The sequence below is a fragment of the Muntiacus reevesi genome, chromosome 1 (assembly GCF_963930625.1).
Source record: "Muntiacus reevesi chromosome 1, mMunRee1.1, whole genome shotgun sequence".
In the NCBI taxonomy this organism is placed as follows: domain Eukaryota; kingdom Metazoa; phylum Chordata; class Mammalia; order Artiodactyla; family Cervidae; genus Muntiacus; species Muntiacus reevesi.
In genome coordinates this window covers 223,895,503-223,952,288 of record NC_089249.1, presented here as the reverse complement: position 1 = coordinate 223,952,288, position 56,786 = coordinate 223,895,503, and the positions used below count along the sequence as shown (strand labels likewise).

The window sequence follows — 56,786 nt, the reverse complement described above, 5'->3', positions numbered from 1 at the left end:
AACAACTGTCTTGGACTCTGGGCAACAGGCAGCCCAGGACTCTGATCTCTGAGAGAAGAAAAATCATTGAAACAATCACTGTGATCACATAGGCTTTCTACAATTTCTGGATCACTGAACAGGGAGGTGGTGATTCAGCGAGACTGGCACATTTGGTGAGTTTATGAGGTGGGAGGTCAAGGGAGGTCAAGGGAGGTCAAGATGGCTAGAGTTGGTAAGGCAGAATACTAGAGAAGGGAAAACTATGTAGAGAAGAAACTTAGAAATCCGCATGGATTTCTCTCCAATATCTGGCTGAGCAGTAATCAGAGAATGTGTGGCAACCATGAAAATGCACCTCCTAGAGCGCCAACTGCAGGGAGTGTAAATTAACTTACACCAAAAGAATTACAAGAACTAGCTAGCTTACTGGGAAGATTCAGGGAAATATCCCTGGTGTTAGATTTGGGGTATTTGATCAAGGGGACTGGAATATATCCCTAGATAAGCAGGAGTTCACTGACTTGGTGGAAACCTTCAGGACATGAGATTTTACACTCTAGCAAGGACCTTATGGGAGGTAGGAAGCACCCTGCTGTGTTTGCCCTTAAGAGCCTGGGGATAACTATGGTCAACACCCAGGGAAGCAGAAGTGCCTGAATTGCCCTTACAGTGAGAAAGGAAGAGAGAAATAAGATAGAGAATAGAATAAATGTATTATATAAGACCAGGAGACAACCAGAGAATAATGTTCCGTGGGAGGGCCCAAGGGACACAAGTTCATTAGGAATACCCTGGTGAAAGAAGTGCAAGTCTTATATACTGAAAACTACAGTGAAGAGACTGATGCTGAGCCCCTGATATGGCATCATTCCTTGAGGATGATGAGAAACTAACTGGCTAATTGGTGGCAAGTCAAATATATCAGGCTCTTTCGTCCTTCCCAAACTTCCTTAGAGATACAGTGCAGTGTAAATGTTTTCCACTCAATCTTACTTTCATCCCTCTCTCCTTCATAAGTGTCAGCACTGCCTTGCAGTCTTATGACTCCCTTAGCTACCCCTAGCTGTCTTCCCATTTTTTCCTTATGGGTATTTACTTCCATAAATCTCTTTCATGTCACATCCTCTTCTTGGCATCTGCTTCTTGGAGTAACCAGACTGACAAGGTATGCATAGAGGAAATTTACAAAGCCAGTCAAAGAGTATCTGCCAGGGAGAGCTATAAGCTGAATAGTTCTTAGAGATCACACGGAGTTAGGAGAGACTCAAGTTTCTGACAGCCAAGTGCAGGGGGTGATGGGGGAGTAGATGATGAACCTGAGACATATTATTGTAACAGTAAGTTCCTTTAAAAGAGATGCTGAAAGGACACAGACACCAACTAGAAGGAGCTCCTAATGGTCAAATCTGAGACAACAATAACAACAAAATAGCTGAATGCAGAGTTCCAGAGAAAGCCTTCTTAAATGAACAATGCAAAGAAATAGAGGAAAACAATGGAATGGGGAAGACTAGAGATCTTTCCAAGAAAATTGGAGATACCCAGGGAACATTTCATGCAAAGATTGGCACAGTAAAGGACAGAAACAGCAAGGACCTAACAGAAGCAGAAGAGATTAAGAGGTGGCAACTCAGCAGTGGATCTGAAGAGGATGCTGCCAGCAAGAGCAGCGACTCCAAGAAAAAGAAAAATCTCCGAAAGCTAGCCCAGGAAAGTTAGAATGGACATATTCCTAGTGGGGCATAACTTACAGAGGTATTCCCCATCCCATCCCCTAGAGCCCAATTTAAAAAAAAAAAAAAAAAAAAGAAGAGGTGGCAAGAATACACAGAACTATACCAAAAAGGTCTCAATGACCCTGATAACCATGATGGTGTGGTCACTTACCTAGGCCAGACATCCTGGAGTATGAAGTCAAGTGGGTCAAGGAAGCATCACTACGAACAAAGCTAGTGGAGGTGATGGAATTCCAGCTGAGCTATTTCAAATCCTAAAAGATGATGCTATTTAAATGCTTCACTCAGTATACCAGCAAATTTGGAAAATTCAGCAATGGCCACAGGACTGGAAAAGATCAGTTTTCATTCTAATCCCAAAGAAAGGCAATGCCAAAGAATGTTAAACTACTGACAACTGCACTCATCTCACACGCTAGCAAGGTAATCCTCAAAATCCTTCAAGCTATCGGCTTCAACAGTACGTGAACCGAGAACTTCCAGATGTTCAATCTGGATTTAGAAAAGGCAGAGGAACCAGAGATCGAATTGTCAACATATGTTGGATCACAGAAAAAGCAAGGGAATTCCAAAAATATATCTATTTCTGCTTCATTGACTATGCTAAAGACTTTGTGTGAATCACAACAAACTGTGGAAAATTATGCAAGAGATGGGAATACCAGATCTCCTTACTTGCCTCCTCAGAAACCTGTATGCAGGTCAAGAAGCAACAGTTTGAACTGGGAATGGAACAACAGGCTGGTTCAAAATTGGGAAAGGAGTACATCAAGGCTCTATATTGTCACCCTGCTTATTTAACTTACATGCAGAGTACATCATGCAAAATACCAGGCTGGATGAATCACAATCTGGAATAAAGATTTCGGGGAGAAATATCAACAACCTCAGATATGCAGATGATACCACTCTAATGGCAGAAAGTGAAGAGGAACTAAAGACCTCCTGATAAGGGTGAAAGAGGAGAGTGAAAAAGCTAGCTTAAAACTCAACATTCAAAAAAACTAAGATCATGGCATCCCATCACTTTGTGGCAAATAGAACAAGAAAAGGTAAGAACAGTGGCAGATTTTATCTTCTTGAGCTCCAAAATCACTGCAGATAGTGACTGCAGCCATGAAATGAAAAGATGCTTGCTCCTTGGAAGAAAAACTATGACAAATCTAGACAGTGTATTAAAAAGCAGAGATATCACTTTGCCAACAAAGGTCTGTATAGTCAAAGCTCTGGTTTTTCTGGTAGTCATGTATGAATGTGAGAGCTGGACCATAAAGAAGGCTAAGCACTGAAGAAATGATGCTTTTGAACTGTGGTGCTGGAGAAGACTCTTAAGAGTCCCTTGGACAGCAGGGAAATCAAACCAGTCAATCCTAAAGGAAGTCAACCTTGAATATTCATTGGAAGGATTGATGCTTGACCTCCAATACTCTGACCACCTGATGTGAAGAGCTGACTCATTAGAAAAGCCCCTGATGCTAGCAAAGATTGAGGGAAGAGGAGAAGGGGGCAACAGAGGATGAGATGGTTGGATGGCATCACAAACTCAGTGGATGTGAATTTGAGCAAACTCCGGGAGATGGTGAACAGAGAAGTCTGGCCTGCTGCAGTCCATGGGGTCGCAAAGAATAGGACACGACTTAGGGACTGAACAATAACAATGGACGTATAAATAAAAATGAGTATGACTCTATGAATATAAATGAATAATTCGAAAAATAAGTAAATGGGGGAGAAGACACAGCTCTTTCTTGCAATAGAGCTGCATTTAATAAATTTAAAAGGAATGATGGAAAAAGAAAATCATCATTTACCATCACACTAATAATTGATGCTGGCAAAAATCACTAAAGGGTGCTAAAACTAAACAGGATATTGCATAATGTCTCCCCATAGATAAATTATTTATTATAAAGGAGAAAGTAATTTTACAGAGGAGTAATCTTAGTAAATTGGTTAAAGTGAACATTTTCAGTAATGGCACAAATTGATATAATTTACCACTTGACAGGATGCAATGAGAAGAACAACATTATTTCTCTGATAGTCCTGCCAAAAATGCATGACCTGAATCTAAACATGAGGAAATATCAGGAAAACAAAATCTGAAGCCCTGTAGAAAAACAACTGGCCTGCAGTACTCAAAAGGATCAAGGCGATGGAAGTCAAGGAGAGACAGAAGAACTTTTCCAACTGAGAGAGAAGAGAGATGAAAGCTAAATAAAACATGTGATCCTGGACTAGCATGTTTTGCTATTAAAAACATACTGGAAAAACTTGAATGAGGACTCTGGATTAACATTGTACTATTATATTAATGTTAATTTCCTACTTTTGATTATTGTATTGAGGTTGAGTAAGAAAATGGCAAAAATTGTCAATTCCAAGTGTTGGTGAGGATGTGGAGCAGGAGGGTGTATTATACAATGCTGGTGGGAATGTACATTGGCGCAATCACTTTGGAAAATCTGGCATTATCTACTAAAGTTGTAGATGAGCATGCACTAACTCAACTGTTCCTCTCCTTGATGTTTACCCTAGAGAAAGTCTTGCACATGGACTTCAGGAGTTAAGTAGTATAAGGATGTTTCTAGCAGTGTGGTTTGTTGTAGCAAAAGTTGGAAACAAACCAGAAGTCCTTCAACAATAGACTGGATAAACAATGATATATTTAATAGACACACACACACACACACACACACACACATGAGTCTTTAAGTGAATGAACTACAACTCCAGTACATCAGCATCAATAAATCTCACCAATATCTTTCATCAAAAAAGCAAGTCACAGTATGATTCCATGTCTAAGTTAAAAACATGCAAAACTGCATCTTAAAATATACAGTATATCATTAGATTATTTTAAAAGGTGGTACTAACAAACACAAAATTCAGGATAGCAACTCTGTCTGCTGGGAATGTGATCAGAGAGTGTACCTGGAACTTCTATGGGACTAGTAATGTTGAGCTTCTTGAGTTACTGTACTTCAACAGTGTCTGTTTTATTACTATTCTTTAAATATGCTAGTTACATTTTTGTATTTTTATAATAAAAATATTTGACCAAAGAAAACAACCCAATTCTTACAAACAGATAGAAATGGATATTATTCTTGAAAGTCAGTACAGGAAGTGCAGGACCCTTCCAGACATCCCTACAGATGATTGTCCACTTTCTATTTCATTTTTTATTTTTAATTTATATATTTTTATTGTGAAACATTTTAGAAATATAAAGATGCTTAGAGAATAATACAATAATCACGTATGTGTCCATGACCACATGTAAAACTTAACAAAAATAGTTGAAGCCCCTTGTGTAACCATCAATTACATTTCCTTTCCTGCATTCCAGTAACTACAGTTCTGAAATTTGTATCTGTAATTACCATTCTTATCTTCCTGACTTTATGCAGGTACCCTTAAAATCTGTATTGTACTGTTTGGCATGTTTGACATTTTATATAAATGGTATCACCCTGTACATATCCTCCTGCAACTTATTTTTCCGCAGTTAAAAAAAACAACTTTGTCCATGGCAGGATTCTTTGCATCTAGTTTTAATTTATGTTTCCAATGCTCCAAAATTAAAAAAAAAAATTATTATGGGAAGTTTCAAATATATACAAGAGTATATATCCATCTACAAGAGTAGATGGAGTATCATTTTGATACGTGCATAATGAACCCTTATGTACTCATCACCCAGATTTAACAATTATCGACATGTGGTCAATTATATTTCATCCATTCCCCTACTTATTTCCTCCCCTTTTGTATTATTTTGAAGCAAATACTGACATCAGTATAATTCTTCCCTAAATACTTCAATGTATATATCTGAAAGCTAAGTCCTCTTTTTATAAAGACATAATTAGGCCTTTACAACAGTTTTGAAGTTTAATATTATCAATACCCAATCAGTGTTCAAATTCCATATTTCTCCTGTTTTACATTTTGTTTGAATCAAGTCTCTCTTACTTTTTTTTAAACTGCTGGTGGGCTACCCTGTGTAAGGCATTAAGTATAAAGTTCTACTGAAAACATGTGGGGCTGAAGAGCTCAGTCTGAGTGAAGAGCAGCTCACTCCCTCCATCGCTGGGCTCAGAATCTAGACTTCTCCAGGTGGCTTGTGGAAACCATCAGCCATTTCCACAGAAGCCTGGTTTGTTCATCACTGATAATCAAATAACTCTGTGATAATGTTGTTTTTTGTTCTTCTTACAGATTGTGTAAAAAGTTCCTGTATCTTTACCTTGTTTCTTAACACCCCATTAGATGGTTATGCTATTACTCAATATTTACCATGTCAAGTAAACACATAAATAATACTTTTCTGTTTACTAATAATCCATGCTAAACAAATACTTATTTCCATCATCCTACTATCCTTGTTCTTCCTTGAAACTGAAGAAGGGTGTGGAATAAGATCAAAGAGTAAGGTGACAGCCCTGTGAAAGTATTGGTGTTAACAGATTGAAACCCATCACGTGCTGTCCATACACAGGTTGCTTTAATAGAACAAGCAGCCTCCTCTCTCAGACATTTTACATTTGTATTCACTATAATTCCAGTTTCTCCTTAGTTGACCTGTCTTACTTTCAGGCTCTTAGCCATCATTTGGGCTATTGAAGTCTAATATGCCCTGCCAGGTCCATGGTGCAGTCTTGAAAGTGTTGCTCTCGTTGTTAGCGTAATGATGCTTATGGGACAATTTTAAATATCTTACTCTTTCTGGGGTAAAAATAAAAATTATTTGCAGTGGAAAAATGAGATTGCTGATGCTAGTGATTAGAAGCCCACTCTGCACACACATGTGCACATGCGCACACACAAACACAAAAGAAGCCCCACTTTCTTGAATGTGATTGCATTAAGACCAAGATGAGCTCCTTAGGGGTGCTAAGAGGGTGCTAACGAATCTTAAGCCTCAGCTGAACTCTTATATGCCAGGTGTCACATGACAGATGACATACTCAGTTGTGAAGGAAAGAAAAAAAAAAATATATATATATATATGTGTGTGTGTGTGTGTGCTGGAAATATGTTGTTTGACACTGATTAAACTGTGAGACATGTTTTTAATTATTTTGGAATGAACTGTCCTTAAAAACATTTAAACAAGATGCATATTTGAAATACACTTGTATTGAGGTCCTTTAATGGACTGGAACCTGGTGGTCTGGAGTCAATGATAAGAAAGTAAAAGAGAGAGAAAGAGGTTGATATTCCTTGGTTTACACAGAAAACCAATAAAGCCCTTCACACGGGGCTTGCACTGCTTCACGTAGGCACAGGGCACCCTCTCGTGAGGGTCTTGCAAGCCCGGGCAAGAAATTGAGCTCAGTAGGCTTCTGAGCTCCAAAGAATTAGCCTGAGAGAGAGGGAGAGAGAGAAAGAAAGACACAGGGACCCAAGCTCTGATGGAACAAGGGTGTTTTATTCAACATAGTGTGGGAATATATACTGTCTTACAAGGTAGCTTTTTTCAGCAAAAGATCAAAAGTTCAGACTTACAAATTATCAAGGAAATATAAAGCAATCCATATCAAAGAGAGAGAGTTGTAAATAATCACTTTTACCATATGGGTCATAAAAAGCAAGAGGGTCGTAAATAGTTACTTATCACCGTATGGAGAAACTAACGAAGGAAATGCATGCATTCCTCAGCCCCTGGAGTAGCCTGCCACTCCTCTAAATTCCTGAATATTTAGGAATTAATAAGGAACAGAGGATTCATGACAGATCCAAAACAGCACACAGAAAGCCTCCTGTTAAATGCTTCCTGACACACTTGACTTCTGAAGATGTTTTCAAAAAACACAAAACTGCCTATAGTTGAATAAGGCTTTCTTTCCCACAGTTACCCACAGAGCTAGAACTCAGGAGGCAGAGGGAAGGAACCAGCTTAGCTCTGCTCCTGGTCACAGTGCTCAGGCAGCCTGGAGGGGAGGACAGTAGCAGAAAGGGATGGTGAGCTCCACCCAGGACGAGAAGCCACTCCTCTTTCTTTGGCAGCCCAGAGCAATTATTTCATGAGAACCATCTTGATGACATGTGCCCAGTTCACATGCCCCAAATATGCTGTCCAGCTGCATTGTTTCCTGTTGTGGAAGCATTGTATGAGTCATCTACTGGTATCTGGGTGAAGCAGGAACCTAAGCAGGTCTCACTTGAAGTCTTGTTGACCCTGAGAACCTGGCACTGATTTAGAGCATCACTTAGTACAAGGTGGACGACTCTTTGAGCAGTTAGGACTGCCAATGTTCCACAGTCAAAACTCAGTGGTAGTCACTGACCTCATGGTCTTGACAGTCTATAGACAGGGTTAGAGGATGCAGCATGGACATGCAGCCTTCACCATCTGCTCTGCCCTCGAATTACAGATACACCAAGAATACACATCATAACTGCATCATCAGGAAAAGGAGGGTAGAAGTGCTTCTAGCCCTGTGCCATATTTTAGATCCAACACTTTGTGCACTCATCTTGGAAAAAGCTTTGGGAACAGAGGAAGCCATAGTTTTATGGCATTGTTTGAATTTGACAACACCACTGGTACAACTTTTCCTTTGACAGTTTCCTAAACTCAGCTATGTTCACTACATATGTTCTTAAGAGGTAAATTCTGTTTAGTAGTAGGGGAAATGGTCATGATCCTTGGGTTAAAATCTAGGTTATACTTTGAGATTATTCCATAGAAGAGAACCTCGGGAAAAACAGAGTTTCATAATGATAATGAGCCACAGCTTTATTCAACAAACATTGTATTTGAGTGAATTGTATTATCAATGTTTGGTAACTAGATTGTGAATGCTTATATGGCAAAGAACCAAGTTTTCTTCATCTTTTATTCGCTATGGCAGTTAGTACATGGGAGAAATTCAGTAAAGTAGAGCAGAGTAACTACGTATCTAAATAATAATAATACTGAGTTGTTCCTTCAGGTTTTTCCATAACATCATACAGAAAAACCTTCCTTTCAGGTTTTTCCTTCAGGTTTTTCCATAACATCATACAGAAAAACCCAAAAGAACATCTTGGCCAACCCTGTAGTTAGTGTTGAGAATGAGATTATTAAATGATCTGTGAGATCCTAGAGGGAGAGATGAGACTGGGGGAACTAAAAATGCTTCAAGGGGTAGTGTTTTTTGACGGACAGATGGACCTTAATAGATTGAAATAAGGGCTATCATATATTGGGTGTTTAATGTGTGCCAGTCACTGTGCTAAGCATTTTGCATGCATAATCCAACAGAATCCTCCAAGCAACCCTGTGAAAAAAGCACAATCAATATCCCCAATTTAGTGCTGAAGAGACTTGTGGCTCAGGCAGATTAAGTCATCTTATCAAAGTCACACAGCTGGAAGGTGACAGAGTCAGAACTGAATCTAGTCTGACATAAAGGGTATGCTCTTTAACACTGGGCTATATTGTTCTCTATTTTAGGAAGTGAGACAGTGGTTTAGTGTTTGGAAAAACATGGACCACATTCTAAAAGCATTTATTAGTTGATGTGACTGGAGAGCAGAATATGTGGATTGGAGAACAGTGGGAAATAAGGTTGTTCCAATAAGTCAGGGCACATCTCAGAGAACTTGAAATGATGCTATCCTAAGGAATTGGGGTTTTTTGGAAGGTGATGGAAACGTTCAATGCCTATTATTGAAATGGCAGGATTAGATATGTGCTTCAGGAAGACAACTCAGTGTGAAGGGGCAGAATGAGAAGCAGAAAAACCAGTAAGGTGGCTATGGCAGTAGAGGCACAGGAGTGGCAAGGCATGCTGAACACCAAGAATATGTGATTTCCTCCTGCAAGTCTAACTGGGATTGTTTCATTTTAAGAAAAACAAAAATGTGTTTAAAAATCTAGACTCAAAAGTAACATAATTGATAAAATAATTATTAGCTTTATAAAATGTGTTCCACTTGAGAGCTTTCAAATAGGATTTAAGAACTGATGCCTTCAAACTGTGGTGTTGGAGAAGGCCCTTGAGAGTCCCCTGGACTTCGAGGAGATCAAACCAGTCAATCCTAAAGGAAATCAACCCTGAATATTCATTGGAAGGATTGATTGATGCTGAAGTTCCAATACTTTGGCCTCCTGATGCAAAGGGCTGACTCATTGGAAAAGACCCTGATGCTGGGAAAGCCTGAGGGCAGGAGGAGAAGGCGATGATAGAGGATGAGATGGCTGGATGGCATCACTGACTCAATGAACATGAGTTTGAACAAACTCCAGGAGACAGTGAAGGACGGGGAAGCTTGGGGTTCTGCAGTCCATGTGTTCACAAAGAGTCTGGCAATGACCTAGTGACTGAGCAACAACAAAACAGAATTTAGGGAATTTTTGCACATCTTTGGGAACTATGTAAACCAGCCTGTATTTATGTAACATTCTGTGTGTGTATATATATATTTTCTTTATTGATTTTTTGTTTACTGGTTCTTCATTGCTTCTCAGACTTTTCTGCAGTTGTGGAGAGCAGGGGTTACTCTCTAGTTGTGGTGCACAGGCTTCTCATGGTGGTGGCTTCTCTTGTTTAGAGCACAGGCTCCAGGGCACATGGACTCAGCAGTTGCGGTCCCCGGGCTCTGGCACAGGCTCAGTAGTTGTGGCTCATGGGCTTAGTTGTACTGTGGCATGTGGGATCTTTCCAGACCAAGGATTGAACCTGTGTCCCCTGCATTGGCAGTGGATTGTTTACCACTGAGCCACCAGGGAAGCCCTTGTGTAACATTCCTAAAGGAACATTTGTTGATCAATCATCACAAAGGAATAGAGGGAATATGTATAAACCTCTTAAAACAAAACCCCCTTTTTTACATGACTCTACTTTCTCTTCTAACCCTTATGAATGCCACTAAATGTCATTAAATCTCCGATAAATTCCTGAAATATTTCCAAATAGAAATCAGCAGAATTAAGCATTGGAAAACTGTCAGACAATTGCTTCTGGACTTTGCTCTGGATCTACAAGTAATTCCCTGGCTTACAATGCTCACTCATATTCCTGAGCTGTGTGTGTAGTACTGAGGCAAGTGTGACACCGTGACATGGACTGATTACACAGACTCTCCCCTTGTCCAAAGGGAATCACTCATGGGAAGGCAGGCTCTCTCATCTTCCTTTCAGAGGGATTTTTTCATCCCGTGATTCCCCACCCAGAAGTGCAGAATAAACAAATAACAACAATTAGGTTGACTGTGAGATCTCATCACCCACTTTCTGAGGTCTTAACAGCCAACCTAGAAGCATGTCCTATTGAACCACAGTGTGGGAATGACAGTGTGGGAATGACAGTTTGGGAATGACAGTGTCACATCTCTATGGCCATGGCGATATTTTGCCTGCCTCCACAGGTCAGTATTTTTCATTTGTTCCCTAAAACGCGATCACATGGATGCTATGGAATTATTACTTTCAAATGTGGGAGTGATTTTGTTAAGATGAGTTTTTGTCTTTTAGAGATACATAATGAATATGTATAGGTGAAATTATATGATGCTGGGACTTCCCAGGTGGCTCAAAGGCTAAGACTCCATGCTCCAGTGCAGGGGGCCCGGGTTTGATCTTTGGTCAGGGAACTAGATCCCACTTACTGCAACTAAGACTTGTCATGCACAACTAAGGATCCTGAATGCTGCAACTAAGATCCAGTGCTGGCAAATAAATAAATATTTTATAATAAAAAAATTTTTTTAAAGAAGTTCTCCAGTGCCTAGAATTTGCTCCAGAATGGCATAGGAGGGCTTCCCTTATGGCTTGGTAGGAATGAATCTGCCTGCCAATGCAGGAGACATGGGTTTGATCCCTGATCGGAGATCTCACCTGCCACGGAACACCTAAGTCCTCATGCTCCAACTACTGAGCCTGTGCTCTACAACCCAGGAACCACAACTATCGAAACCCAAGTGCCCGAGAGCCTGTGCTCCTCAGCAAGAGAAGCCACCCCAGGGAGAAGCCGCACACCGGAACTAGAGGGGAACCCCCACTCGCCACAACTAGACAAAAAGCTTATGCAGTAATGAAGACCCAGCACAGCCAAAAGTAAAACAACAAAAAAAACTTTTAACATCCTGGCACAGGATGGAGGAGAATCAGTGTGACGGGGTGTGCAGACAAAATAATAATGGCCAGGAGTTGATGATTGTTGATGCTGGAGAATGGGTGCATGGGGAATCATTATATTATTCACTATATAAGTTAGTGAATAATTACTATCTTTATAAAAAGTCTAGTATTTATGCACTTTAAATTATACATAATTTTAAAATGAGCACTCTTTATGTAGAGGGCAGAATTAGCAATGTTTAGATTTGGGGTTGAGCATTGTAGTGAAAAAGGAGAAATGGTGATGAATTGTTTCTAGAAAAATGTGCACGTCCAGTAATTTCTCCTTGCTGTGCATCATGCACTGTTCTGTCCACCACCTGCCTCTGAGGCTGCGCTTAGTTTCCTATGCATTTACCTGAGTCTCTTATCTTTATTTCTAGAGTTTTTTCACCTCTGGCTTGTGTCTTTCATTACATTAGTAATCTCATCATGGCAGGACAATCCATGTAACCAGCCCCTTACTCCGTAGCCCTGAGTACTATGATTTTCCAAGAATGATAAAATTTTAAAAACATAGGAGATCAGAGTGTAAGCCAATATTTTTCAAAAGATTTGCAACGGGATGGTAATTATCTAAATGTTGGTTTATGCATCAGAAACTGCTGAGTTTGCTTCAGTCACCAACACTGATTCTGAATTTAAGGGGAAAATATAACTTTTTCTTCCCGTAAAACAGAAATAGGGCTTTCCTGGTGGCTCAGACAGTAATGACTCTGCCTGCAATGCAGGAGACCCAGGTTCGACTCCTGGGTCAAGAAGATCCTCTGGAGAAGAGAATGGCAACCCACTCCAGTATTCCTGCCTGGAGAATCCCATGAACAGAGGAACCTGGTGGGCTACAGTCCATGAGGTTGCCAAGAGTCAGACATGACTGAGTGACTAAGCACACACACAGGAAACAGAAATAAATCTAGTCTCAGAGTGATTCTGAGAAGAGAGAAGAGGCAGGAAAGGAGGGACACAGGGGTGGGAATGGCAGCAATGTTCTGTTAACCAATGGTTGTCCCGAAATTCATTCCTGAGTGGTGTGCCCACAGCCCTGAGTCTTGTTTCTTATTTGTGTGGCTATAACACGGTTCTGACTCTTCTGAGTAGGTGAAGTTGCTTCCAGAAGTCTTCTGTAGCTACTGTAGCCCCTTTTCCTCTTTTAGCATAGAGTTCTAGAAAATGTCATTGCTGAAAATGGTCCGAGCATCATCGTAAAGGTTATCAAAAGGCCCTGAACGTGCAGGGCTCACACCAGATGCCAGGTCTCAGCTCCACTAGCCAGCTCCCCACCTCCACCGAGGTCCTAGACATGTACTGTGGAGGTTTGTTTTGAAAGTTTTAGTCTGATAGGAATCAAGGGATAGATTGAGTACCCCGTTTGAGAACTATAATCTCTAGTTTTGGCTTTCAAAAGGAAGTTCAAAGAAAGTGACTTACCTCTTAAGCAACTGCTAAGATGACAGAGCGAACTGCTGTGAGAAAGTCATGACGTCGTCAGTCTTTTCTGGCCTCCACACAGAAACTGCAACTCTTGGTTAGAAAATAAAGGAGGAAGTGAAGCAGATTCATCATTGCTTAAGGAGCTTGGTATGCAGAGCTAGGATTTCCTAGCTGTTGGCTGAGGCAACAGGGGGAAACTTTCTCGTGTGTGCTGGGCCCTCGCTGAGAAGAACTGCGGAGTTGCTGGTTATTAGGCTGGACCTGCTCATCTATGTTCTCCTAGAAGCTCACTGGGAACGACTGTGATCTCCTTTCTTCTGTGTCCAACATTGTTCAATACCTCCAGGAAGTTTTCTTTAGAAGAAACCTTTCATAGTAGTTCTGCATGGATAATTAGCAAGTATGGTTGTGATACAACAGGTAAGATTGAATGATTCAAAAGTTTCTTCTGCTAAACGGACATTAATATTTTAAGATTCCCCTTCCCTTGGCCCCTGTGAGTGGTTAAGAAAGTGAGTACTGAACAGGCCCATGCTCCAGGGGTTCCAGACAGCAGACAGAACAGATAGTCTGAGCTCCTGGAATCCTAGCCAGGCTCTCAGCCCTCCTTTTTCTTCTAGGAAGAGGTTCTTGTTCAGTTGTTAAAAATGAAAAATCCTGCTCTCTAGAGCATCCAGCCACTCTGCAAGAGTGGTACCTGATCTGAAAGGCACCTTGGCCTTCCCCTGATTGCAGACAGCATGCCTCCAGTCTAGACGATGCAAGGTCTCCTGCTCTGTCTGTTGCGTGAAGGGCTCTGGAATGAGTTGACATCCCCATTCTCCTGCCCATGGCTAGTCCAGTCTGTTTCCTCTTCTGTAAAATACTTCATCAGGACCCAAATTAAATCTCCCTTGCCTTAATTTGGCTCCATTTCTTCTTGATTAGTCATCGCAGATGACATAATAATTTCTTGTTTTTAATGTATTTTATTGAAGTATAGCTGATTTATTTATTTAGGCAAACAATGCAGTGTGTGGGAATCTTAGTTCCCCAACCAGAGATGGAACCCACACCCCCTGCATTGGAAACATAGAGTCTCCTGGAAAGCCAGGGAAGTCCCACTGCATCTTTGTTTTGGGTGGTGGGAAGTTGGAAGCACTGGAAGTCCCCATTAATGGGGAGAGCAGAGAGGCCACATGCGGTGCGTGCACATGATAGAGTATCCGCAGCAATCGGGGATGGTGGACTGGAGTGACATGGTCGTGTGGATGGGTCCTAAAAATGAAGTGCAAAGTGGAAAAAGTAAGATACAATGAGATTTCTACCACAAAGTTATTGATGTGAATTAAAATGCATGCAAACCAGATAACACACACTCCCTTGAACACATACAAGCTAAAAAATAGAATTAAAGATACTAAAATGGTTGCATGGGACATTCCTCGGGGTCCAGTGGTTAAGACTCTGTGCTTCTACTGCAGGGGGCATGGCTTGATCCTTGATCAGAATCCCGCATGCCACACAGCAGGGTCAATAAATAAATATAGCAGTTGCTTGTGGGAAGAAGAACAGGAGTGAGAAATGGGCATAAGAGGAAATAAATGTGTGTATACTTAAAAGTGCAGCCTTGTATGGACCAGTTAGGGTATAATGTCCTGTGAACTGAAAAGTGTGATTAACACTCAGCACCAAAGACCTAATATCTTAAAAAATATATGAAATTGAGTGCCCTGAGCATTGCCAAATCCTCAGTTGTGTTTGTCTGGTTTCTCATAGATCCTGCATCCACTTTTTGCATCCAGCCAAGGGTGGCAGTGGATGGGTCAGACGGGGCCCTCAGTCATTGGAATACAGTGTCTTGATTTCTTCAGATATAGGTCTAGATCATCCTAGACCAATGCAGTCATAAAGTACCTCGCACTAAAAACTTTCACCATTAAAAAAAAAATAACCTGGGGACTTCCCTGGTGGTACAGTGGATAAGAAATCTGCCTGCCAATGCAGGGGACACAGGTTCAATCCTTGATTCCAAGAAGATCCCATATGCCGAGGAGCAATTAAGTTCGTGTGCCACAACTACTGAGCCCACTGGCCATAGAGCCCAGCTTGGCAACTAGAGGAGCCACCTCAATGAGAAGCCTGTGCATGGCAATGAAGACCCAGCACAGCCAATATATAAATAAATATATAATTTTCATTTTTGAGATATTTCTCAGTCAACTGTATGTACAACTTAAACCAAAAAAAAACCCCCAAAACCTAACATTCTCCAAATTAGCATGTGTTCAATAGGTACCCTGGTGGCTTAGAAGGTAAAGAATCTGCCTGCAGTACAGGAGACTGAGATTTGATCCTTGGGTCAGAAAGATCCCCTAGAGAAGGGAATGGCTACCCACTCCAGTATTCTTGCCTGGAGAATCCCACGGACAGAGGAATCTAGCAGGTCGCAAAGAGTCAAACATGACTAAGTGACTAACACATTCACTTTTTTTTCAAGCTTAAGTTAAACTGATCTTTTTTTTGGGGGGTGGGGAGTGGGGCCAAGCCTCAAGGCTTGTGGGATCTTAGTTCCCTGACCAAGGATCAAATCAGCGCCCTCTGCAGTGAAAGTGCAGAGTTCTAACCACTGAACTGCCGGGAATTCCCAGGTTGAGTGATCTTTTACCATCCATTCAAAGACACCTCTTCCCCATATGATGTCTTATGTGTATTAGAAATGTGGCTCTTCCTGAAGGCACAACCCCACAGTCAGGCACAGGTGTGGCAAGTGGAGCTGGCTTACAGTCCCACTGGCCCCCTCTGTTGTTCCGGGCACAATCCGCACAAGTGTAGGACGTAGCCCTGTGAGCAGACTTCTCTCTGCCTCTCTCTGGCTTCTCCACTGTTTGCTGGTTGGTCTAGGAAAGGCAGGCTGGACTGACCATCCTAATTACCAAGTAGAGCAGCATATCTCCCATCCCACATGCTCTTCTGGAACTTTGCCCCTGCCACTCTAAAGATGGAGACTGATTTCACTCTCTTCAAGTCTGGGTGAGCTAGTGACTCACTCCAGAAAGCTACAGGACACAGCAAAAGTGACACTGATTTCTGGGTTTAGGTCATAAAAAGTGATACAGCATCCACCCTGCTGGCCGGAACACTTCCTTGCACTCAGAGCCTTCAACTGCTGTGTAAGAAGTCTGACAATGCTGAGGAAAGACAGGCTGGGAGGAAAGCCATGCCTTGTGGAGAGGCTGAGTGTGGGTGCTCTGGCCAGCGGTCCTAGTTTTTGAGTGCTCCAGGCTCTGACATCAGACATGTGAGAGAACAAGCCTTTGATGCTTCTAGCTCCCACTTGTGAAGCCATCACCAGGCTTCGAATCTCCCCAGCTGAGGTTCAGACAGCTAAAAGCAAAGAGAAGCCACCATGATGGTCCCTTTTATGAATTCCTGACACATAGAATCCATGAACACAAACAAATTGGCGGGGGTTTGATGCCACTAAGTTTGGGGTGAGTTGTTACACAGCAGTAGTAACTAAAAGACCCAGTATCTTCAACAATCCCAAAAAGTAGAGCAACAAGAAAGGGAAATTAAAAATTATAAATTAAATTTTTTAGAAAGTACCAAATGACATGGTTTGGTTCCTGACTAGAATAAAGCATTACAGAAAGAGTCTAGGAAAATCAGAGCAATTTGACTTTTGACTGGATACCAGATAATAGTAAGGAATGACTGATTTTAAAAAAAGGGGGGGGGGGAGAATTGATAAAAAAATGTGACACAGTAGTTATTGGAAAAAGTCTTATTTCTCACAGATAAATACAGAAGTATTTAACTATGAAAGTATCTCTGATTTGCTTTAAATTGATTTTAAAATAGAGGTTCGGGTGGTATTGATGAAACAAGAGTGCCATATGTTGATAATCATTGAAGCCAAGTGATAGGTGTGTGCATGCAGGCTAAGTTGCTTCAGTTGTGTCTGACTCTGTGTGACCCTATGGACTGTAGCCCCCCTGGACTGTCCAGGGGGTTCTCCAGGCAAGAATACTAGAGTGGACTGCCATGCCCTTCTCCAGGGTAGCTTTCTGACCCAGGGATTGAAACTGTGTCTCTTATGCCTCCTGCATTGACAGGCAGGTTCTTTACCACTCGTGTCACCTGGGAAGCCCCAGGTGATAGGTACACGAGGATTTATTATATTATTATTTCTACTTTTGTACATATTTGAAAATTCCCATAAGAAACAGTTTGACAAAAGAGAGGATGTTAGGTCCTCTGTCCTCGTCTTCCAGGTTGTGGTTTTGTGCTAACAGATGCCAATGGTTTAAATAGATTGCTTCTCTTACAAACATGATCTCTGTGTACTTCTGGAGACCCAGGACCCTACACTCATGTGGAGATCTCAGGCAGAGAAGTGGACTCGCAGAGGAAAGCATATTTTTAGGTAAATGTTTACACTCAAATTAGTATGCTTTTTGGTGGCTAGAATTCCCCTTAAAGACAAAATTCTCCTCCCTGACAATACCCAGTGCAGCATTAGGTACACAGATGGGATCCTGGCAAATATATGTGAATTAGGAAACCTGATTGTTCAGGATTCATTCATCACCTTGCTCTGAAGGTTAGATAATGTTTGATTTCAAACCTTGAAATATATCTGTCAGCAGAAAACACGGCTGCATGTTGCTATGCAGGTGACATTTTTTTGGAAGGTCCTTCTGTTTGCATGTGAGTTCTCTCCTTGAAGGAAGACTATTAACTCATGCTGCAGCCTGCTGCTCTCTGCTTGGTTTTGGCTATGTCACTAAGCCCAAAATAGAAAGTTCTTTTTACTGCAGAACAAGGAAAGAGGTTTAAATTTCTCAATTCAAATAACAAAGGGTAGCACTATCCTGGCATTTCTTGGGAGGGGGTGGGGAGAGATACTGCCTGCTTCATCAAGGAGGAGTCATGTGACACTGGCAGAGGCTGGGACCAAGAGACAGACACACACTGTGGTAAACTGGGCTTGTTTCCCATCCTGGCCCCCCTCACCCCCTCTGTGCAACTGTGTCACTTCTTTTAGGACATGGGAAAGCAGCTGAGCCACTGGGGATTCGGTCCCAGAAATGTCACTGAAGTTATCAGACTGGAAACAGTTCTCTGAGCCAAACCCCTTCTCTCTCAGCGTTTAGTGGAATCACTACCTTGCCACAGAGTTAAACAGCAGGGAGATTTTTTTTTTTTTCTTCCCTGTCAAATGGTCAAAAACTTGATCTCTAGGGTCAGAAAGAGTTTGGGGAAATGGCATTCTTATATATTACTAGAAGGAGGTAGATTGACCCAGCCATCTGGAAAGCAACCTGACATTCGGATCCATGATATAGCAAAGGATGTAGATCCAGAGGCTCTCTCATCTACAGCGGGAGGAAGTATAAACTGGTTCCATAGACAAACTCTTAAACAAGTACAGCAGGGGACATTTACCGTTATATTCCCAGCAGCAATGTGAACAAGAGCTAAATCTTAGAAACAATGCACTTGCCCATGAGTAGGAGAGTGAGTGGTGAACTGTGGTGTATTTATGCACTGGGGTATTTTACACCAGTCAAAATGAACTACAGTGGAATGTACTGATACGGATGAATTTTTTAGCAAAGTAATATTAAGTGGGAAAAAAAGTCCTGAAAGATTACATACAACATGATATCCTTTTTATAAAGCTAGGAACAGGACTTCCCCAGTTGTTAAAAGTCTGCCTGCTAGTGCAGGAGACACGGGTTCAATCCCTGGCACAGGAAGATTCTATATGCCATAGGCAACTAAGCCCGCGTGCCACAACTACTGAAGCCTGCTTGCGCTCTAGAGCCTGTGCTCCGCAATCAGAGAAGCCCCCACACCACAATTAGAGGGTAGCCCCTGCTCGCTGCAACTAGAAAAAGCCCATGCACGGCACCCAAGACCTAGCATAGCCAAAAGTAAATAAATAAAAATTTAAAAAAAAATAAAGCTAAGAACAGTTTTTTAAAATTTCTTTAAGAATAACACAAGATACAGTAAACCCAGGTAACATGAACATCTGAAGCAGGATGGTCCTCTTGGTTGGGGAGCACAGGGAAATGTGGGGGAATGCCTTATGAATTAAATATTGGTTATTGTTGAAGTCCTAGTTTTTGTTCTGGGTTGTCGATTGATAGGTACTGATTACATTATTAAGATGAATTTACCACCTAAATTAACAAAATCAGGCCATCCAGTAGCAATTATGATAACGTCACAAACCAAGGGTTGTAGTTAATCCAATTCTTTGTACCTGACATTAGCATAAAACAAAAACAGTTCCAGAAAGTCACTGGAGTTATTAATAATTGGTACAGTTATTCTGTTTCTAAATATTTATCTTAAGGAGTAGACAGAGATGCACATATAAAAATTTATGAATAAGAACATTTATCATTGTATTTATAAATATAAAAATAGGAAATAATCTAACTACCAAACTAAGGGATTAGTTGGATAAATTTGGTTACATCTCTATGCTTGAAAAAAGGTAGTCTTTTCAAAATATTCTAAGAGTATTTAAATATGTGAGAAAATACTATGTATCAGATGAATAAAACAGGTTACAGAACAGACACACAATATGAACCCAATTTTTAAAAAATTTTCTGTTAGAGAACAGACTTTTGGACTCTGTGGAAGAAGGCGAGGGTGGGATGTTTAGAGAGAACAGCATCGAAACATGTATATTATCTAGGGTGAAACAGATCACCAGTCCAGGTTGGATGCATGAGACAAGTGCTCGGGCCTGGTGCACTGGGAAGACCCAGAGGGAGCGGGTGGAGAGGAAGTTGGTGGGAGGGGGATGGGGATGGGGAATACATGTAAATCCATGGCTGATTCATGTCAATATATGACAAAAACCACTACAATATTGTAAAGTAATTAGCCTCCAACTAATAAAAATAAATGGAAAAAAAATAAAATAAAATTTGAAAAAAAAAATTTTCCTGTTAGTATATATATGTACACTCACACACAGAAAACTGGGAAGATTACACATCAAAATGATTTACTGTTCCCTAGATGTCACAATTATTTTTTTCCCTAAACACTTAAGTAGTTCACAAATTTTCTACAGTGATCATTAATTCCTTTACAATCATAAATAATTTTACTATAAAAATGGATTTTAATAATAGTAGCTAATGTAGATGGAATATTTGTCATGTGCTAAGAGCTTTACATAGGTTAATTTATTTGAAGCTTAAAATAACCCTGTGAGAATGGCACTATTTTTTTTTTTTTTTTTTTTTTTTTGAGAATGGCACTATTATGATCCCTGTCTTACAGATGAAGATACTGACGTTTAGGGGGTTAAATACCCTGCCTGAGGATACAGAGGTTCTGAGAAATAGTGCCTTGAATCAGGCTTCTAGGGGGCTCTTCAAAGAGTGGGCTTGATAGAAGGCTCATGATCTTCCTAGCAGAGGGATGGCTCCACCAGAGAGAATGATCTTCCTCAGAATAGCACTGGGAACTAAACAGTCTGATGTGGACCTGAAATCCATATAGAGAAGAGACCCCAAGGGGTGCCTGAGTCAGAGCCAACACAAGGGAGCCAAATGTTGAACCTGGGGAGGGCAGACATGGGGGAGCCAGGGCACCCACCCCTGAGGATTTCTGATGAGCCCTTGTGGAAAAGGAGATCCCACTGATCGGAGAAATGGCTGGAGAGCAGAGATGTTTTGCTCATGGCTCTGGCCGGCTCTGACTCCCACCAGCCACTAGGATTGGCATCTGCACTAGGACTGGCATCCAGAGCCTTTAGTAGGGAGGAAGAGGGTGCTCTAGGCATGGGACAGGGCCAGGGACTTGGTTGCGGTCTCTTATCATCACTCATGCTTTAAATATAAGCTCTGATGTGATCGTGGCGTCAGAGATAAAATGCCTTTCTCAAACTAAGTCAGCAGGATCTGGTATCCAATTTGGACAAGACAGTGGAAAATAGGCTCAGGGGGAAAAAATCCCTTGGCTTCAACACCAACACATGGGAGTTGAAGAATCTGACACCTTAATATTGTAGAATAAACAAATGTAGGCATGTTTTCTTATGTTTTCTCCAAAATATCTGGAATAGATATGATTTAAGAAGGAATGAATTTTTAAAAAGAGAGAGAATGGATTTTAACAGTTCTCTGCTGAAGAATTCTGAACTGTTTTTTAACATGCAGCTCACGCATCAGCTTCATGGAAATACTTACCAAGCTGCCCCAAGCAACAAGGCCATCCCTCTTCTATAAATGTCTAATGAATGACTTCTTTACCTGTCGGACTGTCTTCCCTTGCTGGAGCATAGCTCAGTGGACTGACTGTGTTATACACCTCTCGGTTTTCCTGCTCTCCCTGCATCTCTTTCTGTCAACTCTCCCCCACATACATTCCTATTCGTGCCATGTGGTAAGTCCTAATTAAGTGTTGTTGGAACAGAGAGCTATAGACGTTTGGGGTGTGGTCTTCCAGAATTCCCAGAGCTGGGAACCAATCCCCATTTTGCATCTCTGATACTGGAGAGCCCTTCCCCGGAAAACACATGAAAAAGAAAATTCCCCATTGTATAGCAGTAAATACACAAACACTCAGCAACAACCACACAAATGAATGCATGTAAAACTGGGGAAATCTGAATAAGATAGATTTTATGAATATCAATATCCCCATTGTGTACTACTATAGTACAAGATGTTACCACTGGGAAAGTGGGATCTCTAGTATTTCTTACAACTGCATATGAATCTAAAATTATCAATAAAAGTGTTAATTTAAAAAATTCCTATACATTTTCCTTTAGGAATTGATGGGGCCCCCTGAATTCACCCACAAATCCTAATTTGAGAACTCGTCAGCATAGTCTAATCTCTACATTGTTGGATGGGGAAACCAGTAGGAAGTGATGTACTCAAAGTCATATAGGCTGTTGATGGCAGAAGTGGAGATGAGCCCAGCTTTCTTTTCCTTACCCTTCAGTTGGCTACTGGGAGGAGGACAGTGCAGTCCACATTGTGTTTTTTACTTGACTTAAAGGCAGGACAAACCAATCAGGGCAACTGATACTCCCTGACATGGGGAATGAGGTGGGCAGTTTGTTTGCAGAATAATTTGGTCTTTTTTTCTTCTCATTGCTTTTTAGGCTGCCTGTGCTCAGCGTAAGACTGGAAAGGACTTTATTCCCAAAGAAGAGGGCTTGAAAAGGTGTAGCTCGGGGACCAGCAGCCTATTTGACTCTGATTGCTGTTTGTTGTTATCGTTGAGTTACTAAGTCACGTCTGACTCTATGCGACCCCAGGGACTGTAGCCCTCCAGGCTCCTTTTTCCATGGGATTTCCCAGGCAAGAATACTGGAGTGGGTTGCCATTTCCTTCTTCAGGGGATCTTCCTGACCCAGGGAATGAACCCACATCTCCTGCATTGGCAGGTGAATTCTTTACTACTGAGCCTCCAGGGAAGCCCCTGACTGCCATAAGAGCAGCCAGACGGTGCCTATTGGTTATCCCTGACAGGCTGGAAATGAAGTAGTAGAAAAAGAAAGAGAACAAGAGGGTACATCGGAAGGAAAGAGAGCAGAAGTGCATGGTACAAGGAGAAGACAGTGGAGGAGGAGATGGGATGGACCTGTTTAGGGAGTAGGATTGGTGCGGTGGGCTGAACGACAGACCATTCCCTTAAGCTGCAGTCTTTAAGAACTCTATTCTTGGAGATGGCTAGGCATTGAAAGTGTCAGATGGTATAGTGGTCAGGTTCTTCCTTTTGTGAAAATCACTTGTGATCTGATGCAAAGGCTCTCCAGGAGTTAAGAGTTTGGGTACTTAATACCAGTTATTTTACATTATACAAGTTACTTAATCCCTTTGTGCCTGAGTTTCATCATCTGGAAAAAGAGGATAATAATAGTACCTGCCTCATGAGTGGTGAGGAATAAATTATATAATAGATATAAAACACTTAGAAGAGTACCTGACACATAGTAAGTGCTTAATTAATGCTGGCCTTATAATTGTTGGGCTTCCCTGATAGTTCAGTTGGTAAAGAATCTGCCTGTAATGCAGGAGACCCCGGTATGATTCCTGGGTTGGGAAGATCCGCTACCCACTCCAGTATTCTTGGACTTCCCTTGTGGCATAGCTGGTAAAGAATCCGACTGCAATGCGGGAGACCTGGGTTTGATCCCTGGGTTGGGAAGATTCCCTGGAGAAGGGAAAGGTTACCCACTCCAGTTTTCTGGCCTGGAGAATTCCACGGACTGTATAGTACATGGGGGCACAAAGAATCGGACACGACTGAGCAGCTTTCACTTTATAATTGTTACTACAGGACAGCAGTTCATTTCCTCTTGCTTGTTCCTCCAAAGACAGAGACAGCTGATAAGCACCCTTCCTCTAAGAAACAACCATCAACATGTAGGCACTAAATTATCCATCAGTTTTCTCTTTTCTGCACACACTGGTCATTCTCCTATTTGTGGACCCAATTCCACTACCATACACCACAATGAGAACTTAAAAGAGGCACACATAAGTATCTGGTAATCAAGGGGTCTCCTTACCTGGTGTTTAGAGCATAAACACTCTGTAAGGGGAAAGTTTGTTTCTTTCCATCAGACAGGAGAGCAGGATGGTCCTATTTTTGCAAATGAAATTCAAAGCCCTGTTTAGGACGCTTCTATGCTTGGAAATCCACCTTCCTCAGGGAATCTGATTTCTAAATTTTGCCTAGCATGAAGTTAAAGCCCTGATGAACTGGTTAATCTGGAAAATAAAGAACAAGATTTGAACAGATTTTTTACTCTGGCCTCCGTCCTCGGCAGTGTTTCCGGGAGTCTCTAGGGAACACCTCCCATGGGCTCACCAATAAGCACTCTGTTCACATACATCTCTACCCTGACAAGCGCCAGGTCTCTCTGAGGTTCCACTAGATTCTGGGGCTAGGCACTCCCAATCAAGAGAAACCCAGAGTCATCAGAGAGGACTCCTCAGAGGACGTGGGGCTTGAGTAGGGTTCATGGAGCTATAAGGGGCTATCGGGGAGCAGGGACAGGCTGAACAAAGAGGTCAAAGTAGGAATGGAATGGATGAGCACAGCATTGGTCTGGGGGAGGAAGGGGGTCCACAGAGCTGAGAAGAGCTTTGAGTGAGAGGGAAGGCAGGAAAAAGGCCATATTGAAATACTTTGTGAGAACTTTTGAGAAGGTCACAGGAGAGACAAGACTTCTTTTCACAAGAAAGTGGGGGCCCTTGAGTAATACTGCAGGGCACAGTGGAGTATTTACTACATCTGTTGGTTACATGTGCTCCGGGCGTGCGATTCCCCTAGAAGGTGCTTTGACATGTTTACTCAGATAATGTGATTTTCTTTCCACAACTACAAAGGCGATGTTTTCATTACAGGAGAATCAAGTAAAAAAAAAATTAAAAGGGAGCTCCCTCATGGTTGAATGGTTAGGACTCTGTGCCTCCACTGCAAGGGGGCCTGGAGCTGTCTGGCATGGCCAAAATAAATAAATAAAAAGCAATTCCGCTCACTGGAAGCAACTGCTGTTATTAATACTTCACTGTTTATCTTTCTAAAGTCTCTCATAATCAGATACTTATAGTATATATTTAATAAAATTAGGGCTATATCATACATGCTATTTTATAAAGGCACTTTTTTCACTTAAAATATCTTGCAAATAATGTTCTATGTCAATAAACATAATTCTATGATAAGATTTTTAATAACTGCAAAGTCGATGACAGTATTCTTCAGGTTTACCCAGCCTTTCAGAGTGATGACATTTGCTTTACATTTCAGATTTTCTTTTCCCTTTAACAGAAAAAAATATTTTCTCTGTAACTGAGAATGGTATCTGGATGTCATGGACATTCCTGGGGAACATGGTCATTTCTCTTTTTTCTTTAGCCAAATTGCAGTAGCTAAGGAAAAGGGCTGATTTATTTCTATAGCAAAGTTCCTGATCACAAAGTTTTGGCCACATCTATCAAATTCTAATTTCAGGTGAAAAGGCAATATAAATTTAATTTTGGGGGGAAACCAGGAAGGAAAGGAATAGGGATAGATGTGAAAGCGTCATTGCATATCCTAAGTGCGGAAATCTTCTGGTAGTTGGGCAGGCCCAGTTGCTCAGAGCATGGCAGGCTTCTCACAGGCAGAGCCACTAAGATGTTAACTTCTTGGGTCTGTTTTGAGGTTTCTGGGGCATAGACGGCCTTGCTGCAAACAGTGTGTTGTCAGATATGGCACCTTTTTCAGGTAGATGTTTCTAGCTGAGAGGAGCATAGGACTGACAAACTGAATTAATTCTTGGATTTATTCCTAAGTGACTTACTCTCTGTACAACAAATTTGCTGATCATTTGCTTGCTGGCAGGGGAAGAGAGAGGATGTTGTTTTTGTCCCATTTCTACTCTCTTTGCTTGGACTTCCTCCCACTTCCTCATTTTCCACAATGGTATTGTGTGGAAAAACCTATAAGACTTGCAGCTTGCAGGATCTTAGTTTCCAACTAGGGACTGAAGCTGGGCCCCTGCAGTGGAAGCGTGGAATCCTAACCACTGGACCACCAGGGAAGTCCCTACATGGTGTTTTTGATAGTTATGTTTTGTTTCCAAAGACCACTATGTATTTCAAGGCAGGCACTAAAGGGCTCCAACTGACTCTAAAGGATATTTAGAATCAGAGACCACTTAGAAATAATAATACTTACTGGATATTTATTATGTACTTTTTGGTGTATTACATTTATAATTCCGGTTAATTCTCAGGAAAATCCTCTTATTTGGCTATTAAAATGATCCCCACTTTATGGATTAGAAAACTCAGAAAAGTTAGATAGCTTACCTAATCTTACACATTTAGGCAGCAGCAGAACCAGAATTCAAAGTTGATCCATCTGACTCCAGATGTTATTTCTTACCTTTACAGCCCAACTTTCTGTCTTAGTAAATTCAGAAGTCAGAGAACTGGAGGAAACAACAAAATAAACCTAACCCAAGGCCAGGAGAAGTATCGACAAATAAAATGCTTCTCCTTTCTTCTCCATAGAAAGAAAGAAAGAAATGTAGTTGCTCAGTCATGTCCAACTCTTTGCAACCCCATGGACTGTAGCCTGCCAGGCTCCTCCATCCATGGGACTTTCCAGGCAAGAATAGTGTAGTGGGTTGCCATTTCCTCCTCCAGGGGATCTTCCCAATCCAGGGATCAAACCCAGGTCTCCCTTATTGCAGGTGGACTCCTTACCATCTGAGTCACCAGGGAAGTTTAATGTCAATTTTTATACCTTTAATAAAGCTATTTGCTCAAGGTTATCTTCCTCATACCCTGCCTCCACCATCAGATGATTTTTATTTGTAGCTATATTGAGGCAACCCTCAGACTCATTGTATACTGAATTTGCCATCTGAGCAAAAGATTCTTTTTTAAAGCATATTTGCTTTATTCATCCTCTGTTTTTTGCCAAGAAATAAAAAGAACAGTTCTTTTCAGCTTGCTTTTAATTTTTTGTTTCAGGTATTCCTCAGCTCTATAATTCAGACAGTCAGGTCTAATTAGCCAAGATCAGATAAATCAAGCTGAATTTTCAGATCCACTGGCTATTTTCAATTCTACAGAGCAAAAAAAAAAAAAAAATTTCTTCTAAGGAAATGATATTCTGATTTAGTTCTGTACTGCTTATAATCATATATGCTTTACTTCACTGCTTGAATGCTAATAAGAGCTTCCTAGAATTCATTCCTTAAGAAGTTAAGTCATGGCATCTAATTATTTGGCAGGATGTTTTAAGTATATATAATTATATCTTCCCTTTTTGTGGTGGTGGTGAGCCAGGTCATATGCATCAGGAGAAAATAATACCTACATTAATGCTACCAACAAGGAGCTCACAGCATTTTGGAATAACCCACTCATTATAATTTTAGCACATATTGGGCACTCAATCTGCCAAACTAACATCACCCCCACCTTTTTAGAAAGAAAACTCAGGCAAAGGGTAATTATACTGACCTTGCTCCACATTTCAGTCTTTAGAGGTCAGTTGTGTGAGTGTGGCTGACACCTCGCACTTGGAACTATGAAGTTTTAAATCCTGAGCAGTACCTTGGGCAAGTCCCTTCTTTTTTCTGAGTGCCAGTCTGCTGCTTGCCCTATGAGACAGGACCACTTTTCACACAAATACAGGGCAGTGGTGAGTAAGATAGCACACTGGGCATGGCTTTATAATTATGGACACCAAGTGATGCTCTTTTTTCCTCCGTTCATTCCACATGGTCTTAACTCTTACTTCTCTGTGTTTGAGGATGTTAATTGCAAAACATAGTCAGAAATTGGGAAAGCGAAATTGCAATTTCCAGCCCTGGGGTAGACCAAGTCAGGCAGCCTTGCCAAGCAGGTTGTCTTTGGATGAAGAATTTTTAGTCCCATATTAACTGATCTCCACGGTCTTCTACAGCCTTGTCGATCGGAGGTCGGCCTGATGTCCTCAGGGCTGCTGAGTGAGAGCTCTCCTCCAGCACTTGGCTGAGTGCTTGGGTCAGCTGCTATGGGGGTAAGGAGTCTAGGAGACAGGGACTAGGTTCAGCTCTTGCCTTGCCCTTTGAGGTTTAATGTCCTTTGGAAAGCTGCCTCTCAGGTGCTGTGGACACCATAATCACTCTTCTGCCTATCTGTCCCCAGACCATTCTATGAAATACTGTTGGGGAATACATGTTCCACCAGGGTAAGATATTTTGTCTGTATGATCCTTCTGTCTCCCAGGCATGGATCTAGCACATAGTTGGCACTCTACGGAGCCAAATATATCTGTGAACGCAGGGACAACGAAATGTGAAAACATTTAATAAATCTCAGAAAGATTCATAACCAGACAGAGGTCCGATCCTAAGGTATCTGAGCTTTCTTTAAAGCGCGGATCTTAGCTACTTCTAACCCGGTCGCGGGCAGGACGGGTGCGTCATGTCCTCCCGGCTTTCCTTTTAAAATAAAGGCCAGAGAGAGCAGAGCGTTTGCCCACCCTGGGGGAGAGTTTGGGGGGAGCGTTTCTCCTTCCCTGGAATAATTGGAGTCGGAGGGAGACGCACACCTGGGGAGAGACGGTACAAGGGGCGAGGCTTCGCGGCGCGTGCAGGAGCCAGGAGCGCTACGAGGCCCCAGCTATCGGGCCAGAAGAAACGTCTAGGCCTGGGGACAGGTGTGCCGGGGGAATCAGGTGCACCGCGCGGCCTTCCCCCGACAGGTACACCCTCCTACGCCTACGAGTGACCTAATTACAAGGTGCCGACCGCGCCCGGAGGAGGAAGTGGCTACTCCAACCACGCTACCACTCGGCGCCCATTCTTGCTCCCAAGATGCAAGAATTCCACGCAATTTCAGTACTGTTGTATCATGCAGGAGCCATGCGGTCGCATTTCTAATTTCCTTAATTTGACTTTAGTCGCCAGGTGAAAAACCGAAGGGTATCACCTTAGGGAAAAAGTCTCCAGCTGCAAGGAGCCATCCTCCCACGCCGACCGCGCCTGCGCCACGTCCACGCCCGCGCAGCACAGGACTCAGTGCTCTGGGATTAGCCTACTTCCCAGCAGCAAGCCGGGCCCCTGCTCGGTCTAGGTCTTCCCTTCCCTCGGCCCCTCCCTTCTAGAAGACCACGCCCTAAAGGCCAAGGTGCCTCAGTAACCAGCAGGCTGCTTTGCGCCTGCGCGTCGAGCCCTACCTCGCGAGTCTGGCGGCGGATCGTGGCTGGCGCTGCAGTTGCGCAGCTCGGGTCCCGGCCCTTCTACCCCTCCGCACCCTGCCGCCTCCTGACGCCGGGCGTGACGTCACCACGCCGGCGGCCGCCATTACAGAGAGCAGAGCTTCAGGGCTAGAGAGAGAGTGGAGGAGGACAGCGGCCGGTGGCCGAGCACAGAGGGGCGAGTCACAGGGCCAGCGCTAGCGCCGAGCAACCGCCAGTACCCGCACAAATACTCCGGGAACCGGCGGCGGCGTGTGCGTGTGGCCCGTGTGCGGGCGGCGGCGCGGGAGGAGCGCGGAGCGGCAGCCGGTTCGGGCGGGTGGCATTATGGACGAGAAGGTGTTCACCAAGGAGCTGGACCAGTGGATCGAGCAGCTGAACGAGTGCAAGCAGCTGTCCGAGTCCCAGGTTAAGAGCCTCTGCGAGAAGGTGAGCTACATCTCGGATGGGGGAGCCGCGGCGGGCAGAGCCCTCCTGAGAAGGAGGCCGCCGTGGGGAGGGTGCAACATGGCGGAGGCCCCGGCCCCCCGAGCCTCCCGGACCCGCGCCCGGCGCGGCCCGGAGGCGGCTCCCGGGCGACCCGGCGCCCCCTGCCTCTCGCTCAGGGATTGGTTGTCGCTGCCACGGCCGCCTAAAATGGCGCCGTTCACTCAACTCCGGGGCTTTAGAGCTTCCCGGCTTTGGCGCGGGGCGAGATGGCTGGGGGGAGTGAGACCCTGTGGGTCGGAGTTGGGGAAGGTTTAGGTAAGAGAACTTGGGTTCTGTGGCTTGGGAATGGGGCCCAGAGCTCTTCTCTGAGGTGAGTAAGAGGCTTTTTACTGGTTCTCTGGCCTAATTCTGAGGTCCAGAGCTGTCCAGAGGCTCCCCGAAAGGCAAGCTTGTAGACCAGATCCCAGGTCCTACCTAAAGGCCCCACAGCTTTAAGTACTGTCTTGGGTGGTTTCTGTTAAACGCACCGAGCAGTCTCTTCTAGAGACTTAAGGTGTGTTTTTGAAGAATTTTAAGATGGATCTCTAACCTACCAATGTTAGAGGTGGTATAGGGAGCAGTGTAACTTCTTTTTCATAGTTGGAAGAAATGGAGAATTTGGTGAGTCATACTCCATAAGGAACTTTGGATTGGAAATCAAGTGTCAGTTTATGATTTATATGCTGACTCAAATTGGGTAGTGTGAAACCCTTCTCTAAGCCATTTTTTTTTGCCATTTATTTTTTAAATGAGCACCGTGAACTGTAAGAGCAGCAAATATTGTGTCCTAGCTCCTTGCTGGAAAAGTTGTGTATTTGTGACTTTAAATAGTGATAGTAATTATATATGTCGATTCAGCTTTTTCTGTATTCCAGACGTTGTGCTTAGTGTTAAAATAATTTCTCTCACGGATGTTGAAATTGGAATGTTGTAGTCTGTTTCAGCAAGTGCATTTTAAGTTACCTAATTCCGATTTATTTTTCCCACGGAGTTGGGGAAACAGGTAGTCTGTTGGATTTAAGTCTTATAATTCAGTTTTCTAAAGTAGAGAAAATGATGAGCTCCACCATGAATGCTTCAGCGTAACCTTTTCAAAATTACCTGCAGCATCTCATTTTACTTACACAGAATTGTGGAATGTCAGCCTTTCTGTAATAGTGAAGGTAATTATTAGACAGCAATTATGCTGACTTGTGGTTTAATGGGAGCTTGATGTATATGCTCCTAAAACAGGCTGTTTCAGATACTATTCTGTGGGTAATTGCAATTTAAGTGAGTCTAATTCAGATTTGTTTATCCCCAAGCTTCGACAGAAACTGCTAGTTGATGAGGTGGCGCATCATCTCACCGAGCTGAATTTTAATAGTAACAGTGTAGTCTTGTGTTGCTTCTTGATCCTTAATTCATGAGGATGACGTTTGTTTTAAAGGTTTAGAAATAGACTTTTAAGGATCACTTAATGTATAATGTTAGGTCTTAGTGTTTAGGTACTACTCTAAGTGATGATTTTAATGACTTCTAGGGTTGAGTTCTTACTCTGTATACTGACTTTCAGTCAGCAGTTGGCTAGGTGACTAGTCATTTGCTTAGAAAACATTGCAAGAGAGCAATGGTGTAGTTAGAAGCCCACCAAACTGTGCGATAGACCTGGACACTAGTCCTCTTTCTGCCACCAAGTAATTGTCTCTGACCTTGAGGCAGCCACTTCACTTGGTCCTCCTGTCTAGAAGCTAGAATTAAAACAGATGTCCCAAGGTTCTTTCTAATCTGAGAGAGTACAGTTCTATTTTAAATTAGTACTGTGTTTAAATATTGAAAACTTACTAGATACCCATGATTGCTTACTTTTATGAGAAGAATGAAAAATAATCATGCTTATCCTCAAGGAGACTGAATCTAGTTGGAAATCAGTTGCAGATGGACCACAGAGGTAGAGTGTTCTTGTTGGAGACAACAGAAGATAATACTGGAGTTAGTGGGGTGCTGAGGCTTGATCTATTTGGTGAATGGTCATTGTTTCCCACCTCTTTTTAAATTTAGATGTGGTGAGATTAATCAATTTATGCTTAATTCTCCATTGCTCATTTACTGCATCAAGATTTTTTTTTCCCCCTGCATCAAGATTTTAATTCTTAGAGCCAAAAAAAAGGAAAAAATATTTGAAGCTAGATATCTAAGTCTTGGATCCTTTTGGGGAGATACCACACAGCTTTCAAAATGTTTTTAACTTGTTAAGTACTCCAAGTCTTAGAACTCTATTAGTCTTTCAAGCTAAATTAATTTGAAGGCAGCTTTTTAGATAGACGGGACAAGTTAAAGTACATGACTTACAATCTTTTGTACAATTCTTTTTAGTGAAAAAAAAAAGTTCTCTTTTCACCATTAATATTTGTATGACCAGTAGTACATCTAGTGAAGGCTACATATTTTGAAAACCTTGAGGGAGAAACTTTGATTACTATTATAGTTTTTTTCTTTTTTCCCTTTTTGTTTTTAAAGAAGAGATACTTGGTGGAGATAACTAATTCTTCATTTCTTTGGTTATAAGAAGAAAAGTGTGTCTTTATAAGCAAGAGTGAATATGGCTTTTATGTTGTTAACTAGTTAAGATTTTCTCCCGCCAGGATGCGATCTATATCAAAGCCAAGGATGTTGTTGTGTGCCTAGCTCTAGTAATAAGCAGTCTTGTTTTGTTCAGCAGTGGTTTCATTTAGGTATGATTTTTGGCTTTGTGCTTTCATGTCTTACCAAACTTGTGGAGAATGTTGTTTGTATCCAGAGGAGTTCTTTACCTAGGCATGCTGTTTCCTATTGCTGTGCAAGCACTATAAATAAAGTGCAGTATGAGTCTTCCTTCTGGTTGGATGACCTGCAAAATACCTGACCAAGGTTAAATTTCTATATGAAATGGGTAACATATTTTTGTGAGTCTGTATGTGTGTGTTTAATTTAAAAGATTGTTTGACTCATTTCCATAAAGGTAATTTGAATATCAAGAACAAGCAGTTGTGGGGGCAGCATGATACAAATACTATTTTCATCATACTATCACATAGGCAATTCTCTTAACAAGCTTATAAAACAGTTATCCTCATAGATAGAAACCACACCTTGGAAAGGTTAAGAGACTTGGCTACAGCGACTAAATTGAGATTGCCTAGTTTTATAGACTTTAAGCCCAATGTTCTAGTCTTACTTCACAGCCTCCCTCTCTTCTAAGGTAGTGTTAATAATGAAGGTTGCAGATGAATTGAGGCCAAACTGAATTGCAGACTCCTCAGTTGTGTAAAAGAAAGTATAATTTTTGTTCTGATTGCTTAAAAGCTTCCTATTCATGTCACATACTGTTGTCTCACTCTGTCCTGGAGGAGGAAACAGTAATTATTCTTTAATATTGGATGTGGCTAACTGCATTTGCCTCTCAAATAAGATTAGTGAGGTGAAAACCCCAGTTCGTTTTCTGTGTATTCTAAGATAGTGTAAATCATGATCCAGAGAATGAGCTCTAAAATATTCTAATAAAGCGTAGCTGACATTTATATTGTTCATTACAGCTTGTTAAAATGCCTTTCTTTTTATCCTCATAGCTACCTTGATCAAGGCTGTTTGCCTGGGTGTATTTTGTGGTCTTCCAGGCGTGAATCAGTAGTGCAGTTGTCTTTGAGTTGACTTAATGAGGAAACACTAAAAAGGTGAACAGTTCTTTTTGGACACACAAATTTCCCCCCTCCCCCAACTCTACCTTTGTTTCTCTGTCAGAATCAATTGTGTCTGCAAATATGGGCAGTAGAACTGAGGTGAAACTCATACTATAAAAAGAATGATGGACACTGGAAGAGCATTTGAGATAACTCTTGTTTGGTGTTCTTTTTCCTGGTTTCATTGTAAGTCAGGTTTGTCAGTTACCTGTAGAGTATATTTATTTAGTTTTGAGGAGATGAGCTTTAAGGAAAACCAGGAGACATTGGGTTTGGATTAATGTAATGGTGGAGAGGAGTCTCTCTTGAGGGTGCTGAGAAGAAGTTGGAAAAGTTATGTGTGGCATAGAATCAACTCCCTTCCTTTTACTATTTTCTTTATATTTAGAGCTGTTTCTCTCTTTTTTTTTTTTTTTTTTTAGAGCTGTTTCTCTTATTTGCACCTTTTTTCCTTACCCATTTCTCATTATCATCCTTTTATGAAAAAACCTCAATCTGCACTCCACTGCACAAGGGAGATCTGAAATAGAGTATAACTATGGAGGGGATTTCAACTTCTGGAGCAGACGTTGTAGAAGAGACTGAAGTGGAGAGAGGTCTGGTGGCCAGTAAATGGCTGGGGTGAGTGAGGTCTGAAAGGACTGTAAAGAGCACTCTAGGACTGACTGCTTAATTTTTTCACAGTACAAAGTTACTGTTGCCTGTTGATTGATTGGTATTGTGATTTGGAATGGATGAACAAAGCAGTGACAGATATATCTGCATCTGGGTATTTTCTAAACTATACGTGACCAGCTGACCAGTCACTCTGGCACACCCTGTCCCCACCTCTGCCTTAGTCATTTAGTCATTCAGTGGGAATTTTTACCTTTCTGTTGTTGAGAGGCCTGAAAGAAGATTGAGAACCTTTTTTCTAGAGTGCCCCTGAAAGATAAACATTAGATAACGTAATCATGCAAAGTGTAGTTCACATAAGTTATGGAGTGTCAGTGATACTGCTAACTGTGACAGTGTACATTTGTTTTTGGAATACATGCAACCAAAAATTTGTATGCTCTCCTTTTATGTTCTATTTTCACTATTTAAGTTTGTCTAAATAGTGTTATTGTTGTTGTTGTAGGGATTTGTTATTGCTCTGTAGCAGGGTTTTGGATAAGTTGGGAGGTTGAACTTGTCAGCTCCAGATAGGGAAGATTTTAGAATTTTTGTGCTAGTGGCTATCACGTTAATTGTCTTTCTCTGCTGCCCATCATCTGTAAACTGGCAGTGTTGCCTGCTATCTGTTGGGGGACTTTGACTTCCAATAAAAAAACTTTTTAGTGATGAAAGTGAAAGTCACTCCATTCGTGTTGACTCTTTGCAATCCCATGGCCTGTACAGTCCGTGGAATTCTCCAGGCCAGAATACTGGAATGGGTAGCCTTTCCCTTCTTCAGGGGATCTTCCCTACCCAGGATTCTTTACCAGCTGAGCCACACGGGAAGCCCAAGAATACTGGAGTGGGTAGCCTATCCCTTCTCCAGCGAATCTTCCCTACCCAGGAATCGAACAGGGGTCTCCTGCATTGCAGGTGGATTCTTCCCAACTGAGTTATGAGGGAATCCCTTTTTAGTGATGAAAAGAACTTTAAAGGTCCTTAAGGCTAAGTCACCTCTCACAGATGAGAGAAGAGACCAGACTCAGTGAGGATGAATCTCATTCAGGATGGATTGTTGTGAAAATTTTAACTGTATATATAGCAACATTTCTCAGTTTAGTAGATTAACATTTTTTTCCCCTATGCAGGAACGATTGGGACTGTTTAATTCATGCATGTGGGTATGTTTGTTGGTAGAGATGGGAGCCATCCTGTTGCAAGTGAGACACACTGCTTTAAAGAAAAGGTCAGGACTTCCCTGGTGGTCCAGAAATTGGAAATCTGTTTGCCGGTGCAGGGGACACAGGTTCAGTCCCTGGTCTGGGAAGATCCCACATGCGTGAGGCAACTACTGAGCCTGCATGCCACAACTACTGAAGTCTGAGCGCCCTAGTGCCTGTGCTACCCAACAAGAGAAGCCACTGTGATTAGAAGCTCGCACATACCGACAAAGAGTAGTTATTTCTCTAGCTGCTTGGGGCAGCTAGAGAAAGCCCATGAGCAGTCATAAATAATTTAAAATATTTTTTTTTAATGTTCATTTTGGTCGGAGGTAAGATGGTTATTTGACAGAAACAGATGGGAAAACATCACATACTCTCTTGATAGAATTTTAGGATTCCCCTCATCCCTGACCTTTTTCTTTCCATTAGACCCTAAATCAAAAAGCAAAGTGTGAAAGTCGCTCAGTCATGTCCAAATCTCTGACCCCATGGGCTGTACAGTCCACTGAATTCTCCAGGCCAGAATACTGGAGTGGGTAGCCTTTCCCTTCTCCAGAGCACTTATAAATACAGAATTTTAATCAAAAACGACTGAAATATTTCATAAAATATTAGTGGCTCCTGATCAGTATAATTAATGAAAGACTAAGTTTATGAAGAAAGATTTGGTAGTTGGAGATAATTACTCAAGATTCATTTGCTTCTAGAGCTTAGTAATATGTCCTGCCTTATGTATGACACCAAAATAAAAATCTGGTCACATATTTATCACAAACTTAAAAAAAAACTTTTATATTAAACCATAAAGGCAGTATGAAGCAAAATGAAATTCTCTTAGGATATTGAAAAACTTCATTGTTGCAAACTTATTGTGCTTTTTATTTTATATTTTGAAATATCTTTCCATGCCTAACCAGGATACCTAACATGGTTGTTTGATCCTACAGGCATTTTATTTATTTTTACTTCTTATTTTTTGGTCACACTGAGCAGTGTGCAAGATCTTCCCTGCAGAAGAAGCATGGAGTCTTAAAAAAGTTTTCAGATGTCTTTAATTTTTCACTTAAACTGAGAAGTAAAATTCAAAAATTACTTTTTTGTTTGCTTCTCATGTGTTTATGGCTGTACTGGTAGAAGATATATTCAACTGATTGAAATATGAAATGTAAAATTTACTTAAACTAGAGTTCTAATGAACACTAGAATTACCAGATTTTTCATAGAAAGATCTAGTTTGTGTGGACACACTGTGTAGGAGAAGAAATACCTGATGCTATATAAACATGAAATAAAAAGTCTGAACTCTTAAATGAAAAGTGTCAGTTAAATTAGAAGATAACACTTCATATCTGAAATAGCTGAGATGGGTACGGTCTTCCATTTATTACTGCATAGTACGTTGGGCAGTAGTTGGTCCAGTAGTACATAGAAAACAAAAAATGTTAATACTGTAATGCCACAGTTGAAAATTTCCTGACAGAAGTGATTCAAATAATAATACATGTATAGATCTGTTCAGGAGCATGTTATACAACAGTTTACATTGATGAGTATCATGCTGTAGGAAACTGGATCAGTATTTGGAACTTTAGGACACAAATTGAGATGGTGGCCACTTGTAAACTGGAGCGGAATACAAAGAAATGAAAATAGCTTTTGTTGGTATGGTAAAATTGAGAAGGCCATATTCTTACAGGTTAACCACTGAAATAAAACAATCTCTTAGGATTTTATTGTTTTCCAGTCATTTTATACAAAGAATTTTTACACTGTAATTATTTTGTATTTTTAAATGTTTTTTCTTGATTTAATAATAAAATGCATAAATACATTACCTGTTTTTTATTTAGAATGTAAAAATGCATAAATGTGTTGCATAGCCTTTTCTGCTGTGTAAATTACATAGAAGTTATATCACTATTGTATATCCTTAAGGAAATTAATATATATAAATGGTTGGTGAATCTGTTGTTCATGTTTTCTTCTTTTATTTGCTTTCCTTGAAAAATCTTGGCTCTGTTGATCTATTTTCCGTCTGATTTGTTTGCAATTTCACATTGTTATGGTGGTTAGGGATAGTCCATATCTAAGAATATAAAACAACTCTATAGGTCATTGACCTTATTACCTGATGGTTTTTTGTGGGTTGAAAATAAAATGAGATTTCTGAATCCGAACTCAGAATGCTGAGAGGATGTTTATAATAAGTTAATGTTCCTGACTGTTACTGTCCTTTGGGTGAATCTTTTAAGTTTTAGTTTAAAAATTTTAGAACATATAAGAAATTTAAACTTTCCACAGTTACTTGTGATAAACTCTTATTAAATGGAATAACTTGTTTCAGTTTTGACTTTGTTCTGGGAAGATACTTCCCTTGAATTAATTCATATCAATCTGTATCATTTGACTGAATTTCAGTAGGGGCCCAATAAATCAATATGGTGCTAGTTACACTGTTTTAAGTCCTTGAGAAATGTTTTAGGGGAAATAGAAGTTTGGGAGGTGTGTTGCTTTTGCTTCTGTGAATAATTCAGATGACCTGAGGCTTTAAATTTTGGGAGTTAGAATACCAAGAGAGTGAAAAAGGTAGTTATTAAAATTTTTTTAAATGTTTAATGTTAACTAAGTTACCTTGAAAGTCTTTTTCTGCCATTTACTTTGAGCATTAAACCAGAGAGTTGAAGTTATATAGCCAGCCGTCTTTGAAACTGGTGGTTGGTAAAGGCTTGGACACTAAAGATGGTGACTCATTAGAGGTCTCTCTGGGTGACCCGTAGAGGGGGGCTTCTGTTAGGTGCTTCTCGGATTTATAGGCCTGACTCCTTGTGATAGCACAGCTTCTCTCAGACATTTCTATGATTAGTTTTCCTGACTGTAGAATAATCTTTAACGAGACGTCTGCAGTCTTTTTTGTTATGGTGTTCTGGGAATTTCATCTTTTGGTGTAGTGATCATCTGAGAGCTGGTAAATTGAGATTTTTTTTTTTTTTAAGTGTGTTTTAACTGGTCCTTTATAAGCTTGAATATTTACTACAATGTATTTAATAGTTGGCTGGATTGCATCTGATATATACTACTGACTTCTTCAGGATTTAATTATAATTTTTCTGGTCTAAAATTTGCTGGGAAGGGAGGAGCAAGTTTTGACTTTCCCAGGGTAAGAGTGTTCACTTTATCTATACAGTGGCCTTTCCTTTTCAGAGGACAGTATGGTAGTGTCAACATAAAAATAGTACAAACTGCTGCATATGCTCATAGGTCCACTTCATGAAATCTTTCAGGAAACATGCCAGCATACGGATACAAGGGAGCAGGTACTGGGATATACATTTCAGTACACACTCCTTGTATCCTAATCCTTCAGGAAGTATTTTACTTCCAGTGTGAGAAATTGACCTGGTCTCTATGTGTATGCATTATGAACTCTGAGGAGACTGCTTTTCCCTTAATGTTGTTTCTAGTTTGCAAAGAAATTGCAAAGAAAACTATTACGTTTCTGTGGGAATATAATATGTATATAAAATTTTGTAAATAAGACTTCAGAAGGATATACCTCAGAATGCTGTGGTTGGTTATTTTTCCCAAGAAAAGTAGAATTCTGGAGAGTGGTCAGAAGGGACATTTAGTTTTATCTGCTGCTAAAGTTTTTTTTTTACAAGAATGTATTACTGTTGGTAATTCCCTAACTGTCCAGTGGTTATACTTTGCTTTCCAGTGCAGGGGGTTGTGGGTTGGATCCTAGTCAGAAAGCTAGGTTCCCACATTAATAGAGGTAGTTTAAACACACACACACACACACACACACACACACACACACACACACACACACACACACACACACACACACACACACACCACACACCACACACACACACCACACACCCACACCTGAAACATAGAAACAATATTGTAACAAGTTAAATAAAGACTAAAAAATAAAATTAAAGGTAGATACAATGTTTATCATTGTGATTTGTCTAAATTGAAAGCCCTGAAAGTCAGAAAGCTAGGTTCCCACATTAATAGAGGTAGTTTAAAAACACACACACACACACACACACACACACACACCACACACCACACACCACACACCCACACCTGAAACATAGAAACAATATTGTAACAAGTTAAATAAAGACTAAAAAATAAAATTAAAGGTAGATACAATGTTTATCATTGTGATTTGTCTAAATTGAAAGCCCTGAAAGTCAGAAAGCTAGGTTCCCACATTAATAGAGGTAGTTTAAAAAAACACACACAGACACACACCACACACCACACACCACACACCCACAACTGAAACATAGAAACAATATTGTAACAAGTTAAATAAAGACTAAAAAATAAAATTAAAGGTAGATACAATGTTTATCATTGTGATTTGTCTAAATTGAAAGCCCTGAAAGGAACAAATAGCATTTAGGCTTTTCTTTTATGATTTGAATAGAAATTTTGAGTAGATTATAAGGGATTTAAGGCAGTTACAAGCTCAACTCCATGCTCTCTGATGACTAGATAGGTAAGATGGGGAGTGGGGTGAGACAGAGGGGATTTATGTATGCTGTATACAGTTGATTCCCTGATGGCTCAGAGAGTAAAGAATCCGCCTGCAGTGCTGGAGACCTGGGTTGATCCCTGGGTTGGGAAGATCCCCTGGAGGAAGGGCATGGCAACCCACTCCAGTATTCTTGTTTGGAGAATCCCCATGGACAGAGGAGCCTGGCGGCTACAGTCCACGGGGTCGCAGAGAGTGGGACGTGACTGAATGACTAAGCACAGCACACAGCTGATTCACTTCGCTCTTCGGCAGAAACTACACAACATTGGAAAGCAGTTATACGCCAGTTTAGAAACAGTAATAAATCACAGGAAATACTATTTTTTAAAAGGCAGTCATTAATGACAGCTTTAACTTCTGGTGGAAATAAGTGTGGTAACATCAAGGCAAGATTTACATGGGTTTAAGTAGAATCTATCATTTCATTCATAGTATGTACTGAGGACTTCACGGGTGGCTCAGTGGTAAAGAATCCTGCAATCCAGGAGACCCAGGTTCAGTCCCTGGGTGGAAAGATCCCCTGGAGGAGATCCCCTGGAGGAGAGCAGGGCAACCCAGTCCAGTATTCTTGTCTTGAAAATCCTATAGGCAGAGGAGCCTGGCAGACTTGAGACCATGGGGTTGCCAGGAGCAACTTGGCGACTGAGAACGCATGTCTATATATACTAGGTGCTGATAACATTAGGCCCAGTATTCCAAATAGACATAGTAATGGAATATTTAATAACAGGATATTCTGCTTTTCAGTAGTAATGAATTGGGAAGTTGGAATTACTGTAGAGAGATAGAGTAAATGAATTTCTTAAGAAATGGCCTCTTTTTGAAATGGAATTTTTTTCTAAATTTAAAAATGTTAAGATCAAACTAATTAACATTTCTATGTCAGTGGTTGATAAGTGTCCTGAAATAGTCTCCCCAGAATGTTTGGAGACTTCAAAATAGTTCTTAAGCTTGACTGCACCCAAGACAGCATAGAGTAGGGAGGGAAGACTTATTTATGCTTGGATCCCACCCACGAAGATTCTGACTTAATTGGGAGAAGTAGTAGTTGGGCATCCGAATATTTTTAAAGATTTTTCTAAGTGATTTTTTACTGTGCTGCTAAGGTTGCGTCCCACTGCCTTAAAACCAGTCTGTAGGGAATTTCTCTGGTGGTCTAGCAGTTAAAAATACCCCTACCACTGCAGGGGAGGTGGGTTCCCTGGTCCGGGGAAGTTGTACATGCTGCAGGGCAACCAAGCCCATGCTCCCAACAAGAGAAGCCACTGCAATGAGATGCCCTCACACTGCATCAGGAGAGCAGCCCCCACACCACAACTGGAGAAAGCCTACGCACAGCCACCCATGCAGCAGTGAGTAGATCAGTGCGTGACGTCCTTGGGTGCTGCTCACAAGGTAGTGAGCTGTGGCTCGTTAGCCCCAGTCCTCTCCCTGAGAGAGTCTTGCACCTTCTGTAGCAGCTCTCCCCCGTGGATGTGTTCTGCCTTCTTCTACTTGAGAATAAAACTCCCCGTGTTTGTCAGGCTTCTGTCCTCAACCTAGATACTTGGGCTTTTTTCTTTATAGCTATTACTGTTGTTTCTTCATTATCCAGAGAACTTGGGTACCATTTTCTAAGCCTGTACTTATGCCATTGTCCTGGGAGACGTTCAGGGCTCTCTCTGAAGACACCAATACCTATCCGGTATCTCAGTTTAAGTTCTTGATTCCCTCAAAATAAGAAGTGCCTTCTACATCTGGGGTGGTGTTCTAGCGAGGTGCTGTGTGGACAAGCAGTTCCCAACCTTTTGACACCAGGGACTGGTTTCATGGAGGACTATTTTTCCATAGAGGAGGCTAGTTTTGGGATGATCCAAGCACATTACATTTATTGTGCACTTCATCTTTATTATCATTACATCAGCTCCACCTCAGATCATTAGGCGTTAGATCCCAGAGGTTGGGGACCCCTCGTGTAGACAGTGGTGGATAAAGTGAATCTGGTGATAATTTTTAAGCTGTCACTTTGATTGTTACATGGAAAATAAATTGGAGGAGGAAGACTAGAAACAGGGAGATCGTTGTGGAGGCTAACAGCAATCCAGGCGAAGTGATGGTCATTTGGATCAGGATGTTGACAAAATATGTAGAAGCATATGGATTGAGATATGTTTTGGAAGGAGACAGGCAAGACTTGTCGGTCATTTGGTCCCTGAGTACTTGTGGGTGACCTTTAAGCTCTACTGCACCTCAGGTATCCGCAGTCATAACACTACCTCTGAAATCCTAAATTCACTCATCAGATCTTCTGTCTGTTGGATCTTTGTTTTGCTACTACTTTAATTAGACTTGTTTTCAGTTCATATCCATGCTCTGTCTCCCCCCCCCCCCCCCCCCCCCCATATTTCCTGCCTGGATGACCGTCTGTCATCGTGGTTTGCCTGGATGCAACTGAGGTGATTCCTGGGATTCAGGACTACCAGTGCTAAAGTCAGGTGGTTTGTTGACCCCACCTTAGTCTGCCCTTGTCTCTGTTTCTCCATACTGTGCTATAACCATGTTATCCTTTCCTTTTTAATTCCTTGGACTTTAATACATCTCTTTTTGCATCTGCTAATTGTAATAATTCCCCAAATCCCCCTCACCAACCCTGGCTTGGTAATGATTGGTCTTACTGACTATATCTCCAGGGACTAGCATGGGGTCTGGCACAAAGTACCACTCATAGTCGAGCAAATGAGTGGTTATCTCCCAGTCACTCAACAGTTTTTAGCATACAGTAGTGGGAAGATCCCCTGAGGAAGGGAATGGCAACCCACTCCAGTATTCCTGTCTAGAAAATTCCATGGACAGACCATGGGGTTGCAAAGAGTCGGCCATAACTGAGAAACTAACACAAGTGATTAATAAATATGTGTTGGAAATGAATAAAAGAGTTTCTATTGAGTGGACTATTATGTTACTCTTAAAACTAATGTTTAGAACTTCCCTGGTTGTCCAGTGGTTAAAATGCTGCCTGGCAGTGCAGGGGACATGGGTTTGACCCTGGTCCTGGAAGATCCCACATGCTGAGGAGCAGTTAAGCCCCTGTGCCACAACTACTGAGCCCACACATTCTGGGTCCCTCATGCCCCAACTGCCAAGCCTGTGCTCCGCAACAAGAGAAGCCCACACACTCGAATGAAGAGAAAGCCCATGTGCGGCAAGGAAGACCCAGCACAGCCAAAAAGATAATAATTAATCAGCAAGAAATAAAGATAAAAATTGAGTTTCCTGTCAAAGTAATGTTTGAATTTGTGGTTACGTGGGAAAATGCATAGGATGCTAGTTTTCTAAAAGCAGCATAAAAACCATGTATATTGAATAGTCAACAGTTGTAAAACAGTAAGTTTGTACTTTGATATGAAGAGGGTAGAAACAAAAACAAAATCCAAAGTTTTAATATTGTCCCCAGAATCTTTTTTTAAATAAAGTAGGGCTAAGAAACCTCTCCACATAGCCTGAAATCCTAGAGTATATTGTAGTTACAACTCTAAAGCTGAGGAACTAGGTATCTGAGTGTCTTGCTCCATATGACTGCTAATAATGGTCTCTTTAGCATTTAGTTAGATGGCAACTGATAGGCCTAAAACTTATGGTACTGATGGGAAGAATGGGATTGTGCATCTTGATACATGTTTTTCCTAGGATCAGGGATGAGATAGCTGTTGGATAGATTTTAGGCATGTCTTGCCCTCTTATTTTAATGGGGTCATAATTATCTGCTTTTTCATCTTATGCTGAGTCTGCCCTTAATACAAGCTGTATTAAGTGCAGCTTGTATCTTAAGTATAGCTAAACATATCTTTGTTTATGTTGTTTAATGCTAAGTGTCTTGGTTTATGTTTCTCCTTCTGTAGGCTAAAGAAATCCTGACAAAAGAATCCAATGTGCAAGAAGTTCGATGTCCAGTCACTGTCTGTGGAGATGTGCATGGGCAATTTCATGATCTCATGGAACTGTTTAGAATTGGTGGCAAATCACCAGATACAAATTACTTGTTTATGGGCGATTATGTTGACAGAGGATACTATTCAGTGGAAACAGTTACTCTGCTTGTAGCTCTTAAGGTAATTTCAGTTTTATATTTGAGCATTTTGAACTGGATATGACTGCCCTCTTGAATGCCCTCCCCCCACCAGTGATTTGTGGTCTTCTCTATCTGCACGTTAGATTTTAGAATAAATCTCCACATTTAGGAATCTAGATATTCAAATTTGGGACTTAATAAATCACGTCTATCTTCATTCTGAGTGTGAGGGAATGGTACAGAATATAAAAACAAGTTATTTTCTAAGGAAAAGAATGCCTCAGTCAGATGATTTAAAAATGCTAGAGGGCTGGTTAAATAGAAGTTTTATTTAATAAATTGGAGTTAGAACAGGTAATATAATTACCTTCCTAGGTATTTTTGAAGCATAATTTACTAATGGAGCTGCGCATTTCCAATATTGGCATGTTTATATCCTTTGACAGAACAACCCTGTAACTAAATGGTATTGAGGAAGAAGTTTTAAGAGGAAAGAAGCTTTACGTATATGAAAATGTAAATTGTAGCATTACCTTTAATTCACAGAAGGAATTGATATAAATAACAGTAAGTGAATATCTAAGTTATGACTTATCTCAGTGGAATAGTTTGCACCCGTTAGACATGACGTGATAATCTAGTACAATAGAAATGATAATTAAAGAAAGCCAGCTGTTTTTATACCAGTTGTAGCTTTGGGAAATATACAAAGATTTGAAGGTGAAACACAAAATGGTAGAAAACATTTTAGGATAACCTTTCGCTTAAATTATTAGAGTTTTCTTTTGGGTAGATAATTTTATTAAAGAATATGTAAAAATGGTAAGATGACTGACAGCATTTTCTAGTATTGGAGAAGCACTGAGATGTGGTTTTGGCAAACACTGAATTTTGAGCAATTGACAGAAATGTAAGTGTTGATGAAGCAACTAGTCTGAGTCATGTAAAGTGCTGCAAAAGATTTTCAGAGGTCATTATGTTCTGCATCTGTAAATTGAAGGAGTGGAATTAAATGATGGAAAGTTTCTGCAGTGACTGTAGATGCTATGAAAGCAATCTTGCAAGCTAACCTATACTTAAAGCCCAGGATGAGTCCCAACGCTCAGAGGAAGAATAAATATACTAACTTTTAAGAACTCACGTTTGGGGTTTCCCTGGTGGCTCAGTGGTAAAGAATCTGCTTGCCAGTGGTGCAGGGGACATAGATTTGGTCCCTGGTCCATGAAGATCCTCGTGCTGCAGGACAGCTTTCCCGGTGTGCCACAAGTACAGAGTCAGTGCTCTAGAGCCTGTGAACCACAACTCCTAAAGTGCGCGCACCCTAGAGCCCATTCTCCGCAACAAGAGAAACTACTGTAATGAGAAAGCCATGCTCCTAGAGAGTAGTTGTTGCTCGCTGCAAGTGGAGAAAGCCTGTGTGTGCAGCAACAAAGACCCAGTGCAGCCATAAATGAAGAAATTTTTTTTAATGGTGTTTGTGTTATGAACTGAATTTGCCACTACCTCCTCTTCCACAAATTCATGCTGCATCCTAATTCCCAGTACCCAGAGTGTAGCTGTATTGGAGATGGGGCCTTTGAAGAGGTAATTAAGGCAAAATGAGATCATATGGGTCACCCCTAATCCAGTATGACTGGTGTCCTTACAAGAGGAGATTAGAGCACAAAAACTGGGACGATGATGAGAAGAAACGTGGAGAAGATGGCCATTTCCTAGCCATGGAAGAGAGACCTCAGAAGAAACTAGCCATGCTGACACCTTGATCTTGGACTTCTAGCTTCTAGAACTGTGAGGAAATAAGTTTCTGTTGCTTAAGCTTTCTAATATCTGGTATCCTGTATGGTAGTCCTAGCAGACTTAATACAGGGGAAAGGAAACTTCAGCAAATAATGCTGAAACAGTTGTGTATCCCTATGCAAAAAGCAAACTTAAACTACCTCATACTCTACAGATAGGTCAAAATTAATTGGAGATCTCAATCTGAATTACTAAAGCTGTGAAACTTCTAAAATAAAACATAGGAGAAAATTATTTTTGTATCCTTGGGTTTGACAAAGATGATTTAGGTATGCTATCAAAAGCACAATCCATTAAAATGCTGATAAATTGGACTTCCATCAAATTGATTTTTTGTTCTTCAAGAGATATCACTAAAAAAAAATCTGTATTCATACATATTTTTAAAACCTATACTAACTCAATATGAGAGCAAATAATTTTTAAGTGGACAAAATATTTGAATAGATGTTTCACCCATGAAGGTGTATGAATGGTCATCAAGCACATGAAAAGATGCTCAAACCTTAGTTATCAGGGAAATGCAAATTAAAGTCAAAATCAGGGCCAGGGACTTCCCTGATGGTCCAGTGGGTAAGACTCTGTGCTCCCAGTAAAGAGGTTGCAGGTTCAATCCCTGATTGGGGAACTAAGATCCCACAGGCCGTGTGTGGCACAGCCAGAAATAAATCAGACCCAGTAGAGTGGTTTTCATGGGTGAGGCTAGTCATACCAAGTGTTAATTTGTTGAAGATATTAGAACCATAGAAATCCACCCAAGAGAATTGAAAGCGTATATGCATACAGAAATTTTTTACATGGCAGTAAGATCATAGAAACATTATTCACAATAGCCTTAAACTGCAGACAGGCCAAATGTTTAGCCAGCTAATGAATAAAAAGCCAAAACAGTAGTTATAGTGGAATGCTGCGCAGCAGTAAGAGACAGACCACTAATTAACATACAGATGAGTCTCAAAGATACTCTGCTAAGTTAAAGTGGTTTAAAAAAATCTACATTTTACATGGTTTCATTTCTATGAAATTTCTAGAGAAAACAAATCTCAAGAGAGTATTAATAATTGCTGAGAGAGGGAGTTAGAAGTGATCGCAAACAGGCATGCGGGATCTTTGGGTTAATGGAAAGGTTCTAGAACTGGATTATAATGGTTGTATAACTAATAAAAAAAAACTCATGGATGGAGTTTTGCAGCTTATGATTATGCTTGACATAAAGTTGGTGGTAGTGAGATGGGGTTGGCAGATACCCCGTGGGATAAATATCTGTAGGTGTGATTTCACTTTTGTGTGATGTGGGAGTGTGAGATATTTTTTCCAACAAAATTGGAACTCTGTATTTTCCTGTAGAATGTTTGCTGGGTTGTTACTTGGTTTTTGAAGGAGCCAGCTGTTCATGTTTTCCATTTTTTTGTTTCAGGTTCGTTACCGTGAACGTATCACCATTCTTCGAGGAAATCATGAGAGCAGACAGATCACACAAGTATATGGTTTCTACGATGAGTGTTTAAGGAAATATGGAAATGCAAATGTTTGGAAGTATTTTACAGACCTTTTTGACTATCTTCCTCTCACTGCCTTGGTGGACGGGCAGGTATGTAAGTCTTCTTAAAGCTTACGTTTCTAATTATTTTCAGGCATCTTCTTTCTTAACATTTAGGTGCCAGTAACTTATTTTCCACCTTCACATCCTTCTGGGCCCTCATTTTGTTAGGGACACTGAACCATGGAGTAGGGTGGAAGATAACAGCCCATCCATCCTCTTAGGCTGTTTCTGGACATGTTGGGGAGATGTAATTAACTGTTTTCTGGTCCCAGTAGACAAGTGCACAGAGAAATTTCAAGAAAATTCTATGAGAAGGAAAATAATAGTTTATGATGAGGGTAAAGTCAAGATCTAATTGGAGTTTGGGTGCAATAGGGATGGTTTATCAGGAAGAAAGAGTATATTCCATAGTTTAGAGTGGGATGAAAGAAAGATCCTGCAGAAACAAGCCCAGTTCTGGCAGAACACAGAAACAACCAAGGGGGCTGAGTGATGTGGGCTACTGTTTGCAGCTTAGTCTATAATGTTTATTTTAAATGAAGGTAATGTTGGAAACCATTCTTTTCAGATCTTCTGTCTACATGGTGGCCTCTCACCATCCATAGATACACTGGATCACATCAGAGCACTTGATCGCCTACAAGAAGTTCCCCATGAGGTATTATTCTTTTTTTGATAATAAATTTTTTTCTTTTCAGAAAACTTTAGAAAGAGGAACTGTTCTTAATTGTAACTTAGTTCATTTTATGTATTTTCTTGTTAATTCTCAAAAATCATCCCATGTGGTGTGAGCACTCCCGTTGACCCTATTCTTCGGAAGCTAACATTAAGAAACCTGCCAAGATCACGACAGCTCTGGGACTAGGTTTAGGACTGAGGTGGTGACTATTTTCAGAGCATCTATTTTAATTACTAAACTATACTGTTAATTAGTTAGGGCTTGATGCTGTTAGAACTCATTGGTATAGGCCATGCGTCTTAAAGACATCTAGAAATAGTTTCTTACTTATTTGACACAGATATTTGAGTATCTGCAAAACCTTTTACCGGTTTTGGCAAACACCATTCAAAAAGTGACTTAGTAGGGCGCTTCTGATTAAATTACTGAGATCACATATTAACCAGTTTTCCAAGAGGTAGTCTAAAACTTAACTTGCTTTTTAGGGTCCAATGTGTGACTTGCTGTGGTCAGATCCAGATGACCGTGGAGGTTGGGGTATATCTCCTCGGGGAGCTGGTTACACCTTTGGGCAGGATATTTCTGAGACATTTAATCATGCCAATGGCCTCACGTTGGTGTCTAGAGCTCATCAGCTGGTGATGGAGGTACGTTTTGTTCTTTGACATTGACTTGCTTTTTAAATAAACTTAAGATCTTATGAAATTTTAAATTATATGGTATTAGTGAGAATATGCATGTATTTTTCTGATGAGTGTACCATTATAGCCTGAACCTTTACGATGGATACACACTAGAATTAAAAGCCCAAGCTTTTGGGGCTTCCCTGGTGATCCAGTGGTTAAGAATCTGCTTTGCAGTGCAAGGAACACCAATTGGATCCCGGACCAGGAAGATCCCACGTATGGCAGAGCTAACAGCATGGCAGCTGCAACTGCTGAAGCCAGAGTGCCTGGAGCCTGTGCTCTAGGACAAGGGAGGTCGCTGCTGCGAGAAGCCTGAACACCGCGGCAGAGAGGCCCCAGCCCGCTGCGACTAGGAAGGCCCCCATGCAGCATTGAGGAACCCCCATAGCCAAAAAATAAAACTAAGTAAAATCTCAGGCTTTTGATCCAAGTGTTAAAATGTTCTGAGATAGTTCGTAATGACTGAGCAGTGCTAGGGATTTAAGGCTGAGAAAGTAAGATGGAGGAGATGGAAATATAACATTTTTTAATCTCGGTTTTATTACACATATTTAACATGCATATATATGGAGGAGAGTTTGGCAAGAAATACACCCAAAATGTTTAAGTGATCCTTTGGATGGTAGGATTACAGATGATTTAAAAGAAGAAACTAAAGGGAAAGGGGCTAAATTCATAGCATAAAACATTAAGCATACTTATAAAATTAAGATTCAATTTAGATTAATGCTGACACAATTCTGTGATTATCCATAAAGTCTGACTTTGCTTGAGATAGGGAAAGAAATTTGTGAACAGTACTTTAAAAGCTACTCATACATTCAGGTGAACTTTGGAGGGTTGAGGTTGGAGTTCCTAGAGTCATCTCTCCTTCGTGTCTGGACAGTTCAGGTAATGCCAGTGTTGAGGACAGAATCAATGAGGTTCTAGTCTCCAGGAGTGTGTATCTGCCTGTCCAAGGAATGACCATATACTCATTCTTGTATTGTGTTTAGGGCTGTTGCAGTAAGAAATGAGAGAAGTAGTTTATCCTTTTGAGATTGGTGGTTTTGTTTTTAGTTGTTGTTGTTTTTAGGACCTTTCTTGAGTTCTGCATAGGGAGTTCCTGGTGGTCTAGTGGTTAGGATTCAGTGCTTTTGCTGCTGTGGCCTGGGCTCACTCCCTGATTGGGGACCTGAGATCCCACAAGCTGTGCAGCATGGCCAGAGGGTGAGGAGGGGTCATTGTGCAGAGTATAGGAAATTGTTAGATCATCCAGAAACAAAGCAGTGCTTTTGTAAAAACCTTTTGGGGAAAAGGGCAGATCTATTTTCTTTCTTGAAGGGAGTCACCTTTAGCTGTATGTAAATAAAGGAGTAAAATATAGTTGTTGTTTTTGTTTTTCTGTTCTTTTCCTTGTAGGGATATAACTGGTGCCATGACCGAAATGTAGTAACGATTTTCAGTGCTCCAAACTATTGTTATCGTTGTGGTAACCAAGCTGCAATCATGGAACTTGATGATACTCTAAAGTACTCTTTGTAAGTATTCACACCTGAGTAGTTGGTTACCATTACTTAAATATTAGTTTTAATGGGAGGTTTAATAGTTCAAGAGTTTATGCTAAATCCAGATTCCAAACAGATTTTAAGGTTTTCTTTGAAATATATCAACAGAAACCTAGACCATAATGTGAATTATTAGGATCTTAACTTTAAACATATACTTTTATTGTAGAGTAAATAAATCCTGAGGATGAAATGATTATAGATACAGTACCTTAGACTCTTTAAAACTTATTTAGTAGAATCTTTTCAAATGGTCTCAGAAGGAACCACAGTGTATAGAACCATATCCTCTGGCTGATGTTGCTGTGGCTCTTTGAGGAGGCATACAGCTAGAAAATGCATGTAAGATGCCTGATAAGGCTACAGTTAGGGTCCTATCACATAAGTCATTGGATAGAAAAAGTGTAAAAATGTGCACAAGAATGAAACGTACAGCACGGGGAATGCAATCGAATAATACAGTAATAACTGGTGACAGGTGGTAGTTAGACTTACTTAGGTGACTCTTGCTGTAATTACTGTACAGAAATTTCAAAACAATATGTTATACTGCTGCTGCTAAGTCGCTTCAGTCGTGTCCGACTCTGTGCAACCCCATAGACGGCAGCCCACCAGGCTCCGCCGTCCCTGGGATTTTCCAGGCAAGGGTACTGGGAGTGGGTTGCCGTTGCCTTCTCCACTATGTTGTACATCTGAAACTAAAACTTAGACTAATATTGATATTATCAGTACATTGATGTCTTAGAGCAAATATGTCTTTGTTTTTCAGCTTGCAGTTTGACCCAGCACCTCGCAGAGGCGAGCCACATGTTACTCGTCGTACCCCAGACTACTTCCTGTAATGAAATTTTAAACTTGTACAGTATTGCCATGAACCATATATTGACCTAATGGATATGGGAAGAGCAACAGTAACTCCACAAGTGTCAGAGAATAGTTAACATTCAAAAAAACTTGTTTTCACACGGACCAAAAAGATGTGCCATATAAAAATACAAAGCCTCCTGTCATCAACAGCCGTGACCACTTTAGAATGAACCAGTTCATTGCATGCTGAAGCGACATTGTTGGTCAAGAAACCCGTTTCTGGCATAGCGCTATTTGTAGTTACTTTGCTTTCTCTGAGAGACTGCAAATAATAAGATGTAAACATTAACACCTCGTGAATACAATTTAACTTCCATTTAGCTATAGCTTTACTCAGCATGACTGTAGATAAGAATAGCAGCAAACAATCATTGGAGCTTAATGAACATTTTTAAAAATAAGTACCAAGGCCTCCCCTCTACTTGTGAGTTTTAAAATCGTTTTGTTTATTTTCAGGGATACCGTTTAATTTAATTGTATGATTTGTCTGCACTCAGTTTTATTTTCCCTTCTCAAATCTCAGCCTCATGTTGTTCTTTGTTACTGTCAGAACCTGGTGAGTTGTTTTGAATGGAACTGTTTTTTTTTCTCCCTGCTGTAAGATGATGTTACTGCACAAGAGCACTGCAGTGTTTTTCATAATAAACTTGTGAACTAAGAGCTGAAAAAGTCAAATTTTAATTGTATCAATGGGCAAGACTGGTGCTGTTTATTTAAAAGATACATCAATTGATAAATTTTAGAATCTGTAGAATTCTAGGAAAAAATAAAAATCAAGGCCACAACATACTCTCTCGTAACTCCTTGACATTCTTTAAATGAATTTCAGGACTTATAGTCCAGATAGTACAGTTTGTCAAATTGCCAGAATGCTCTTTGTGGATTCTTCTTCCTGCATGATGTCTGCAAGAAAGGAAGTGAAATCTGTGTGCTCCTTCAGTAAGACCTGATTGTAAAACCATATGGATCAAGAGATAAGATGTTCAGACTTTGTTGAAAGCATGTTTTCAGGTAGAGTTTAACAAACTAATGTGTCTACTTATATCAGTCACTGCAGTTTCTGGTAATAAATATTGCTGTGTAACATGGACATTTTGACAATTGACAGATTGGTAAGTTTTTAACAAATACTTGTACGTTGCTTGTCATATGACCTTAGAGTTAAATTGTCTCAGATAAGATATAGCTATTAAAATATTTTCCTCTATTAATTTAAGTTCTTTATATGATACTGAACCAAATGAAAAACTGGATCATGGTTTAGTGTTATGCACATTCACCCAAGGATAAAAATGGCATTTGAAATGAAGTGGCAGTGATAAGCACATGAGTTCTGCCCCAGCCTGTCTTTTATCCTTTGAATAATATTAGGAAGTTGAAACAGATACTAATACTTGATTGTTTTAAGCTACCAGGATAAATAAACTTCAGGACACTTAATTGTGTGGGTATGGTAATGAAAGTTTTGCTTTGTACTGTGGTGAATTTGGAACTGATGAGGAAATATTTTGCATTTCTCTTTCTAAGATACTTGAAGAAAATACACACATACTCAGTATATATTTATAAGTGGTCCACTCTCTTTTCTCTTCTAATTGACTATTTTTGGTAGCTCATGGAGTTGATTGTCCAAAAGACCTTAATTTTTCCATGTCTCCATTTCATTTTGTTCTTAAATGCTTTCATAAGAAATACATCCTTTTCTCTTTTTTTAAATCATTTTATGCCTTTTATTTCTGACTGGACATAGAGTTTATTAATGTGCAATACTGATGATCCAATGTCCAAGTGATCTAGATACAAGCAGTGGTTTTTCAAGTCCTGTGGTTAAAATTTACTCCAAAGGAACTCACATTTTGTAATTGAGTTTTTATTGTCATCCAGGTACAAATTCTCTAAACCTTGTGGTTAACAGAAAAGGGCTTGTGGGGACTTCCTGGAGGTAAAGTGATTAAGACTCCAAGCTTCCACTGCAGGGATTTAGGGGATCGATCCCTGCTGGAGCAATTAAGATCCCGCCATCCTTTCCGTGTGGCCCAAAAAACCCTACCTAAAGAAAATGTATTGTTAAAACGTTGTAAATCAATCATGCTTCAGTTTAAAAGAAAAAGTTTTTAAAAAAGAAAGTGCATTGTTAAGTATAGTAAATTTCCTTTAAAGAAATATAATTGCTGTTGGTGATTTCTTGGTAACATTAAAATACGATTTTCAGTTTTACAAAGCTGCTTGTTCAAAAAAGTGAGTTGAGTGTCTTGAGTATTCTAGACTGAAGACTTGGAGAAATTTACTTTGGAACTTACTTTGTAAGGGTGAAATGAATTGATAAAATGATGTAATCATTTCTTAGGTTGAATATTCTAAGCAAACACAGAAAACTTTTCTTGATTTCAGTAGGTGTGTTTTGAATGGAAGTGTGTAGCGTGTCAGTATTGGATAGTTTTTCAGAAAGATCTTCCTGTGGCTTAATAGGGGAAGGATGTTTTTTCCTATGGTTCTTAACATATGATGCCCACAGAGATTTTATATCTAGGTTTAAGAGCCACTGCTCAGTTTTCCAGCTACAAATTGAAGAATGCTGGATTTTGTGGTGATTGATGGTGATCATGGATTTTAGTAAATAATTAAAATATACCATGTAACTATTCTTTCAGTAGTGACTTAACCTGTCCTGTGTGATAAGTAGTCCCTCATATTCAACTGTAATGTGTCACTAGGAATGGAGCTTAAAATTGAGTAATAAGAAAAAAAAAAGATTAATAGGGGTTGTTATGAGGTAGATTCTGTTCCCATGAGATAAAACGTTTTTTCATTAAAGCCTTAATCTCTTCTCACATGTTCTTTGATGTATTACTAGCTTTCATGAACTTTTTTTTGGCCACACCACACTACCACACATGTGAGATCTAAATTCTCAGACCAGACATGGAACCATGCGCCCTGCATTGGAAGCAGACAAGAGGAATGGGAGGGAAAGCTATATGGTGTATTTGGCTTGAGCAATCTTTGTTTCCTGTAATCACATGGAAAAGAATGAATAATCTCTTGTTCAGTTACAAAGTTGTGCCTGACTTTGCAACCCCATGGACTGGGGCATGCCAGGCTTCCCTGTTGTTCACTATCTCCCGGAGTTGGTGGTGCCATCCAACCATCTTGTGTTACCCCTTTTCCTCCTGCCCTCAATCTTTCCCAGCATCACAGTCTTTTCCAATGAGTTGGCTCTTCATATCATGTGGTCAAAGTATTAGAGCTTCAGCATCAGTCCTTCCAATGAATATTCAGGGTTCTTTGGTCCAAATAAAACTACCTTTTCTTTTTTTTTAAACTACCTCTTTAATTTTCATTCTTTTAATCTGTGACTGAAAGTAGACCACGAAGACAATAAACCCTAGCTCACTACTCCCCATAGCCACACCAGAGCCGATTGTCCAGAAAAGGGCTAGAGAGATAGGACAATCAAAAATATGTCAAGATATTTTTAATTGTAGAATAGCTTTTATGTCCTCTGTAAAGCTCAAGGTGATAGGAAATCTGGTTACGACCTCTTTGGTACCACAGAAGCGTATTTTGTCCTTCGCTTTGAATTTTATTTCTTTAGATTCAAGTATGGTTGATTTACAATAAGCAGAAGCTTTTTTTTTTTTTTTTTTTTTTGACTGTGCTGTCAGGCATGTGGGATCTTAGTTCCCAACCAGGGATCAAACCCATGCCCCTTGCATTGGAAGTGTGGAGTCTTAACTACTGGGGGTCAGGAAGGTCCCCAAATTGCAGTGTAGGCCATTTGTAGTGCTTTTCCAGCTTTTCCTCAGATCCTAGGGAAAATACTCAGCTCCAGAAATTAGAATCCAGGATTGCTAGATGACTTCGGTGAGGGTATTTGTTTAAGCCACTTTTTAGAAGCACATTGACAATTCTGCTTTCATCCTGAGTGGTTTCATACCTAACATCATTAGGTATGTTTGAAGAGTGTATAAGAAGTGATTTGTGGCTTCTGAAGTACATAAATTTGATATTGTAATCCTAAAAGTTGCTGATGTTCTAAACCAGGTTAGTTCTGATGGTGTCATCATTTGTGAGTGAGTAAGGGAGAGTGCTGAAGTGACCATTACTGTGAAGGGGTTAATTGAATTCAGAATGGTCAGGAGAGCATTAGGCATTGGACCTTCAGGACTTGAAATGGCAGAAATAACTAATAGTGAATAATGTCAAACGCTGAGCATTTCCCATGTGCCAAACATTTTACATGGAAGGGATGGGAAGGTGAAGCTGTTTTGGCAGTGTTACCCAATTCGTTGACTTTCAGAAGGCATTAGAGTTCACTTTTCCTTTGCTGAGATTTGTATTCAGTGGTCTTTAGGTAAGAGCCTACACAGCTTTTGGCTCTAGAGAAGGTATGTGCCTGATCCTGCTTCAGGTAAGCCACATATGCGGCAGGCCCTTTGGGAAGCGTGGTAGAGGGTGTTTTTGCAATGGCCCTCCTGAGTGTTGGCGCGAGTCAAGTATCCTGGTCACTGCACATCTGAAGCTTGTGTAATAACTTCACTGTGTGTCTAAAGGACATTTACATGAGTTAGATTCTGAGGATTGAGTCTGATTAAGAAAAATTATTTTAAACTTTTGCTACCTGCCCCCACAGCTTTGTTAATTCCTGAGGATAAAGGAACTTTCACAGGGGACTTAGATTGACAAATATATTAAAGACAAAAAGGAAAACCTATGGTTTATTTGAAAGATGTATGCGTGGAATGGGATATCCCATCCTCCAGTTTTTTGTTGTTTTTTCTTTTTGAGAGAAAATTTAGGTTCACAGCAAAATTGAGATGGGACAGAGGTTTCCCATATGTCCTCTACCCCCACATATGCATAATCTCCCCTGCTGTGAACATCCCCTATCAGAGTGGTAAATTTGTTAAAGTTGATGAACCTACATTGACATGATCTCCTGAAATTTACAGTTTACATTAGGGTTCATCCAGTCTTAGTGTGCATTCTTTAGTTTTGAAACCATTCACCTCAGATTGAAAGCTGAACCCATGTGCTGGGACTCAAGCCCAGGCAAAACCCACAACCAAGGTCACACATCTAGTTTCAGGACTGAATGGTGCTCAGGTTCTTGATGTCTCATGTCAGAAAGAATCCAGTGAGAAAGTGATACATCAAAAGTGGATTTATACAGAGAAACACTCCATAGAGCATGGGTCATCTCAGAAGATGAAGATGAGAATGACCTAAAAATGTGATGAGGTTAGCTTTTATGGGCTGGGAAATTCCATAGAGAAACCTGTATGCAGGTCAAGATGCAACAGTTAGAATTGGACATGGAACAACATACTAGTTCTAAATCAGGAAAGGAGTACGTCAAGGCTGTATATTGTCACCCTGCTTATTTAACGTATATGCAGAGTACATCATGAGAAATGCAGGGCTGGATAAAGCACAAGCTGGAATCAAGGTTGCTGGGAGAAAGATCAATAACGTCAGATATGCAGATGACACCACCCTTATGACAGAAAGCAAAGAAGAACTAAAGAGCCTCTTGATGAATGAAAATTTGGCTTAAAACTCAACATTCAAAAAACTAAGATCATGACATCCGGTCCCATCGCTTCATGGCAAATAGATGGGGAAACAATGGGAACAGTGAGAAACTTATTTTCCTGGGCTTCAAAATCACTGCAGACGGTGACTGCAGCCATGAAACTAAAAGACCCTTGCTCTTTGGAAGAAAAGCTATGACCAAGACCTAGACAGCATATTAAAAAGCATAGATATTACTTTGCCAACAAAGGTCCATCTAGTCAAAGCTGTGGTTTTTCCATTAGTCATGTATGGATGTGAGAGTTGGACTATAAAGAAAGCTGAACACCAAAGAATTGATGCTTTTTAACTGTGGTGCTGGAGAAGACTCTTGAGAGTCCCTTGGACAGCAAGGAGATCCAAACAGTCCATCCTAAAGGATATTAGTTCTGAATATTCATTCTAAGGACTGATGTGAAGCTGAAGCTCCAGTACTTGGGCCACCTGATTCCAAGAAGTGACTCATTGGA

At 40.6% G+C, this 56,786-nt stretch overlaps 1 protein-coding gene across 1 annotated transcript; it reads left to right on the top strand.

Annotated features, from left to right (window-relative positions):
- Positions 1–29,081: 29,081 nt before the first annotated feature.
- On the top strand, positions 29,082–51,531 carry PPP2CA (protein phosphatase 2 catalytic subunit alpha). The gene is made up of 7 exons (XM_065918561.1): positions 29,082–29,421; positions 43,454–43,663; positions 46,838–47,011; positions 47,532–47,621; positions 48,128–48,289; positions 49,730–49,848; positions 50,645–51,531. Exons 1-7 carry the CDS (start codon positions 29,320–29,322, stop codon positions 50,715–50,717), a joined length of 930 nt encoding a protein of 309 aa, XP_065774633.1. The 5' UTR covers positions 29,082–29,319; the 3' UTR covers positions 50,718–51,531.
- Positions 51,532–56,786: the final 5,255 nt, after the last annotated feature.

Excerpts from the sequence above, each read along its gene's own strand:
- PPP2CA (XM_065918561.1), top strand. The coding sequence starts at position 29,320 with ATGGACGAGAAGGTGTTCACCAAGGAGCTGGACCAGTGGATCGAGCAG. Across the intron at positions 47,622-48,127 it reads TACAAGAAGTTCCCCATGAG|GGTCCAATGTGTGACTTGCT; the intron begins GTATTATTCTTT and ends CTTGCTTTTTAG. Across the intron at positions 49,849-50,644 it reads GATACTCTAAAGTACTCTTT|CTTGCAGTTTGACCCAGCAC; the intron begins GTAAGTATTCAC and ends TTTGTTTTTCAG.